Source organism: Chenopodium quinoa, unplaced genomic scaffold (assembly GCF_001683475.1).
Source record: "Chenopodium quinoa cultivar QQ74 unplaced genomic scaffold, ASM168347v1, whole genome shotgun sequence".
Lineage (NCBI taxonomy): Eukaryota > Viridiplantae > Streptophyta > Magnoliopsida > Caryophyllales > Amaranthaceae > Chenopodium > Chenopodium quinoa.
In genome coordinates, this window is record NW_018744367.1 from 6,971,563 (window position 1) to 7,043,651 (window position 72,089).

General features: G+C 41.5%; 1 long non-coding RNA gene across 1 annotated transcript; it reads left to right on the forward strand.

Moving 5' to 3' along the window:
- The first annotated feature begins 14,426 nt into the window (after nt 1-14,426).
- Nucleotides 14,427-31,013, forward strand: LOC110696614. Its single transcript, XR_002506347.1, has 4 exons — nt 14,427-15,052; nt 16,589-16,756; nt 29,379-29,465; nt 30,574-31,013. It is a non-coding gene; the product is annotated as an uncharacterized LOC110696614 (long non-coding RNA).
- Nucleotides 31,014-72,089: the final 41,076 nt, after the last annotated feature.

A 72,089-nucleotide genomic window follows, 5' to 3' on the forward strand; every position in this document is an offset into this window, starting at 1 on the left:
GAGGGTTGCAACCGTCCAAGAATCGCTGATGGAAGCAGACGCCTATATACAGGCAACAAAACGCTGCAACGTCGGTAAACAGTCGGACTCAAAGCGGTCTAACAAAAAAGAAATTCGACCTTCATAGCCGGCTAAGAAAGAGAAAAGAAAAGAACTCTAGGCCGGGTGACCATCCTCATGGAGATCAAAAGAAAAGAACCATACACCCCCAAGTATGAATTTAACAAGGATTGTTACTCCATCCTCATGGAGATCAAAGGCCGGGTGACCATTGAGAAGCTGGCTGCTATGAAAGGTTTCGCCAAAAATCAGAACAAAAATAGGTATTGTCATTTTCATGAGGATATTGGCCATTACACCAACGACTGCTATAGTGTCAGGCGGCTGTTGGACCGTCAGGCTGATAAAGGAGTGCTCAAGTCCTACATTCTGAGGTCCAAGGTTACCCTGCAAACTAACCCTGGGCATTCGTCCAAGAAAAATTCTCAACCTGCTAATAGTTCTGATACTGATGAAGAACATATCTATACAATAGCAGGCGGCTATGCTGGAGGTGGCCCTACCATTCAGGGAACCAAAGACTACATCAGGCGGCTAGATGTCAGCTCAGTTGATGAGGGGCAGGCGTCTTAGGACACTTTCCCCAAAGTTTTCCTCTCTGAGAGAGATAGGGGTAATGTCAGGAGGCTGCATGATGACCCCATTGTCATCGAATGCAAAAGGCCAACCAAAAGGTGGGCCTAATCCTCATAGACACTGGCAATTCCTCTGATCTCATCAGCCGCAGGTGCTTGACAAAGCTCAAGTACAAGCCTGAGAACATGCACAAGGTTTCTCACCCCTTAGTTGGTTTTGGGAGTGGAGTTGTGCATCCGGTAGGCCACATAGATTTACCAATTCGGCTAGGAGAAAAGGGAGAAGGACGACACATGGTGGTCTTGTTCTTTGTCAATGAAGAACTGACAACCTACAACATGATATTGGGTCGTCCTACCCTTAATGAATCAAAAGCTGTTATCATTCCGTCCCTGATGCTTTTGAAGTTCGAGAGAGATGATGGTTCAGTCGGCTCCCTCAGAGGAGACCAGAAGACGGCTAGAGAATGCTATCTCTCGGACGTTAAGCCCACTATGGCAGCATCCGGCGAGGGTGACGAGCCAAGAGACCTTGAAGAGGTCAAAGATGCCGCGCTTGCTCCAACAGCAGGAAGCAAGAAGAGAAAGGTCGACCAATTAGTGGCTATTAAAAACAAAAAACAATAGAAATCACTGACCGAGGAACGGTTAGATGAATTCTGTCCCCAGCCGGCAGGTTAACATAATGACATCATTCTATACGACTCTCGCCAAGAACGAACTGTTAAGGTTGGGACGGTTGCTTTTGCAAGCTTGGGTGCAGACTTGCACAATCTGTTAAAAGAGTTCAAAGACATTTTTGCCTTTGAAGTTGAAGAGATGCCAGGTGTTAGTCCGGATCTTGCTGTTCATAAACTTGCCGTGGATCCCAAAAAGAAGTTAGTTATGCAAAAGAAGAGGAACCATGGTGAATAAAGAAGTCAGGCGATAGCCGCCGAGGTTAAAAAGCTGCTTTATGCTGGGTTCATTCGGCAATGATACTTCCCAGACTAAGTCGCCAATGTTATTTTGGTCAAGAAGTCGAATGGTACCTGGCGCATGTGTGTTGACTACACAGATTTGAACAAGGCAAGTCCCAAGGACAGTTATCCTCATCCAAAGATTGATAGTTTGGTGGATTCTACAGCCGACCATGCCTTGATGAGCTTCATGGACGCCTATTCAGGTTTCCATTAGATACCCTTGTGGAAAAAAGAACAAGAAAAGACGACATTCGTTACTGATCAGGGGTTATTCTGCTATACTGTGATGTCGTTTGGTTTGAAGAATGCGCCTGCTACTTTCTAGGGAATGATTAATACAGTCTTCATTAATCAAATTGGGAGGAATGTAGAGGCATACATTGATGACATGATAGTCAAATCCAAACTACAGGCGGACCACCTTTCTGACCTCCGAGAAACATTCGCCACACTTAGGCGGTACCAAGTCATGCTCATCCCAAGAAGTGTGTCTTTGGTGTGGAGTCTGGGAAGTTTCTCGGATTTTTGATTGATCAAAGGGGGATAGAGGCCAACCCAGAAAAAATACAGGCGGTCATAGACATGTAGTTGCCCCGCATTGTAAAAGAAGTTCAGAAGTTGATAAGTTGTCTGGCGGAATTGGGGAGATTCCTCAATCGGTCAGGCGACAAGAGCCTCTATTTCTTCCAAGCCATAAAAATGAAGACAATATTTGAATGGGGGGGGGGATGCAGAGGCGGCCTTTCAAAAGTTGAAACAACACTTGCACTCTTTGCCAAGGCTGGTTAGTCCTTTGCCAAAGAAAATGTTGTACATGTACCTAGTCGTCTCTATCCATGCACTCAGTGTTGTTCTCCTTGCTGAAAGAGACGGTGCCCAGCTTTCGATCTATTTCATCAGTCATGTTCTATGGAACGCAGAGCTGAGGTACCCTATGGTTGAAAATTTTGGACTTGCCCTCTTTATGGCAGTCAAGAAGTTAAAACCTTTCTTCTTGGCACATCCGATAGTGGTTTACACAGACCAACCAATCAAGCGACCAATGAGAACCACGGAATCATCCGGCCGAATGATCAAATGGGCGATTGAAATTCAAAGCCTTGAAATTTCCTTTGAACCAAGAAAGGGAGTGAAGGGACAGACGTTTGTCGACTTCATTGTCGAAATGACAAGGTCGGCTGATCTTGAAAACCTTTATCAGGTTTGGAAGGTATATGTGGACGGGAGCTCCACCCTGAACGGTTGTGGTGCAAGCGTATGTCCGTCTCCTGAAGGAGACAAGTATGAATATGCACTACGATTCAAGTTCCAAGCCTCTAATAATGAGGCAGAATATGAAACCCTACTAGCCGGCATCTACATGTGTAAGGCAGATGGGGCAAGAAAAGTGGACGCCTGCTCTGATTCGCAGTTGAGTGTTAGCCAATACCATGGTGACTATGAGGCCACCCATCTGGCTATGATCAAATAGTTGTAGGCGGTCAAAGAAGAGGCTGGGAAACTTAATGTATTTCATCTAAGTTAGGTGCCCACGTCCAAGAACAATCAGGCTTTTGGGAAGTTATGGAAAGAAGAAGCATTGAAGAAGATCCCATTGGAGTATTAGACCGAAGCTGAACCTGGATGGATGGCATCCGAGCTTACTTAACAGACGGCACCCTGCCAGATACTTACTTAGAGATCATTGCAATGAAAAAACGTGCGGCCAGTTTTGAAATTCATAATGGAGAACTCTTTAAAAAGGGCTATCTCCAACCTTTACTGAAATATTCCCAGAGAGGGGACAAGAGGTTTTGGAAGACTTACATTCGAGCTTTTGCGCCTCCTACATAGGCGGCAGGACCCTAGCAAAGAGAGTCAGGCGGCAGGGCTACTTTTGGCCCACACTTGAAGTAGACACCATGGAAATGGTGAAAAAATATGACAAGTGTCAAAGGTTTGGTAAACTCATCCGCCGTCCTGCCACTAATCTGACGGCCATCCATAGCCCAATACCATTTGCCAAGTGGGGCTTGGATATTTTGGGACCTTATACGCCTGCTACAGGCGGACGGAGGTATATCCTGGTTGCTGTCGACTATTTCACAAAATGGGTTGAAGCAGAGGCGGTTTAAGGCATAAAAACAAAAGATGTTATCTCCTTCATCTGGAGAAATGTCATCACTCAGTATGGGGTACCCATATCTATGGTTTTTAACAATGGCCCTCAATTTGAGACGCCTACTCTTAAAAATTGGTTGGGAGACCAAGGTATCTCTCACTGTTTTGCATCAATCGGCCATCCTCAAGCAAACGGCCAGGTTGAAGCTTTCCACAAGTTAATCTCAGATGGCATAAAAAGAAAGTTGAAAGAGCTGGCGGACTATGGGCTGATGAATTGCCATATGTTTTATGGGCCATCAGGACAACTGAAAAGAGGCGATTGGTGAAACCCCATTTCTCATGGTTTATGGGGCATAAGTTGTTTTGCCTATTGAGCACTATGAGCCGACTCTTCGAGTCATGTTATATGATGAGGAGGCTAAATGGGAGGCCATGCGGCTAGCACTGGACTCACTCCCAGAACGCAAGGGCAATGCTGCCTTGCGCCATGAGATCTACCGTCTGAGAATGACGAGAGCCTACAACAAAAGAGTGCACAAGCGCCCCTTGAAAGTAGGGGACTTTGTGTTACGAAAAATGGAGGCGACTGGTAGGGCCAATGAGTAGGGTAAGCTGACTCCAAATTGGGAAGGCCCCTACCGGATCTATGAAGAAGTAAGAGGCGACACCTACCGCCTGGAAACACCAGACGGGAGGAAGCTAGCCAGAACTTGGAACGTAGACAACTTGAAAAAGTACTATTTCTAAGACTTGTAATCTTATTTTGTACTTAAGAATCAATGAAAGTTATGTTATTTACTTTTTATGTGTTTCTCTCATGGTACCGTCTATATAATGTACAAGCGGCCTTATTTAATATAATGTACAGCCGGATGATCTGACTAAGGCCTATGGCCGAATGATCCTTAATATATAAAAAATAAGTCTACTCCAACATGAGTAGATATAAGCTAAGTCTAACAAACTTAGCGGCTATGAGTTATTCTTTTTAACAACCGATTGAGGCCAATGGTCGGATGATATAAAATTAAAATAATGCTTCTGTCCCAACATGATCAAGCGTCCGGTGACATCCATCTGGGTGAATTCGTCGCAGAGAGCATCTCCTATTTGGGTAACAAAGACAAGGATAACAAAGACTACCGACTGCTCTAAAAACATGCGGTAGTCTATAATATCTGAGTCGAATATTGACAATTGTGGCTCAGGGACAACACAGTCGGCTAAATTTGAGGATATAAGCTAAGTCCAATACTTAGCAGCTAATTTGCAAAAATAAGCTAAGTCTAACACTTAGCAGCAAAACATGCGAAGCAATCACATGCGGCCTTTTGCCGTCTATACATTTAAAATCAAGCGACAAAGACTGACTTAACCCAAAGGGTTAACTCACAGTCGTCTGACCAGAAAAACCTAAAATGGAACCTAAAAGGGACGAGCGAAACCGCCTGTCTTATTGATACCAGTCGGTATTCGGCCACTTTTCCTACTTAGGTTTACAAAGCTAAGATAATTAAAGCGACCACCTGTATTGAACAAGCGGCTGCTATCTTGGTTAGATGTCCCGTTTGATGCTTGTTGCTGCCAAGGTATCATTCAAACGGTCTATTCTAAATCAACTATTTAATCTAAGTATAAAACTTAGCAGCTATACTTAGTTCTTTTCAGAACTACAATATTCTATGGCTGGATAATACTTACCCGCCTGCCTGATGGCCGACTGTCCGCCTGGTTTGGGGCAATCACCATAGTGATTGATTGACCTGGAAACCATTCATACCCTTTACAGTACCAAAAATTTCCAAGTCAATCAATTCACCTTTGAAAACCAGGCGCACAGCCGCCTAGGGGCAAAAACAGTCGGTGTAATGAAAAAGCATTCATAGGCAAGCTATACTTAGCAAAATTTATGAAATGCAAAAAAAAAATTAAAATAAATATAAAGCAGGTATCAATTGAAGAAACCGGCCATATGGTCGGATGATTCATAAATACAGTCGGTCTTATGACCGACAAAAGAGAGTTAACTAGTATAACCGGCAATTATTGATAAACCCGACCCATCGGTCGGTTAAGATACAAAGTAAGCGGCACGCAGGCCGAGAATAGAAATACATGGCCATCCGGCCGTAGAAAGATACCCTAAAGCTTAAGCATCAGGAGGGGGCTTCTCAGCATCAACAGCCACATCCTTTTCGGCAGTCAGCTGTTCCTTTTCAGCATCTTGTTCCTCCTCTTGACAAGACCCATCAGCCGAATCAGATGACTCACCCTCCTCCTCTTCTCCATCTTGAGCTTGGCCCATGATTTTGTCATTGTACTCTTGAGTAGAGGCGGCAAACTGATTCTTCCAGCCCTCATAGCTGGCGTCCGGGAAAAGAGTAGCCCAAGTCATCTCTATGATGACGTTGCAGTCGTCCATCATGTCTTTGACCAAGGCCTGCTTTTCCTCCTTAGCTCTAGAAGTGTATTTTTTGGCAAGCTGGACTTCCTGGGTAGCCAACCGCTATTTTAGTTTTCCACACGAGTACGAAGGCCATCTTTTTCCTTCTCCGCCTTTTTGAGAGGCTCGAGCTTGGCCTTGAGGTCCTTGACCTGCTGCTCCAACTCAGAGACCCGCCTCTTCATTAATCAAATTGGGAGGAATGTAGAGGCGTACATTGATGACATGATAGTCAAATCCAAACTACAGGCGGACCACCTTTCTGACCTCCGAGAAACATTCGCCACACTTAGGCGGTACCAAGTCATGCTCATCCCAAGAAGTGTGTCTTTGGTGTGGAGTCTGGGAAGTTTCTCGGATTTTTGATTGATCAAAGGGGGATAGAGGCCAACCCAGAAAAAATACAGGAGGTCATAGACATGTAGTTGCCCCGCACTGTAAAAGAAGTTCAGAAGTTGATAAGTTGTCTGGCGGAATTGGGGAGATTCCTCAATCGGTCAGGCGACAAGAGCCTCTATTTCTTCCAAGCCATATAAATGAAGACAATATTTGAATGGGGGGGGATGCAGAGGCGGCCTTTCAAAAGTTGAAACAACACTTGCACTCTTTACCAAGGCTGGTTAGTCCTTTGCCAAAGAAAATGTTGTACATGTACCTAGTCGTCTCTATCCATGCACTCAGTGTTGTTCTCCTTGCTGAAAGAGACGGTGCCCAGCTTTCGGTCTATTTCATCAGTCATGTTCTATGGAACGCAGAGCTGAGGTACCCTATGGTTGAAAATTTTGGACTTGCCCTCTTTATGGCAGTCAAGAAGTTAAAACCTTTCTTCTTGGCACATCCGATAGTGGTTTACACAGACCAACCAATCAAGCGACCAATGAGAACCACGGAATCATCCGGCCGAATGATCAAATGGGCGATTGAAATTCAAAGCCTTGAAATTTCCTTTGAACCAAGAAAGGGAGTGAAGGGACAGACGTTTGTCGACTTCATTGTCGAAATGACAAGGCCGGCTGATCTTGAAAACCTTTATCAGGTTTGGAAGGTATATGTGGACGGGAGCTCCACCCTGAACGGTTGTGGTGCAAGCGTATGTCCGTCTCCTGAAGGAGACAAGTATGAATATGCACTACGATTCAAGTTCCAAGCCTCAAATAATGAGGCAGAATATGAAACCCTACTAGCCGGCATCTACATGTGTAAGGCGGCTGGGGCAAGAAAAGTGGACGCTTGCTCTGATTCGCAGTTGAGTGTTAGCCAATACCATGGTGACTATGAGGCCACCCATCTGGCTATGATCAAATAGTTGTAGGCGGTCAAAGAAGAGGCTGGGAAACTTAATGTATTTCATCTAAGTCAGGTGCCCACGTCCAAGAACAATCAGGCTTTTGGGAAGTTATGGAAAGAAGAAGCATTGAAGAAGATCCCATTGGAGTATTAGACCGAAGCTGAACCTGGATGGATGGCATCCGAGCTTACTTAACAGACGACACCCTGCCGGATACTTACTTAGAGATCGTTGCAATGAAAAAACGTGCGGCCAGTTTTGAAATTCATAATGGAGAACTCTATAAAAAGGGCTATCTCCAACCTTTACTGAAATATTCCCAGAGAGGGGACAAGAGGTTTTGGAAGACTTACATTCGGGCTTCTGCGCCTCCTACATAGGCGGAAGGACCCTAGCAAAGAGAGCCAGGCGGCAGGGCTACTTTTAGCCCACTCTTGATGTAGACGCCATGGAAATGGTGAAAAAATATGACAAGTGCCAAAGGTTTGGTAAACTCATCCACCGTCCTGCCACTGATCTGACGGCCATCCATAGCCCAATACCATTCGCCAAGTGGGGCTTGGATATTTTGGGACCTTATACGCCTGCTACAGGCGGACGGAGGTATATCCTGGTTGCTGTTGACTATTTCACTAAATGGGTTGAAGCAGAGGCGGTTTAAGGCATAAAAACAAAAGATGTTATCTCCTTCATCTGGAGAAATGTCATCACTCAGTATGGGGTACCCATATCTATGGTTTTTAACAATGGCCCTCAATTTGAGACGCCTACTCTTAAAAATTTGTTGGGAGACCAAGGTATCTCTCACTGTTTTGCATCAGTCGGCCATCCTCAAGCAAACGGCCAGGTTGAAGCTTTCCACAAGTTAATCTCAGATGGCATAAAAAGAAAGTTGAAAGAGCTGGCGGACTATGGGCTGATGAATTGCCGTATGTTTTATGGGCCATCAGGACAACTGAAAAGAGGCGATTGGTGAAACCCCATTTCTCATGGTTTATGGGGCAGAAGTCATTTTGCCTATTGAGCACTATGAGCCGACTCTTCGAGTCATGTTATATGATGAGGAGGCTAAATGGGAGGCCATGCGGCTAGCACTGGACTCACTCCCAGAACGCAAGGGAAATGCTGCCTTGCGCCATGAGATCTACCGTCTGAGAATGACGAGAGCCTACAACAAAAGAGTGCACAAGCGCCCCTTGAAAGTAGGGGACTTTGTGTTACGAAAAATGGAGGCGACTGGTAGGGCCAATGAGTAGGGTAAGCTGACTCCACATTGGGAAGGCCCCTACCGAATATATGAAGAAGTAAGAGGCGACACCTACCGCCTGGAAACACCAGACGGGAGGAAGCTAGCCAGAACTTGGAACGTAGACAACTTGAAAAAGTACTATTTCTAAGACTTGTAATCTTATTTTGTAATTAAGTATCAATGAAAGTTATGTTATTTACTTTTTATGTGTTTCTCTCATGGTACCGTCTATATAATGTACAAGCGGCCTTATTTAATATAATGTACAGCCGGATGATCTGACTAAGGCCTATGGCCGAATGATCCTTAATATATAAAAAATAAGTCTACTCCAACATGAGTAGATATAAGCTAAGTCTAACAAACTTAGCGGCTATGAGTTATTCTTTTTAACAACCGATTGAGGCCAATGGTCGGATGATATAAAATTAAAATAATGCTTCTGTCCCAACATGATCAAGCGTCCGGTGACATCCATCTGGGTGAATTCGTCGCAGAGAGCATCTCCTATTTGGGTAACAAAGACAAGGATAACAAAGACTACCGACTGCTCTAAAAACATGCGGTAGTCTATAATATCTGAGTCGAATATTGACAATTGTGGCTCAGGGACAACACAGTCGGCTAAATTTGAGGATATAAGCTAAGTCCAATACTTAGCAGCTAATTTGCAAAAATAAGCTAAGTCTAACACCTAGCAGCAAAACATGCGAAGCAATCACATGCGGCCTTTTGCCGTCTATACATTTAAAATCAAGCGACAAAGACTGATTTAACCCAAAGGGTTAACTCACAGTCGTCTGACCAGAAAAACCCAAAATGGAACCTAAAAGGGACGAGCGAAACCGCCTGTCTTATTGATACCAGTCGGTATTCGGCCACTTTTCCTACTTAGGTTTACAAAGCTAAGATAATTAAAGCGACCGCCTGTATTGAACAAGCGGCTGCTATCTTGGTTAGATGTCCCGTTTGATGCATGTTGTTGCCAAGGTATCATTCAAACGGTCTATTCTAAATCAACTATTTAATCTAAGTAATAAACTTAGCAGCTATACTTAGTTCTTTTCAGAACTACAATATTCTATGGCTGGATAATACTTACCCGCCTGCCTGATGGCCGACTGTCCGCCTGGTTTGGGGCAATCACCATAGTGATTGATTGACCTGGAAACCATTCATACCCTTTACAGTACCAAAAATTTCCAAGTCAATCAATTCACCTTTGAAAACCAGGCGCACAGCCGCCTAGGGGCAAAAACAGTCGGTGTAATGAAAAAGCATTCATAGGCAAGCTATACTTAGCAAAATTTATGAAATGCAAAAAAAAAATTAAAATAAATATAAAGCAGGTATCAATTGAAGAAACCGGCCAAATGGTCGGATGATTCATAAATACAGTCGGTCTTATGACCGACAAAAGAGAGTTAACTAGTATAACCGGCAATTATTGATAAACCCGACCCATCGGTCGGTAAAGATACAAAGTAAGCGGCACGCAGGCCGAGAATAGAAATACATGGCCATCCGGCCGTAGAAAGATACCCTAAAGCTTAAGCATCAAGAGGGGGCTTCTCAGCATCAACAGCCACATCCTTTTCGCCAGTCAGATGTTCCTTTTCAGCATCTTGTTCCTCCTCTTGACAAGACCCATCAGCCGAATCAGATGACTCACCCTCCTCCTCTTCTCCATCTTGAGCTTGGCCCATGATTTTGTCATTGTACTCTTGAGTAGAGGCGGCAAACTGATTCTTCCAACCCTCATAGCTGGCGTCCGGGAAAAGAGTAGCCCAAGTCATCTCTATGATGACGTTGCAGTCGTCCATCATGTCTTTGACCAAGGCCTGCTTTTCCTCCTTAGCTCTAGAAGTGTATTTTTTGGCAAGCTGGACTTCCTGGTTAGCCAACCGCTATTTCAGTTTTCCACACGAGTACGAAGGCCATCTTTTTCCTTCTCCGCCTATTTGAGAGGCTCGAGCTTGGCCTTGAGGTCCTTGACCTGCTGCTCCAACTCAAAGACCCGCCTCTTCGCAGCGTCTTAATCAGCCTTGACCTGTAGGTTGGCGGTCGCCTGTGAATATAGTATGTCAGTCGTCAATATTTCATTTTGAGCAATCTGAAACATGGCCGTATCTAGAGAAGAGGCGGCCTGAGCCTTCACACCTTTTACCTCTTTCGTCTTCTCTTTCAGGGGCTTGCGGAGGCCATACACTCGCAGCATAGACTGCATTCGGCAGGAAAGCAAACGTCACTAACAAGCAGCTCTATGAGTTGTAAAAGAGGGGGGTAAAAAATCACAAGTATAACTCATTTAGAAGAGCGAGGATGACATCCAAATTGAGGGTGTCGACTCCCCTGACCGACTCCCTGTCTTCAAGGGAGACGACTCTCAGCGTGGTCATGGCCAGCTGTTAAAGATCTGGCCTCTAAGGGGCATCTGCACAATCAACGTTTTTTAAGTACTTGGTGTATATTCGACCAATAGACCGACTGCTTTCAGAGGTACTGGTCAACTGCTATTGGAACTTGACCCTACCAGGGTAAGGCAAAGGATTAAAATTTTTGATACCTTCAACCGCCACCTCCTTCTCCTTTTGGGGCCGGGTATATTAAAAATATAATACATAATATGTTGTTGGATTTGTCATAATGTCTACTTTTATTATTATTATTATTATTATTATTATTAATACTATTATTATTATTACTAGTGTTATTATTTTTGTTATTATTATTATTATTATTATTATTATTGTTATTATTCTTATTCTTATTATTATTATTATTATTATTATTATTATAACTATTACTATTACTATTACTATTACTATTATTATTATTATTATTATTATTATTATTGTTGTTGTTGTTGTTATTATTATTACTATTATTACTATTACTATTACTATTACTATTACTATTACTATTACTATTACTATTACTATTACTATTACTATTACTATTACTATTACTATTACTATTATTATTATTATTATTTTTGTTTTTGTTGTTATTATTATTACTATTATTACTATTATTATTATTACTATTATTATTATTATTATTATTGTTATTATTTCATAAATTTTAATTTGAAAGGTCAAAAAAAAGTTTTCGTTTAGTTTAATACAAAAAAGGTAGATATGCCTAGACTTTTCGAATGTCTAAGGTTAAAACATTTGAGGTTTTTGTTTCTTTGCAAAATAAACGAAAAATATTCGGCGTTTGCAAAGTAAACGAAAAATATTCGGCGTTTCTACGAAAAAAAATAAGGATATTTCCCAAGAACGTTCACGGATATTACCAACTCGTGCAATTGCAAAAAAATAAAAAGGTGGGGATACGTTTGGAATATTTTAGCGTTTTGTGCTTGCGGAGTATTCAACGCTAGATTGATTGCGCATTGTAGAGTTTTTAGTAAGAGTTGAATTATCATTAGGACGGTACTTCGACTGTGACATATTACAAGTAAAAAAAATATTTTTGAAAATTTGTGGCTATGTAGACATCTACTTTTGGTCCCCTGTCCCAACCGGAAGTGCTATGACGATAAATAATTCCATCTTTGTGTTGGATTGGAGTGAAGAATCCTTATGAATTACAAACTAAAGACCTAAACATATATACCAACTAGCTTAACCCAAAATGAAATGAACTAAATCTTGTTAATACTAAGCTCGATCAGTAATTAGGCCTAATCCCGAAATTAAACCTAATTTTGATGGATTTAGAAGCACCTAGGTTAAAATTTAAGGCTGTCGCAGGAAAAACTGCACGCAACTCACAAAGTTGCGCGTGACACCCAGTGCAGCCTCCAGTGATGCGCTTGCGAAAGATTCGGAATTTCATGAAAATACTGAATCGAATCTTACCATAAAGCCACGCGCAAGATCATAGGTTGCCCCGCCCAGTGCAGTGCGGCTAATCACTTGCGCGCAGCATCCGCACGTAACCTGTTAAGTTGTGCACGCCACCTAATGTGGTAAAATGTTCAAAACCCTAAACTCACCCATTTCCTATAAATAGGGGTTCAATATGAGCTTTAAAGCACACAGATATTAACCTTAAAAGTCAGCAGAAACTTGTAAACTAACGCTCTAATCATCCCCTTGTCCTAAACACTCACCCCTTTATTATTTATTCTTACGGTGGAGGTTCCTGAACAAGGAGTCCATAAGTGTTCTAAACTAAGATTTAGCAAGGAAAAGTGGTAAAATTCCCGAGCACTTAGATAAATCACCTTTCTTTTTTTGCTTAAACAACTTTTAATCAACTAATTAGTGTTGCTTGATCACCTAAAACAAACTTTAATTAATTAATTTCACATAGTATCTTGCGTTAATTCAAGACTAGAATTTGAATAATTAATTGTTGTTTTATCACTTAAGTCAAGGCGAATATTGTTTATTTCTTGTTCTTTTCACGAATTTGAATAACAAAGAATAACAACATTCGTTGCAATGTAATCTTTATGTGATTGATGCGTGTAAATAAAACAAACTAACTTTGTTTTAGTTATCACGTTGCATATATTGTTTGGTAATGAAATTGTGAAAAAGGAAGAGCTAGTAGAGGTCGCACTTGGGCTAGAATAACGATTCCTCTCTAAAAGGAACGTTATCTTAGTACCCTCGCTCCCGAGCTCATTTCTGGTACAAGTAGAGGTAAACTTATTATTCATGTTAAATATCCCTTGAACCCTATTTGGGAGAAAGGCATGAACGAGGTTTATGAGTTTTCCTAAAACTCATTGGCGACTCCTTTATTAGTTTCTTACAAAAAAGCGTAATGATAGGATCAACTCTAATTCAAGGTCCCCCAAACAGTCAGGAATTCAAATCCTAACACACCCTAAAAAGTGTAACGTCCTTGGCTTTTAAAGGGTCATGGGCATAGTGGAGAAGGATCCCCTACGATGGGCAAACCCTCCTCACAGTGGCAACTCTACTGGGGACTTAGAGGTTACAAGATTAGTTCTTAGTTACGGTTTAAGGTTTCCAACTTAGGTCACCTATGAGTTGTAACGAGGGCTAACTTGGATAATATCTAGTTAGAGATCGAGACTTGAATGCATATTATCTTCCTTTTTCACGAAAGTAAAAGCCAAACAAGAAACATTGCATCATGCATAATCATAATAAGCACCTTCTAACCATTGGGGATTGAGTCATTGACTAGGGGTCGCCAACACTAGGCTTCTATCCCAAAATCGATAACAATCATCCCACCCATATCGCCAACAAAATGTTGGGAGAGCTATGTCATGGTTTAACACATTGAGTGATTGATTCGTGCATCGTTTCTTAAGATATGGTACTCTTGGACACCCAAAACCTTGACCTTAAAATAGCATTATGTGATTTAATGGTTTTCTTGTATGCTTATGTGATTACATGACTATTTGCGACGTGTATAAGATAGTTTTTTCCTCCTTTATAGTCTTAATTTAGGTTTTCAACTACGAAGTTATCTCTTCATAGTTTTGAGTCACGTTCAAGGGATATCATATAAAAAAACGTTAAAAATAAAAGAAAAACATAATAAAGAAAATACCATCGTTCGAAAAAAAATCCTGCTCGAAAAGGTGGCGCGCGCAACTCATTGGGTTGCGCGACCACGCCCAGCATAAGTTCCAGGGCTGCGCGCGCGACCTAGTAGCTTGCGCGCGCCTTTTGCCGTGAGACCATTTTGATTCTTCGTGAACTATTGGCTTGTCCAAACAATACCGTTATTTATGAATTGTTGAAAGGCGATGATATCTCTTCACTAGTAGAAAAAATGACAAAGGCACCCCACCTTTGGCACCGGTTTTTGAAAACCGGTGGTTAAAAAAACGTGCGGGATTTCAAAACAAGATTTTGGCACCAGTTCCAGCCAAACTGATGGCAAATTATCTTTTTGGCACCAGTTCAAACCGGTGCCAAATAAAAAAAAAATAAAAAAAAAGGGAGAAAGGGATTTGGCCACCAGTTCGATTGTAAAATAAAAAAAACTCGGAATTACTCATCTTTCTTTCTCTTGCTTTCATTTCCTCGATCTTTCCTCCTCTCTCATCTGATCTGCCTCTCTCTCTCCTCCATTGAAGCATACTCGAATTTCTCCATTGAAGGGGCTTCTTGAACCCTCGATCGAAAGGGGTTTCAAAAGTGCTCTCTAAAACTTGCAGTGGCTTCTGACCTTTGTCTCCTCCAATGGTGGTACCATTTTTTTTAGATCATCTTCATTGTCTAAGGTTTAGTCTTACAATTTTGTTAATTTGGTATGCTACTCTGTATTCCATTTTCATTAATTCAATGGCGATTCTTCAATTTTGCCTCAATTTGTGGGTGTCTTTTGTGAATCCTTGACGAAGACGACGATGCCTTCATTCTCCTGGTAATTTCCCCTTTTGTACTCATTTGTTAATTTTTAGGTTTTTGAATATTTTTCGATTTTTATTAATTGCTTATTTTTTTAAGGTTTTTTTGGGTTTAATTTCTATGTTTTCTGAATATTTTTTGACTTTAATTAATTTTTTTATTTTTTATTTTTTTTTGGGTAGAATTTCTAGGTTTTCTGAATATTTTTCGATTTTCATTGATTGTTATTTTTTTGGTTTTTTTTCGGTTGAATTCCTAGGTTTTATGAGGATTATGTTAACATTATTATATATATATATATGTATATATATATATATGTATATATATATATGTATATATATATATATGTATGTATACATATATGTATATATATGTATACATATGTGTGTGTGTATATATATATATATATATATATATATGTATATGTATACATATATGTATATACATACATACATGTATATATACATATATGTATGTATATACATATACATACATATATATATATATATATATATATATACATACATATATATATATATATATATATATATATATATATATATATATATATATATATATGTATATATATATATATATATATATATATATACATATATATATGTATATATAGTTTTGGTAATGGAGCATAGACCAATTTGAGTAATGAGATGCATGCGTTTTGAAATGAGGGTAAGACTGATTATAGGGCCAGAAATCTCATGATCAATCAGGACAAAAACTAAATTTTCAATTACTACTGTAAATTTTCAGTCATATGTAAGTAGTATGGGTTGAAAGGAGTGTTTGCACAGAAAAAATACAGTATAATGGTTTGTCAGTCTAAGCTTGATTGCGAATTTTTTTTACTAATACCAATAACGTAAGCCTAATTGATGATAGAAATCCTTGTTTGAATTTCCTTGAAGTCATAAATTTTGCTTCTTTCACAAAATTTTGACTTTGTTATGTACTTTGGCTTAAATTATTAAGCTACATTTCATTGAAATTATACAGCAAGGAAAGAAAGAATGTAGCTTTTCTAGCTTATAGTTTTATCTACTTATCTTGGATCTGATGATGTTGAAGTAAGCCTCTTATATTTTCATTTGTTCTTATTGTGTATTCTTTTTTTTTCTAAATGGGTGTCACTCATGCCTTGTTAACAAGGGGGTGCTGGTTTTATTGGATCACATGCAGCACTAACACTTTTTTAGTGGTAATTCGATGAAATTAGGATGAAATCAGTTTTGGGAGTTGGTGTTCGGATGTTGTTTACTTATTGTTTGAATTGGTGTACGGGTGGGGATGTTGTTTACTTGTTGTTATTCGAATTGGTGTTGGGCTGTTGTTTTCTTGTTTGAATTGGTTTTGAGGTGTTGTTGGATTGTTGTTGTTCGAATTGTTGTTTGAATTGGTCTTGGTATTGTTGTTGTACTTGGATTGAATTGAAGTGGTTGATGCATTAAACTATTGATGCATATTTGGCCAGCACAGTCTGAATTATTTTTGGAAAGAGAACACACAAATGTTGAGATATGTGAGTTGTGTGTAGGTAAAGACACTTATGAAGGATCATTTAAATGGAAAAGCAGAAGGATCAAGTGAAAAGTCGTCTCAGCCCTAGTGCATCAGTTGAACCAAACTCACGTAACTTTGATGATTTAGTGTTGAAATTCCTGAACAGCAAAGATGTTTGGGCTGTAGAGTTCTTTGCACCTTGGTATGTTTTTGTACGTCTTTTTTTGTTTGAATTGTTAGTTTGAATTCTGATCCTCAAGTTTTTATACTATAATGCATCGATTGTCAGAGGGGGGGATCATCATAGTGAACTGCTTCATATCTATTGATTAGGGGATTTTTCCCACCAATCACCATCTGACAAGTGGACCAATCAGGTTCCGCCGTGTGTGCGTCACATGGGCCAATAGGAGCCTGCCACGTGTCAAGCAATGATCCGTCCACTATGGACCAATTACGACACGACACGTGTCCTTCCCATGACACCTGGGATAACTGGTCACCAAGGCCCAACTTTCGAGGGAAGCCCAATCAGCCCAAGGTTAACATAAACCTAGATTGGCACGTTTCCCGAGGTTATAAATACCTCCCTTAATCCTCATTAAGAGAAAAAAACGCAGATTACACACATTAAACTCTCTCACCTAGAGAGACCCAATCACTTTAATTTCCGCATTAATTATTCCTTAATCAAGTACTAACTTGACCGTCGGAGGCGGATCTCCAATCATCCGGAGCATCCGTTTGTTTTGCAGGTACAGGCGTCCGGTTCCAGTCTCGGAATTGTAACTCTCCCGCAGGACATCAGAAAACCCCGAAACATTTTGGCGCCGTCTGTGGGGAGAGTACTTCTGAGATGGCATCCACGTTTGTACCGACTCCTGAAGAGAGACGTCCCGTGGACGACCCTCTATTTCAGTCGGACCACGATACTGAGAATGAATTTGAAGTTGAAGCTCACACAGCTTCAGACAGGACCCTAAGGGCCCGACGTACCTGTCATACCGAAAGGAGGGAACGGGAACATCTTCATACAGGAAGCGAGCCAGCAGGCGCACCGCCTGTTCGGCAACAGCCGAATGATGGGTCTGCTCCCATCACAAGGAGTGAACTCATGACCTTCATGAGGGACTTCAAGGGAGAAATTCAAGAGTTGATCAACAAGAAGCCGCCTGCTCTGGGCAAGGAGCAGTCGGCTAAGAAACCCTCCACTTCACAGAAGAGGAAGCCAGTTCAAGGGCGAGAGGCGACTCCTCATCCTAAATCTAGGAAGCGGGAGCCACCTGCCCTTGATTTCACAAAATACCGTTTTCCTACTCTAGGAAATAGGAAACCTGTTCGTCATATTCAGGCGGACGGGTCGAGGAAAACATACACAGACGCTCGGCTACTGCTAGAGCAGAAGAAGAGTGACTGATTGTCAGAGTCGGCCTCTACTTCAAACCTCAAAGACAGTCTGCGAAATACCTCGATGAGGCATACTCAGTCATATCATGAGAGTCAGTCAGGCGGCACCTCCCGTCAGTCCGGCTATCATAGCGACCAGGCGGTACCAAACTTACTGTTTGTACCGCAACAACAATATTTTTTACAGCCACCTCCGTTTTGTGGACATGTAGCAAAAAACGTCCAACCTATGGACTGACAGCTACGGTTGCTTAGACTTGGCGAACAACCGTTGGCCTTCTCCAAGGAAATTACTGAAGCCGCTCAACCGGCCAAAGTGAAAAATGTATTAGTAGGCGCCTATGACGGCACTACTAACCCAGAAGACCATCTGATGGCATTCACCAACCTATGTACCTTCAAGGGTTGGATGATCCCACTTGGTGCAAGTGTTTCCCAGCGACTCTCAAAGGAATCGCACAACAATGGTTCGACAACCTGCCGACTGGTTGTGTAAATAGCTTCAAGACGCTTGCTTACTTATTCACCTCCAACTTCGCCATGAACATCCCTGAGAAGAAGACGACCCTTGATTTTGGAACAATTCAACAGGGCAAGAAGGAGGGGCTTCGTTCTTACATCAGGCGGTTTAACCTGATGAAAATACAGATTCAAGGGTTACCGGATGAAGTAGCCTATACTGACTTTTTCAGAGGTCTCAAAGACGGGTCGACCTTCAAATTTGATTTGGTCCGAAAGAGGGTGGCGACTCTTCAAGAGGCCTTGATTGAAGCGGAAGCTTATATACTGGCGACTGATCTTTGTAGTACGGTAAAACAGTCAGACGGGAGAAGGTCCGACAAAAGAGAAGGACGACAGAAACAGTCGTCAAACAAAGACGAGAAGAGAAAAGAGGTCTGGGCGGCTGATTCCTCTAAACAGCCGGCCCAGAAAAAGAAAAAAGAATTCAAACCATACTCCCCAAAGTATGCGTTTAACAAGGATAGCCAATTTATCCTAAAGGAAATCAAGGGACAGATCTCAATTGAGAAGCCGGTCCCCATGAAGGGTTCTGCAAACAACCGGAACCAAGAAAAATTCTGTGATTATCATGAAGATGTTGGTCATCACACCAATGAATGCATCAGTCTCATGCGGTATCTGGACCGCCTGGCTGAGCAAGGTGATCTTGACACTTATGTCAAGAAATCTACGGGGAACACTTCCTTGAAAAAGCAGTCGGCTAAAAAGAATCAACAGGCCGACAGTTCCGATATAGATGATGTAGTCGTCTACACCTTTGCAGGCGGCTTCTCAGGAGGCGGCCCCACTATTAGGGGCAACAAAGATAATATCAGACGGTTAGATGTAAATTCCGTTCACCAAGAACGGCCCTCCAAATATTCATTTCCCGAGATTGTCATCACTGAAGAAGATCTAGGAGGTGTAAGAGGGCTGCATGACGACCCTATCGTTATTGAATGTAAAGTGGCCAACCAGAGAGTAGGCCGAATCCTCATAGATACCGGAAGCTCCTCAGATCTCATCAGTAGCAAATGTCTGTCGAAACTAAAATATCAGACTGATTGCATACACCCGGCATCCCACTCTTTGGTAGGGTTTAGAGGAGGAGTCGTCCACCCAGTGGGACGAGTGGATTTACCCATCCGCCTGGGCGAAAAAGGGGAAGGACGACACATGGTAGTCCGGTTCCTGGTAGTAGAAGAACTCTCGGCCTACATGATTCTGGGACGACCAACCCTGAATAATTCCAAGGCTGTTATAATCCCATCTCTTATGTTGCTCAAGTTTGAGAGGGATAATGGAACAGTCGGGTCCCTAAGGGGAGATCAGAGGATGGCCCGAGAGTGCTATCTCTCGGATGTCAAGCCCACTGTTATGGCCACTATGTCGAGCGATGGAAAAATAGACCTTGACAATGTCAAGGAAAGTGCGCCTGTTCAAGAAGCAGGCGGCAAGAAGAGAAAGGCGTCCCAGACAGGGGCCGCAAGAAAAGACAGAAAATAGCAATCATTGGCAGAGGAGCGATCGGATGAATTCCGCCCTCAGCCAGCTGGTGAGCATACGGACCTGATGTTAGATGACTCGCGTCCTGACAGAATAATCAAGGTTGACTGCTCTAAGGGACCTGGGTGACGACTTTCACAAACTATTGAAAGAATACAAGGACATCTTTGCATTCGAAGTCCATGAAATGCCAGGCATTAGTCCTGATCTGGCGGTACATAAACTGGCCGTGGATCCAAAAAAGAAGCCGGTACGGCAGAAGAAGCGGAACCATGGCGAAGAAAGAAGTCAGGCGGCAGCCGCCGAAGTTAAAAAATTACTTGATGTAGGGTTCATTCGGCAATTTTACTTCCCAGACTGGGTTGCAAATGTGGTGCTTGTTAAAAAGCCGAATGGCACCTGGCGAATGTGTGTAGACTACACAGACTTAAACAAGGCGTGCCCCAAAGACAGTTACCCTCTGCCTAAAATTGATAACCTGGTCGACTCAACAGCCGGCCATGCTTTGATGAGCTTTATGGACGCCTACTCTGGTTTCCATCAAATTCCTTTATGGGAGAAAGATCAGGGGAAGACGACCTTCGTCACTGATCAGGGGTTATACTGTTACACGGTCATGCTGTTTGGTCTTAAGAATGCCCCGGCCACTTTCCAGCGAATGATAAACACTGTGTTCTTTGATCAGATTGGGAGAAATGTCGAGGCATATATTGATGATATGATTGTCAAGTCTAAACTTCAGAAAGATCATCTGTCGGACCTCCGAGAAACTTTCGCCACACTCAGGCGGCACCATGTCATGCTCAATCCCAAGAAATGTGTCTTTGGAGTTGAGTCTGGGAAATTTCTCGGATTCCTTATCAATCAGAGAGGAATAGAGGCGAACCCTGAGAAGGTGCAGACAGTCATCGACATGCAGTCGTCTCGTACCATCCGAGAGGTTCAGAAGTTAACAGGTTATCTGGCGGCCTTGAGAAGATTTGTAAGCCAATCAGGCGACAAATGCCTATACTTTTTCCAGGCAATTAAGAAAAAGGCAAGGTTTGAATGGGGGCCGGATGCTGAGGCGGCCTTCCAGAAATTGAAAGTTCACTTGCATTCCTTGCCGAGGCTGGTCAGCCCTTTGCCCAAAGAAGTACTCTACATGTACCTGGCCGTCTCTGATCATGCGTTAAGCGCTGTTCTCCTTGCTGAAAGAGACGGCTGTCAGCTCCCGGTCTACTTTGTCAGTCATGTACTGAAAAATGCCGAGTTGAGGTATCCCTTAGTGGAGAAATTTGGTCTTGCACTCTTCATGGCTGTTAAAAAATTGAAGCCCTACTTTTTGGCATATGCAGTCGTCGTGTATACATACCAACCTATCAAGCGGCCACTGACCATCATGGAGTCGTCAGGCCGAATGATAAAATGGGCCATAGAAATACAGAGCCTCGAAGTTACTTTCGAGCCTAGAAAAGCAGTGAAGGGGCAAGCCTTTGCTGACTTTATTGTTGAGATGACTCGTCCTCCTGACTCTCAAGTTACAGACCAGGTCTGGAAGGTATATGTGGACAGAAGCTCTACTTCAAATGGTTGTGGAGCAGGCGTCATATGTTAGTCGCTAGAGGGCGACAGGTACGAGTATGCTCTACGCTTCAGTTTTCAGGCCTCAAACAATGAGGCAGAATATGAAGCTTTACTAGACGGAATCCGCATGTGCAAGGCGGCAGGGGCAAGAAAAATAGACGCCTGTTCCGATTCACAATTGATAGTGAGTCAGTACAATGGCGAATACGAAGCAACCCATCCGGCCATGATCAAGTATTTACAAGCGGTCCGACAAGCAGTCGACTCCCTTGAGGATTTCCATCTGACCCAAGTGCCGAGATCAGAAAACAACCAGGCGGATGCACTGTCAAAATTAGCATTATCCGCCTCTTGTGATACTCCTCGAACTGTTTTTTTGGGAAGTAATGGAGAAGAGAAGCATCGAGGAAGACCCTATTGGAATCCTAGACAGAAGCTCAACCTGGATGGATCAAATCAGGGCATATCTGACAAACGGTACCCTGCCGGATGATCATCAACAGGCGGCAGCACTGAAAAAACGAGCAATCAGTTTTGAAATAATAAAGGGAGAACTTCACAAAAGGGGGTACCTTCAACCCTTCTTAAAGTGTGTTACTCCAGAAAAGGGACGAGAGATACTAGACGATCTTCACTCTGGTTACTGTGCTTCCCATATAGGCGGTAGGACGCTTGCTCAACGGGCAAGGCGGCAGGGCTACTTTTGGCCTACTTTAGAAGCAGATGCAATGGAGGTGGTGAAAAAATGTGACAAGTGCCAAAGGTTTGGCAAGCTAATTCACCGTCCGGCTACTGACCTCACTACCATTCATAGCCCACTACCGTTTGCTAAGTGGGGCATGGATATTCTGGGTCCATATACGCCTGCTACAGGCGGAAGGAGGTACATACTTGTTGCCGTCGACTACTTCACTAAATGGGTAGAGGCGGAGGCTGTAAAGGGAATCAAGACGAAGGATGTAATTTCATTCATTTGGAAAAATGTCATCACTCGGTTCGGGGTTCCCATGTCTATGGTTTTTGATAATGGTCCCCAATTTGAGACGCCTGTTCTCAAAAGCTGGTTGGTGACCAAGGAATTGCATACTACTTTGCATCTGTCGGCCGTCCACAAGCAAACGGCCAGGTAGAAGCCTTTAATAAAATCATCACAGACGGTCTCAAGAAAAAGATTGAACGAGCAGGCGGCCTATGGGCGGATGAATTACCACATGTTCTCTGGGCCATTAGGACGACTGAAAAAGGGGCGACTGGAGAAACTCCATTCCTCCTAACTTATGGTGCGGAAGCTGTTCTTCCAATAGAACACTACGAGCCGACTCTTCGAGTAATGTTATATGACGAAGAGGCAAGCTGGGAAGCCATGCGCCTGGCATTAGACTCACTTCCTGAAAGAAGGGGCAATGCTGTCTTGCGCCATGAAATTTACCGCCTGAGAATGACTAGATCATACAACAAAAAAGTACACAGGCGTCCACTCAAAGTGGGTGTCTTTGTACTTAGAAAAATGGAAGCAGTTGGAAGGGCTAATGAGTCTGGCAAACTAACTCCCAACTGGGAAGGACCCTACAGAATCTGTGAAGAGGTCAGGGACGGTACCTACCGTCTGGGAACACCAGACGGACAACCGTTGCCTCGAACTTGGAATGTAGATAATCTTAAGAAATATTTCTTTTGAATGATGTAAATAGTCAAGGGCTACTTAATAAAAGTTTGCATACTTAATATTCAATTTTGTACTAAGAGGGGCACGCCTACTAACAAACAGTCGGCTACTCTTACTTAAGAGGAGCAGGCCGCCTATACATTTACAGTCGCCTACTCATTGAGTATTTCACTTTATCATCAGAGGGGCATGCCGTATGTACCTTTACAGTCGGCTACTCTCCATTGAATATTTTACTCTATCTTCAGAGGGGCATGCCGCCTGTACCTTTACAGTCGGCTACTCTCCATTGAATATTTTACTCTCACCATAGGGGCATGCCGTCTGGACATATAGTCGGCTACTCTCCATAGAAGAGGGCCGACTGGTTCCAAAGCACACAGCCACCCTCCTCTTACTTAGCACCTACGTTCACCAAGAACTAACCAAGGCCACAAGCCGAATGATCAGTCCAGGCGCCAAGCCAACTGATCCAATCTTCAAAACTAATACGACCTGTACCAACATCATAGCAGGCGTCCGGAGGCATCCCTCCGGATGAAATTCGTCGCAGAGAGCAGCTCCCTTTTGGGTGGAACATTGTTCTATAAACTAATTACACGACACCTATACGACTGTCCCCAAGGGAAACCACGTAGCCGTTTTTGAGACAAGGATAACTCTATCACTAACCAAACCAGTGGTAGCAGTTGGCATCTGAGTCAGATGACCGCCTGTATTACTTGGGATAAATGCAAGGGGTACCTCTTGAGTTAATAGCCAACAAACATTGGCGAATGAAAAGGTTCAGCCGGCCTCCGCCGCCTGGTACCTTTACTACTCAAGCAGGAGTGACGGCGACTGAGTAACACCAAAGTTAACTCATAGTCACTCTCTCAAACTTAGAATGGAGCCTAAAAGGTATGAGTCGTCCGCCTGTTTTTAGCAAACAGGGGCTCTCAACCACTACTCCTGCTAAGTTAACAACCTATGAGTTAAAAGCCAAAAAACATTGGCGAATAAAAGGGAACAACCGGTACCCACCGCTTGATACCTCTACTACTCAGTTACTTGGCGATTAGGTAACAATCATGTTTACTTGGTCACTCCCTAAAAATTTTAGTTTGAAACTAAAGACGGCCTAAAGTCTCTAGCCTAAAAACATGACAAGTAGGAAACCACTTTCCTACTTGGTTAATTTTACAAAGGACAGAACCGCCTGCTTAAAGGGGATCCAGTCTTTGAGATGGTTCGAATACCGATTGGATAAATGGCCGACTGATCGTCTAGCCTGGAAACAGACAACCAGTCGTCCAGGGGCATAGGCGGCATGACTAACTATCCGTACCTGTCTGCAACTATCGGCCATGTAAAACAGTCGGTATAGTGTACAATTGGATTTCAGAATAATTCAATACTTGAACAAATTTGAAGCAAAACAAAAAAATTCATTAAAAAGAAGCCGGTCATTAAAGACCGGCAAAATATTCAGAGCCCCGGCCCCCTGGCCAGGTAAATACAAACAAACGGCACGCAGGCCGTGGAAAGAAGACATAAAGCTTAAGAAGGGGGCAAATCTTCAATATTAGCAACTGTCGCCTGGTCAGCACTCTTCCTGCTGGACTCGGCTTCAGCTGCATCCTTCTTTGATGCATTACCCCCAAGCGGCACAAGCGCCACTACCGGTTGCTCCTCCTCCTCCAACGCCTCTTCCTCAGCAGCCGCCAGGATCTCTTGATTATATCTATCAGAACACTGGCGGTACGTTTTTTCCCATGAGGCAAAGTCGGCATTGGGGAAGAGGCGGCCCCAAGTCATGCGCTGGATTTGAGCAGAGTCTTCCATCATCTCCCGGACCAGCTCTTTCTTTTCTTGCTCGGCCTTTTCCGAGAGCTCCTGAGTAAGACTTTTCTCCAGGGTCACCAGGCGTACCTTTACGCTCGCCAAGGATTTCTCCAAGGTTTCGTATGAGGACATCTTTTGGCGAAGAGGTCTCAGCTCGGCCTTGAGGTTGTTGATGGTTGCCTCCAGCTCGCTATTCCTCTTCTGGGCCGCCTCTAACTGAGCCCGGATAGCGGCGGTAGCCTGCGCCTGATAATAAAGAATATCAATGGTCAGAACTTCATTTTGGGCAATTTGAAACATTGCCTTATCACAGTCAGAGGCGGCCATAGCTTTTGTAGCCTTTACCTCTTTGTTCTTCCGGTCAAGCGGCTTGCGAAGGCCGTTCACTCGGAGCAGGGCCTAAGTAAAAAGGGGAACATGCGTCAGTTTCCAAACAAAAAAGAAAACAGGCGTCCTGGAATTCAAATACTCAAAAATATTCTAAGTATACCTCAGCAAGGACCCCTGCAATCCCGTCTAGGTCAAGGGTGCCGACACCCCTGACCGCCTCCCTTTCAGCTGGAGGAACGACCTTGATCATAAACTTGGCCACCTCGACCAAGTCAGGCTCCTGAGGGCCGGCTGCATCAAGCATAAACAAACGGATTAGACCTAGTAAAGAAGGGAGCAAGTCTAAATATTTACAAGGATAATTTCATACTTCTAGGTGGCCCAGCTGGAGTTTTAGAAGAAGTGGCCGGCTGCTTCTCAGCCGCCACATGTTTCCTGGCAGAACCAGGAGAGCTCGCAACAGTCGTCCTCCGGGCCTTGGGGTCCGGCTGTTGGGAAGAAGAAGCTCTTGGAGCATCCGTCTAAAAAAAGAAGAAAAGAGTCAGTATATGCATAAACACAACTCCAAAAAGAGGGTGAAAGGTTCGAAGCCCACCAGGGGTGCCCCCTTGTTGGGGGAGTCGGTTGAAGACTGTTGCATGATGGAGGCCCGCAACATGGCCGCCGCAGTCTTGGAGGCGGTAATTTTGCTCATGGCGTCCGCTGCAAAAACAAATAGCAAAGTTAATAAAAGTCATAACACGAAATGCATGGAACAACAGAGTATTCGACAGGCCGGCTACCTCTTGAGCACCGACTGCTGAGGCCACAGGCGGCCAAAAGGTACTCGTCGTAGAGCCATTTGAAGCTCGGGACGCAGTGCAGGGGTACTTGCTCGTACCCCTGAAGTAGAGTTCACCTTCGACTCTACTTTAAAGAGTCCTTTATCTAGGATCTCTTTTTTAGCCTTAGGGGGAACAGGCGGCATGCTGCGGGCGCCTGCAAGAAGGGGCAGATTCCTGTTCCACCTGTTGAAGCGCTTGTTCAGCTCTGTGTCTGAACTCTCAATAATAAGGAAGGTGCTCCGCCAGTCCTTCCATTTATTTGCTTTACCTCTCGTCATGAGGTAGCCCATGTGGCTCGTCAATTGATACCAGCCGGTACCGCCTGCCTTAAGGGTCCGACTGAGGTAGTTCATGTGGGCGAAAGCCTCGAAGTTCGGCTCCACCCCGTGCAGTTCGCACCCGGCCACATAGCCGAGTACGTTGACCCAACCGGGGCTAACTGCCATAACCCCAACTCATACCCATCCAAGATCCGCTGAACAGCCGGATGTAGTGGGAAGCGCAGCCTAGCCTTGATGGCCGCCTCGTAGCAGCCAAAGCAGCCGCCATCATAACTGGTACCAGCCGGCCATACGACTGTATCTTCTGGATCCGGCACGAACACTAAAAAGCCGGGGCCCATTGTATGGTTTGCGATAAAGCTCTCCACTTTCTCTTGCATGGCTGTGATCTGGCCCCGAGGTACCGTGCAGTAGTAGGGGGTATTTTGCTCTCGGTGAGAGGTGGATGGCTCCGCACAATTGTCCCCCTTCTCAACTGCGTGAGAAAGCCTCGCCTCTTGTAGGCGACTGTTTTTCTCTTCTGTTTCCAGAGAAGCATGGCTAGAAGAGCTAGACTCGGAATCGTCCTCTGACGAGTCCGAAGAGGACGACTCCTCCCCTCTCCCGGAGGGGCCCGCCTCCTCTTTTTTAAAAGGAGCAGGAGAGAATGTAGAATTGTCAACTGTAAAGTGGGAAGGGGTCACTTTGACTCCTCCCTCAGAACTGCCGGCTTTCAAGCCGCTTTGTTTCACTTCCACATTTGGCGCCTGGTCAGATGTTTCACTAATCGGCACCCTGTGGGAGGAGCCGTCTGAGTTTGAGATCCTGGCAGTCTTTTTTTGTTCTGGCCATCATGCTCTGGATAGACACAGATACAGTCGGACTTTGTATAAAGGGCAAAGATGGGTCCAGAAAAGGGCAGGCGACACTCCTAGTCCTAGATTCAGCCGTCCCCGGTGACCGGCTGATCACTAACCTAGGTCGTGTCGTGTGCTTCCGTGGTGCCATTTCAAAAAAAGAATAAAGTAAAGAGAAAATTAAGAGTAAGAGAACCGACGGTTACCTGAACGAGTGACGATTGATGAAGTTCTGAAAATCCTTTGCAGTCGGCTTGTCAGAGCAGGCGGTAGGTAGAAAGGGTCCAAAATGTCAGAGCAAGTTCAGGGGTCCGAATGTTCCCTCACAAAGTTTTCAAGTGTGAAAATGACCGAAGTCAACACTCCTTTATATAGGCGAAGTGAGAAGGCGAAGGGTCACTTCCAGAATTCAAAATTTTGGCGGGAGAATCTCTCGGCCTCTCGCCGAGTGACACCTGTAGCAGGCCGTCGCCTGTTACAGGGTGATACCTGTCACAGGTAACACGCGACCAGTCACGTGCCACCTGTGAGGGGCAAATGATTAGGGGATTTTTCCCACCAATCACCATCTGACAAGTGGACCAATCAGGTTCCGCCATGTGTCCGTCACATGGGCCAATAGGAGCCTGCCACGTGTCAAGCAATGATCCGTCCACTATGGACCAATTACGACACGACACGTGTCCTTCCCATGACACCTGGGATAACTGGTCACCAAGGCCCAACTTTCGAGGGAAGCCCAATCAGCCCAAGGTTAACATAAACCTAGATTGACACGTTTCCCGAGGTTATAAATACCTCCCTTAATCCTCATTAAGAGAAAAAAACGCAGATTACACACATTAAACTCTCTCACCTAGAGAGACCCAATCACTTTAATTTCCGCATTAATTACTCCTTAATCAAGTACTAACTTGACCGTCGGAGGCGGATCTCCAATCATCCGGAGCATCCGTTTGTTTTGCAGGTACAGGCGTCCGGTTCCAGTCTCGGAATTGTAACTCTCCCGCAGGACATCAGAAAACCCTGAAACATCTATTATACTATCTTTGTCTTAATAAATACTGTGCATGAAAATGTTTGTAGAATAGATTTCACTATTCTTGTCCACCATATGTCTATTATTAGTGGCTGTAGGACATGATAGCTTCACTTAAGGATGAAAATTCTTAAAATATAATGTTGTTATTTCTGATTTAAATCATTGTTGTTGTTAATATCCTCGAGCAATTGAATTATTTTAGCATGGGCGTTAATCCTTATCTCTTGCCTAATATGTGACTAAAGAGAAATTAGAGCAGTTTCTGCTTCATTAAATTGATATGGCCATACTGGCATTACTTTTGCCTATTATTAGCCTCATTTTTTACTAAGGCATTACTGATTTAGCTAGATCCTCACCTTTAGGCTCTGGTGCCGCCTAAGAACTTTTTGTCAGCTCATGGAACTCAGTGGATTTTAAATCCTACACCTTGGTTTTATATTTTATTGTTTGTGAGGAAGGCTCAGAATAATTCGTTGGTTCTGTGCTTGTCTCGGTCTTTGCTGTAGAGTAGTAGCCTTTAACTCCACTGACAAGTCTTTAGGCTCTCTCATTGTTGAATCACCAGTGGTCTGGACTATTTCTACTAGTTCTTGCTTTGACAGTGAGTCATCGATAGGTTCATCTTTCAAATTTAGGACTTTAAGCTCCTTTTGTTATTTTCTGGAACACATATCTCTTTCACTTGTTTTTCTGGCATACAAGCACTTCTGGAAGATTTTGCTGCTTAAAGCCTAAATAACTCAATTTTTTTATGGGAAACCCTTTACTGTGACCTGCTTTTTCTCAACCTAAATGGACCACAGTGAATCCTTTTTCAAATTAGAAAAGGCTGTTATTGCACTCTCTTTTGTTAGTTGTGATTTGTGTGGATTTTTTATACTTGCTTCTTATGTATTTGCTTCTTTTTTGATTTCGTGATAGTATTATATCATATATTGATGGCTAATGTGAAACATTGAATACTACAGGCTTTGTTTGTAGCACTATTTACTTTCATGCTGTGATAGTGCCCTGACTAGCTATCTACTTCTTTTGCAGTCCCACCGTAGAATGAGTCATCCCAACATCATAAAGCTGAAAGAAGTACGAGAAAATAATGAGTTGTTTTTTATATTTGAATATATGGTAAGTTTCTAAGAATCATGTTATTTGCAATCTTGGTAACATATGTAATATTCAAATACTGACTTAACTTTAGTTTTTAACCTAAAATCTCCATAAATTAGCTATGCTTACTGTGTGTGCCTCTTAAATTAGCTGAGAACTGGATTGAAGTTGAAACTTGGATTGGTGTGTAGATCTAGATTGTCATCGTGGTGGGTTACAAATGTGTTGATCGGAAAACTAATTTGTGTATCTTGTTTTATATATGCATTAAATGAATTTGTATTTAATGAAGTTTGTTTTTTTAATCTAAAATTAGTTTGGTCGGTGATAATTCACATTCAAGAAGGTATTTGTGGGAGAATATTTAGGGAACCGGAAAGCTTTAAACATTCTTTTAAAAATGTTTTTTGTATCAATGGAGGCATGGATACATGCTAGGTGTCATCGTTTCTATGCAGTTTTAAGTTAGATGGAGGTATGATTAAGTTGATAGGAAGTTTCATGGTTTCTTTATCCATCAGTAATGAGGAAGCATAGATAACTTTAGCATTCTGTGTGATAAAGGTATTCTGGACTATTATAACATCTCCTTTGAGTAGGTTGATGGGAAGTTTCACAGTTTCATTATCTATCAGCAACGGGGAAACAAAAATAAATCAAGCATCCTGTGTGAATGAGTTATTCAGGACTATAAAGCCACCAAACCTCTAATTTTCTATGAATTAACTCTTAATTTATGATTCAACCTTTTGTGAATATTTGAGGCCTCAATCTTCAAGCATTGTCTAGTACTTAAACCTTAATATTTATTACTTTAACTCTATATGAAAAGTTATCCAACTTATAAGTTTCTAATGATTTATGACTGTATAGAAGAGAGAGACTTACAAATGTACACTTTGACATTTATTTATATTTTTACTTCCTTTTTTATGTTTGAATTAGTGGATTTTTTTTTGCTAGTTGCTCCATATGTAAAGAAGCATTGTCTGCCGGGCTAAAGTTTAACATTTTGCTTTTCATGAATAGTGTTGATCTTTAATCCCTTCTTATATAATTGCATGTCAGGTTTGGTTTGCTTGGACTACTGAAATAATAATAAGTGCATCCTTGTTTTTGGCTTCAGGGTGCTGCTGTGCTTGTGCCCTGCGTGGGGTTTAGTGCTGGGCTTTTGAAGCTGCAGCTGCTGTTGTTGGGCTGCCTGTTGCTGGGGTGTTGCTGTTTTTCTTTTGGTGTAGCTACTGCTGGTGCCTAATGTTTTCTGCAGGTTGGTCTGTTGCCACCTGTTGACCTGTTTTGCTGGGGGCTGCTGCCACCTGCTGCAGTGCTGATGTGTTGCCGAGTTGCCGTATGTGTTCAGCATTCAACTGAAATCTCAAGTGTTTTTTTTTTTAGTTTTTTAAAGTGTAATATTACAAGTTATTGAAGAAAATATGTGTTTATGTATATTATGATTATATATAAGTATTTGGTACAATTTAAGTGAAAAAATGCAAAATTTTTTTTTTTATTTTTTTTGGGCATTTTTGGCGCCGGTTTTGGAAAAGAACCAGTGCTAAAAGTTTTTTCTTAATTTTTTTTGGGGACTTTTGGCACCGGTTCTAAGCCAAAACCGGTGCCTATTGTATTGAAATAAAAAAATAAAAAAAAAAAGCGCGCCATGGGTAATTGGCACCGGTTAACCGGTGCCAAAGAGGGTATTTGGCACCGGTTAACCGGTGCCAAATCTTTAAATAGCTACCGGTTTTGAAACGGTGCCAAATCTTCAAATATTTGGCATCCCTCAAATACTCAACGGTTCAAAACCGGTGCCCATTGGGTGGTTTGAACCGGTTATTTAAGTTTTTCACCTAGTGCTTTGAACGTAATTTGCGTCTTTTTTCTTCCTTTCACTTTAGTTTCTTTTCTTTATTTCAAAGCAAGCGTGTCAATTTTCTTAACTTCTCGTACTTCCTTTAGGGCTAGTTTCCAAGCTTGGGAACGAAGACACCCGGGCACTCGCATTCTACGTTTACCATCAAACAATCCACCCCTTTCGAACCATCTCCTTTTGTCAACTCATCCTAGTCCAATAATGTCAACCATCGAACAACTCCAAGAAGAGATTATTCGCATGAGAAAGGAAAAGGCTCAAGAAGACAAGGCTAGAAGAATTAAGAAAATTGAAAAGGCCGAAAGGAAAAAGGCCGAGGCTTTAGCTATAAAACAAAAAATGGATGCTTTAGCCAAACGAGAGAAGACGTTGGAGAAACTTGTTCTTCGCTCTACTATAGGGAACAAGTACTTTGACGCATAAAAGTTTGCTCCTCCTGTGGGACTTACTTTACCTGAAAAGTTTGTATCTACAGACTTACCAATATTTAAAGTGACCAATAACCCAAAAAATCATCTAATGAGTTTTACTGGCACCATGGCTCTAAAGGGAGTTGATCCTAAGCTCTATGCTTTGACATTCCCTTTATCTCTAGACCCAGCCGCAAGAGAATGGTACTATGGTCTAGATGCCAAATTCAAAAACACATGGGAAGATGTAGTTTTGGCTTTTATCACCCAATACGAGAGTAAGTTAGAGTTCAAATCAACTTTGCGTGAACTGGAAATGCTTAAGCAAGGCAACGATGAAGGTTTCCTTACTTTCTATGGTAGATGGCGTGAAAAGGCAGCTCACCTTGCCCAAAGGCCGCCCGAACTCGATTTAGTACAAAAATTCATTGACAATTGTCATGAAAAGTACAACAAACATCTACGCTACCTTGGTCTAGACACTTTTCAAAAGATCTATTCCGTGCCCACTAGGATTGAAGATGATCTTGCCAAAGAAAAGGGAAACAAGCCTTATCATCATCAACCTAAGAACAACTACAAGAAGGGGAATGATAACACTTCATCCTCTATTGATGTTTTTACTACGTTCACACAGTATAATAATAACGATCCTCGAAAAAGGTGGACAAGAGAAAGAAAATTCACGCAATTCCCTTTAGCTTATAAAGAATTATTGGAAAATTTGAATGAAAAAGGATTACTCTCACCAACTAGGCAAATGCCTCCTCCTCCCATAGAAAGAAGAAATCCTTAATGGGATGACAGTGCTTATTGTACTTATCATAGGGGTGTTGGGCATGATACATAACGTTGCTTTGTTGTAAAACACAAGACTCAAGATCTAGTAGACGATGGGAAAATTCCCACTCCTAAGCCTAATAATAATGTTTCCTCATTGGGAATATTTCATATTGATGAAGACCACGTGAGGAGTGATGAGTTCAATCCTTTTGATTACATCACTCCCATGGGGAAACCTCTAACCATAACACTCATAGGGGAAACTAATAAAGTGTGTGGATTATGGGATGACGACTTTAAAGACCTATATGCCTCAAAATATGTCGTTATCCCACCTCCACCTTGTCTCCAAGTTGAAACAAGTGGAGCGCTTGATTGGGATCATTTTTTGGGAAAATGACAAGATTTGTCAAACTTTTTCGTAGATAAACATTGGCATCAAGCACAACTCATGCAACATTTAGAAATGGAGGCACATTCAACGCCTCTAGAAGAAAACTGTTTCACGAGTACTAAGACTAATCCAAACGAGATTCATCACCTAACTCGTTCTGGGCGAGTCTATCAAACACAACCAAATGGATCTTCAACCAATCAAGGTTAAACTCAAAATCCAATTCCACCTCCACCTGAGGTAGAAGATCCATTGATCAAACAACTTCGTCAATCTAAGGCGAATGTTAGCATTTGGGAACTCTTAAGTACCTCTAAGGAACATAGGAATTCTCTAATGAATGCTCTAACTGCTTTGTCTGTAAGTACGGACACAACTCTGTAGGATCTTGTTAGCTTACTTACTAGAGAAAAATCTGACAAATCAATCATCTTTACTAGTGATGATTTGCCATCAAAAGACACCACTCACAATAATGCATTATATTTAATTGTGGGGTACAAGGGATAAAACATCCCTCTTACTTTAGTTGACCATGGGTCCGCCGTCAATGTGTGCCCATTACGAACCGCAAAATATCTAGGCCTAGACCCAGAAAAAGATTTTCATGCAACAACACAAAGCATTAGGGCCTACAATAATTCAAGGAGATCGGTGTGTGGAACTGTTAAGCTACCAATTACCACAAGCCCAATACAAAAGATGGTTGAACTCCATGTCATGGACATAAAACCTACATTCAACCTTCCTCTTGGACGTCCTTGGATACATGAACTTGGAGCAATACCATCTTCGATCCATCAAATGATTAGGTTGAACTATCAAGGTCTTCCTATGACTATACATGCTTCTCCTCTAAAAGTCGCAATAAACGATCAATCTCTTTTAGAGATAAATCATGACAATGATGAAGAAGATATGCGGGGATTCGCCGCAGAGGCTATCTGCACACTAGAAATGGATGAAGATATTGAAGTACCTTTTAAACATGATCCATATTCCACCCCAATAGTTAATATCATCTTATTTAAGAGTAGTTACTTTCCTGGGATACCTTTGGGTATAGGAATGAAGAAACCTATCTTACTTCCTATCCCAAACAAAAGCTTCTCCTTTGGTTTGAGATATAAACCAACTAAGGAAAAACTCGAAGCTCACGATTCCAAGTAAGGGCACGTTGGAGCAACAATAAGAAAGGGATAATTTCCTTACTCCCATCTTACAATCAAACCCTTAATGGGCAATTCATTAAGGAAGGGGAGAATTACCCATGCTATAACTTTCCAGAACCACTAGTTTTTGAAGGTATTAAGAAGCCTGGATTTGAGATTTTTCACAATTTCTACTACTTGAATGATAACTTAAACATCACTCAATCAAAACACCCAACTTCAGGGTGCTATGATAGGAAAGCCTTTAACTTGCTATTTGGACTAGAGCAAAACCATGTTGCTATCATAACCGATCAAAATGCCATCCAAGACAAAGCTTTCGACCCTACTTCATTGATCACCCCTTCCAATAATACATTCTAGCATGGATGGAGAAAGACCTTCAAGTGGACTAACCACAAGGGTGACAAGCTGGAAATCACCACAGGCAAAGGACAAATGTTTAAAGAATCCGACGACGAGTCTAGTTTAGATTTTAAGGAAGCTGAGAATTTAGGCCTTGTAGCCATTACTGAGTCTTTACTTTCTGGTTCTAAGGACGAGGATCCCAAAAAGGATTCCTCTCTTGATTTACTTCTTTTGATTTCAATAATATGAGCTCTATTTTCTAGTATATGCCTTCTCTTGAATCTTTTGAATGTTACAATAATCAATTTAACAAGAATGTTGACATTAATAAATTGAATAAATTAATGAATGAACGAGAACAAAAGAATCTTGTGATCGAAGAAATCGAAACAATCAATATTGGAACAAATGAAAACAAGAAAGACTTCAAAATTGGCTTAACCTTAAAATCGGAAGAGCAATCGAATCTCATATCGATGCTTAAAGAATTCGAAGACATGTTTGCTTATTCATACAAGGACATACCTAGAATATATAAGGAAATTGCGGAACATACCATTCCTTTGAACCCTATGTCTAAACCAGTAAAACAAAAACTTGAACGAATGAAACCCGACATTGCTTTAAAAATAAAATAAGTACAAAAACAGTTGGACGCAGGTTTCATTCGCGTAAGTAATTGCCCCGAATGGGTAGCGAACATCGTCGCAGACCCTAAAAAGGATGGACGAGTTCGCATGTGTGTCGAATTTAGGGACCTCAACAAAGCTAGTCCCAAAGACGATTTCCCTCTACCACATATTGATATATTGGTGGATAATACGACTGAACATGCGATGTTATCCTTCATGGATGGATACGCAACTTACAACCAAATTCTAAAGGCAAAAGAAGATGAAGAAAAGACATGCTTTATTACCTCTTGGGGTACTTATTGCTACACAGTCATGCCATTTGGTCTTAAAAATGCAGGAGCTATGTACCAAAGAACGGTTACGACTCTCTTGCATGATACGATGCACAAAGAAATAGAGGTATATGTGGATTATATAATCGTAAAATTCAAAGATAGAATGGGTCATGTAAAAGCTTTACGCAAATTCTTTACTCGAATAAAAGAGTACAAGATGAGATTGAACCCACAAAAATGCGCTTTCAGAGTAACTTCCGGCAAGTTACTCGGATACGTAGTAAGCACATGTGGCATTGAGATCGATCCCTCAAAAATAAAGACAATTATTGACATGCCTCCCCTAAAAACAGAAAAACAAATTAGGGGGTTTATTGGCAAATTACAGTACATTAGTCGATTCATTAGTAAGTTGACAATGACTTGAGAGCCAATATTCAAAAAATTGAAAACAGAAGAAAAATATGAATGGGACGACCAATGCCAAGAGGCCTTTGAGAAAGTAAAAAGTTATCTCAAAAGTCCTCCAGTTTTAGCACCACCAGTACTCAAACTACCTCTTAGAATTTATATCACTGTCATGGAAAGGACCACAGGAGCCATGCTCGCGCAAGAGGTAGATAAAATAGAACAAGCAATATACTATATAAGCAAAAAAATTATTCAATATAAAATAAGATATAGCATCTAGAAAAAACGTAGCATTAGTGTAGGCATCTAAAAAACTACTTTATTATATGCTTCCCCACACCACTCATGTGATTTCTCAGCACAATCTAATAAAGTATTTGTTTGAACAACCACCCGTACAAGGAAGAATATCCAAGTGGTTGGTGATGTTGGCCAAATTCGACCTCAAATATATTCCTGAAAAATCAATAAAAGGAAAGGTAATATCCGATTTTCTAGCCCAACATCCCATTTAAACAAGTCGTGAAGAAACCACTCATCTTCCGGATGAAGAAATTCTCATGACACAAGACAACAAGTAGGTAATGTACTTTGATGGCGCATCCAACCAAAAAGGGTGTGGCTTAGGAGTGTTACTCATAAGTCCAGAGGGAGCACATACTCTAATCTCTGTAAACTAGACTATGGGGCTACTAACAATGCCGCGGAATGTGAAGCGTCCATTGTTGGTAAAGGAATGGTGTCCTTCGAACAAGTGTATTATTCCGATAGAGGGTTTAGAATTAATAAGAAAGCTAATTATTCAGTGAGGTCAAGTGATCGGAATGCCTAGCTGGAGGCCGCTTCCGATTAGTAATATTAATGAATAATTAATATTAAAGCTAAATCTTCAATGAACCCTTCGAGTCACACCCAATCGTGAAACCGAACCAAAGCGACGAATTAATCCGAAGGATTATATGAGTCAATAGAGATTTTACAAACAAAGACGTTGGATTCCGAGCTTAGAGCGTTGAATTCGAGCGTCGTAAGTCGAGTCGAATTAAGGAGACAACAAGATGGAGAAAATCATCCAAATACCAAGTCATCGCTAAGCCTTAGCCTCACATTTGCCTAGCCATGCGACGGCTAGGCTAGCATAGGCCACCAGCCGCAAGGTATGGCTGTGCGGCAAGCCCAGCATGCATGCGCGTACTAGGCTTGTTGGCCGAGCATGCTTGCGGGGCTGGTGCGCCTGGCCGCTTGCACGCTAGCACCAGCACGCATCAATGCGTGGTTGGGCTACCAGGCCTTGCCTATAGGGTTTCACAGAGACCCACTCTATGCGGAAGGAAACCCACCAAGACCTGCCCAGATAACTAAAGCAATTAAAGCATGCAAAACATAATTAATACATAATTAAGAGAAAGAGGGATAAAGGATTATACCCTAGATGCGTGCTTCGCTCACTAAAAGATCTCTTACTTGAACCCCGCAAACGCATGGTTTCCGACGGCTCGTATACTCAAACCCGACCCGATCGACCCAAGCCCCGAAGGTTAGTCGGGGCTCGACCTAAAAAGATTGGAGTTTTACGAACTTTAGGTATTCTCAACAATGAAGATGCCTATATAGTTCTAATCAAGTGTGTGTTCTCAAAATCCCAACCAAGTGGGTATTTATAGAGAATGGGGACTTGAATCCCATTTCATGATCAATGTGGGATCATGTGCAAATGCACTAATTTATTTAATTCTAAAATAAATTATAAAGCAAATGCAATCACAAGGCAACAAGTGGAAAGAGGAGAGAATGGGTTAGGTGAGGACCATATCCCATGGGGGGACCATTGCCTTGCTCCCCAAGGGAAGCCTTGAGGCCTTGGTCCCCACCTCTCCTAAACCGGCCTCAAGCAATGGCTGGGCTGGCAGCCATCTAGCACGCCAGCACGCACCAGCTGGCATAGCGAGCACGCACATCATGCATTAGCCAGCACAGCTAGCACATGTGTGCTGCTAGCGAGCCACGCATGCTGCTGGATGCTTGGCGCTAGGCGAGGGCCCCTTCGCTGCTTGCTGGCCAGCACGCACTGCCCGCACACACAACATCACACCCCAACATGCATTAGCCAGCACGCACTGGCCAGCACACCCAGCATATGTGTGTTGCATGCTACTGGGCGCTGGGTGCTGCCTGGCGTAGTGCTAGTGCCTGGGCGATGCCTGGCAAAGTGCTAGTACTTGGACGATGCATGGACGCACAACCCAGCATGCATGCTGGCTTCTTCATGGCGATAGCCCTTGCGCATACACACAGCCCGGCAAGCTTGCAGGCTGTTGCTTGTTGATTTTGCGACGCTCGGTCTCGACGCCCTAGGCTCGATATCCGACATCTATGTTCGTAAAACTCCGACGACTCATCAAATCCTTCGGATTGATTCGTTGTCTCGGATTGGTTGTTCGATTGGGTTCAACCTGAAGGGTTCAGTTAAGATTAAGCTGTAATATTAATTTTACCTTAATATTACTGATTGGAAGCGGCCTCCACCTAGGCATTCTGATCACTTGACCTTACTGAAGAATTAGCTCTGTAATAATTCTGAACCCTCTATCAGAATAATACACTTGTTGGAAGGACACCATTCCTTTCACTGCCACAAGCTAGCATTTGGCTGATATCGTGCAAAGGACAACACCTCGCTTGAGAGCAGCGCACAGCAGCCCGCATAAGCGAGGCATGCTATTTCGGGCTTGTGCGAGGTCACATGCGCACGGGCCAGCTAGCAGGCCCAGCCAAGGGGCCAGGCCACCAGCGAGGCAGCCTTGGCGCCTAAGGCAGGCCACGCCAGCCGGTGTGCTGTGATAGGCCGAGTGTGTGGGGAGCCGATTGTGTGGGTTTGCTTGGGGAGCAAGGGGAAGGTGGTCCTCCCCTTGTTGTCCTCACCTAACTCCTTGTCTCCATGGGACACTTGTTGCTTGGTGATTGTTTTGGCCTTTTAATTTAATTAAGAATTAAATTAAATCTTATTTTTACCTTCATACCAACTATCCCAAATTGAAAGATGATGGGAATTCATGGGATCATTTCTCTGTAAATACCCATCGTGGGGTATTGGGATTTTCACTTGAGTTAGTGAACTTTAAGGGATCTCCAAAAGCGAGAAAACCTTTGTTCGGTAGCGAGGGTGCGAGTTGTTGGAGGTTCTCGCACTTGCGGCACTTGAACTTTTCAAGTCCGAGCTCAACGGTTGATCGAAGCACGCTACAAGGGTGAGCATTCTTTCTCTCTCTTCTCATATGTTTATGTTTATTTGCATGCTTTTATTTATATTGTAATTATTATGCATGCGATCCGGTTATCGGGTTTTGTTTTCGCGCGGTGTCGGACATCACAAAATCCAATAGTGGTATAACTGCCTCTTGCATTTAATTTTTACAACTAAAAATTAATTAAGGTGATTTAAAATGGATTTAAATTTCTAGTTTAGCATCCTAATTAGATTAGGAGCTCGTTTTAATTGGATTAAAATCGTATTTATGCTAATTTTGGATTACGAACTCTGGTTTTGACTCAAAAATAGTGAATTTTTGGTGGAATCGATGTTCTAAACCAGACATTACCCACGTTGTATTTAAAAATGGCTTTCCAAAAGCCAAAATCTACCCAGAAAGTGGTTTTTCGAGGGGTTTTTCTTTTTTGACGAAAATTTTTAAATCTTTAAACCTTGGTTAATTATGGCATGCAATTGTTGGATTATGTGTTTGGTTATACCATTAATCTTCTGCAATTTTAACCCTCATTAAGCATGTTTATGAAGTCAAATTTGGTGCTTAATTTGGTTAGCTCTTATTTTCACATAAACTTGCAATTTCACATTTTTGCAAATTAATTTCTTGGAGTGTGAATTTTTATGGTGAAATTGTATTTTAGAAGCCCCTAATGTTAAAGATTTAATCTTTAATTTTTTATTTGGTTGGATCTAAACTTTCTAAAATCCATAATGAACAAATTTTTTGGTTTTAATCATTTTTTAGTTGATTAAAATCTTAAAATGTTCATACTTGTGCTTAAATATTATTGTTCTTCATATTGGAAGATTACAATATTCAAATGTGCACAAGTGAGTGTAGGATAAAAAATTTCCATTAGATGAATGATTATTTATTCAACTATATTTTGTCAAATCTCATTATTAATTAATGTTGGTTAAATTAATTGTGAGAATAGCCCTCAATTTTGTAGCATCAAGTTGAGCCAAAGAAAAGTTAAAGAATGGTTCTTGAATTAATTTTAGTTTGTGCATTAAAAATTGAATTTATTTAAGTTGGACTTATTTTATTTTCATTTTGCTCAGTGTTGGTTCTAAAAATAATTTAGAATTAATTTTATATTGTCACACACAAAATCGAAATAAAATTCCGAGGCACAAGCATGTAAATCGAGGCATCAAGCCCCGAGCACAACCCTTGGCTAGCTGGGCTGCTTGCGCAACCCAAATGTGGTTGCCGAGGAAGTGCACTGTGCTTGGTGTGCAAGTGTGTGTGAGCAACACCACTTGGTGCGGAGATGGCATGCGTGTGGTGCGGAAGTGCCGCTGCTTAGCAGCGTGCAGCTCACACAACAGCAAGGCCCACGTGGCCAGCACGAGTGTGCGTGCAAGCACGCTGCTAAGGCCAGCGTAATGCATGAATGGGACGCTGTCAGCCACTAGCACGTGGCTTGACACTGATGTGCCTGTGCGGGGCAGCACCCATGCATGGCAGCCAAGGCTTGGTTCCTAGCAAGCCGAGCCTTGTGGCTTGGATGCTAGGCACTTGGCCGTTTTAGGGGCTATTAATTTTGCGTTTTTGCGGTTTTTTTGTTTTAATTAAAGCGAGGCTAGGCCTCTGTTAATTAATTTTAATTTGGCAAAATTTTGGGTTAACCAGCTTAATTAATTTTAATTGGATTAATTTTAATTAAGTTGAATGTGAAATTTAGTGGGAGCTTCATCAATCGTTTTGAGCTATTATTTTTGCGTTAATTCACATAATCGGATAACAGCTTTGACTAGTTTTAATTAGGCGCGTTGATTGGATAAACCACCTAAGTTAGTAACTAGTTTTGCGCTCGTTTTGGATTGTTGCTTGAATTATTTGTAGAATGCATGGGCCATTCACGTTAGTTAATGGATGAATGGAATATATATTCTAATGTAGGTTTTACAAAATGGCAACTAGTGGGGCCCGACTAGGATAGTTAATACGGACTGCGTTCCGTTTTGTATTTTTGTAAATCTAAATACGGATTGCGTGCCGTTAAGTATTTTTGTACTTAAATTATTTAGATTAGTTCTAGCTTTTCTATTTGTTGCATAATTGATGGTGATGTCTCGAAGAAGGCGTTTATAAGAAGACGAAGCCAAGAAGATGCAACAAAGGCCCTTGAAGATTTGAAGACTCAAGTTTCAGGGGGTCATGCTAGTTGCCAAATGCATCTTTATTTATGCTTTATATATTTATGCTTATGCTTATATATAATTGCGATGTTAGATACATGTTTAGGAGTTCGAATGTTGAATGATTAGTTTAGTTCACTTAAATCAACCAACATAGAAACCCTAAGTCCCAAAGAATATTAAGTTAAATCTACCATTCCAAAATGACACTTACGGAACTAATGACAATAGTAATGGGCTATGCCAAAGAAAGGCATTACTACTTTCCTAGGGAAGTAAGGTATGTTGGTGCGCTGGCCTAAGCAAGGCATTATATACACGTTAGTTTTGGTTAAACTCAACGATATCAGTAAGGAGTCCTTAGATGTCGTAGAAATGGAGATAAGCGTCAAGAAACATTAGATGCGACGTTTTATTGAACCATGAATAACTTAGAGTTATTAGCAATTGGATAGATTACCTTAAAATATTAAGTGTTAAGACAAGACAAAGCATGCTTAATCACTTTTTGATTTTTGGGGTCTTGGAATCATTTTATTCTCGCCTAAAAGGGACAATTTAAAATGTATGGATAAAACTCTTAATAAGATTGAAAATTTGCATGTATGCTTTAAATTTCAAACTTATTGGTTTTATGAATGGTTTTTTATTGAAAAATTCTTTCAATTGTAGAAAAATGTTCACAGTTAACAACAGCAACATGTGTCCGGAACTCTTCGACAAGTTGGCTTTTAGCCTAAACTTGGTTAATTTCAAGGAATGGGAAGACGAACTCCAGAGAGCTTTATGGAACAGTTCCATGGAGTACATATTGAACACTCCCATTCCAAGCTTCTTCTCTAAGGGACTCATGAGTGATGAAACTCATGAAACTTGGTCCTTGGTTTTTGACAAGGTCACAAATTTGACGAGGAACTTCCTTCCGGAGGATTGGAAGAGGAAGTTCACCTCATACCTTCTGGACATGCTTCTTAATAGTCTTAAGGAGCTAGTCAATATGTCTTCCGAGACCCAGGACTTGAATGTTCATAATTTGACTAGGTCATTTGTGAACATGAAATTCAAGGCCTCGGAGGAAGGTTGCCTGGCCAAGGAAAGGTACCGAGTTTGGTCTAGGGTCTACAATACGAAATTAAGACCCGGTATGCCCCTCCAACCTCATATGCTTAGAATTACTAGGCTCTTCAAACACATGGAGCTTCTTGGAATCTCATTAGAGGATGAGATGGCGGGTCATATCTTGTTTGGCTCACTCCACCCAGACTTTGATGCACTTAAGATGCATATGGCAGCCAAGAAGGAGTCATACTTATTTAATGAGGTGGTGCAAATGCTTCGCAAGTCCGACTCCTATGGAGCTACCAAGATGCCTTTGAGAGTGAAGAAGAAGGATTTCAAGAACAAAGTGAATATGCGATGCTTCTATTGTGATGGGAAAGGTCACTACAAGAGGGAAACAAAATCTTCCGAGAAGATGAGGAAAAGAGGAATGTTCCATCTTCCTCAGGTATCTTCATTACAACTTGTGTATAAGCTACTCATAGGTATTGGATACCATGTATGACTCACTTTATGCTTCTACTTTCAGGGACCAAGTGTGAGGCTTCACAAGTTAATTTGTGACTACGGCCGGACAATGAAGATGGTCCTTTTGCCATGTTTGTAGGCACAATATTTGTCTTTTGGCTTGTAATAGAACTAATTCTCATTTTATTATGTTTTGCTTACCATCGAACATATTTTGATCTATGACGTTGGATGCCAGGTTGTTTTGATCACAAGACTATAACAATGGTTGTTTTGAATGTCTTGCTTATATGTTTTATGGGATTACACATTTTAAATGTGACTAAGACCAACAGATTTATAATGTTAATGATACCACCAAAAGAGCTAAGACCGTTAAGTCGAATCAAACCTACTTGTGGCATTGTCGTCTTGGCCATATTAACATTAAACGCATCAAGAAATTTCTTCATGAAGGGATTCTTAATTCATTCGACTTAGAGTCGTTTGAAAACTGCGAAGGATGTCTACTTGGAAAGATGATAAAACAACCATTCTCCAAGTTGGGAGAAAGGGTCAATGACTTATTGGGTCTTATACACATGGATGTATGTGGACCAATGAGCACAACCGCAAGAAATGGTTATTACTATTTTATCACATTCACGGCCAACTTTAGTAGATATGGCTATGTCTACCTAATGTCGCACAAATCTGAATCTTTTGAGAAATTCAAAGAATTTCAGAGTGAAGTGGAAAATCATCTTGGCAAGAAAATCAAAACACTTCGATCAGATCGAGGTGGCATGTATTTGAGCTACAAATTCGACGATCATATGAAAGAATATGGAATTCTCTTAGAATTGACATCTCCTGGAACTCGACAATGGAATGGAGTGCCCGAGAGGAGAAATCGAACTCTGTAAGACATGGTTCAATTAATGATGGGTCATAGAGATCTTCCTATTTCTTTCTAGGGACACGCACTTATAACCGCGCCACCTAAACTGGACCGAGCTCCGTCAAAAGCTGTCGAAAAGACTCCATATAAATTATGTGAAAGGAATGGTGTCCTTCCAACAAGTGTATTCTTCCGATAGAGGGTTCAGAATTATTACGGAGCTAATTCTTCAGTAAGGTCAAGTGATCGGAATGCCTAGGTGGAGGCCGCTTCCGATCAGTAATATCGAGGTACAAATGATATTACAGCTTAATCTTAACTGAACCCTTCGGGTCGAACCCAATCGAATCACCGATCCGAGACGACGAATTAATCCGAAAGGATTTAATGAGTCAGCAGAGTTTCACGAATACAGACGTCGGATATCGAGCCTAGGGCGTCGAGACCGAGCGTCGCAAAATCACAAGCAACAAGTATGAGCGTAGCCATAGCTAGGATAAGCGAGCTCATCGCAGTCCTAGGCGCACCATGTATGTGCTAGGTGCACCATGGTGTGCTAGGCGAGGCACAAGTGCTAGGCGCCATCGCAGCCCTAGCATCATGCCTAGGCGTGCATGGCTAGCCTATCGCACCAAGCACAGCCATCGCAGTGCGGGGCACTGGCGCATGGGCCTGTGCGTGCGTGCCTCGCACCATCGCAGCTCTATCGCACCAAGCACAACACCCAAGTGTGCGTGCATGTGCGTGGACACTGTCGCAGCACCCTAGCATCACGCAGAGCACCATCGCAGTGCTAGGCACATGCATGTGTGCTTGTGCGTGTGCACTATCGCCCAGCAGCCTCGTAATGAGGCACCGAGCTATGTGCTTGCGTGCGTGCCTTCGCATGGCAGCACCAAGCACAACAAGCTAGCTAGCAGCACGCATGCTAGGCCTTGCGTGCATGAGTGCGCTGGCTGGGCTGTACGTATGCTGGCCTAGCTGGCTGGTTGTGCGAGAGGGCCTGTGCGAGTGTGTATGTGAGGAATTGCTAGGCTGCAGCACCATGCTAGCAGCGCCAGCGCCCAGCAGCTCGCAGCATGCTAGGGGTTGATGCGTGCTAGGCCAGTGCGTGCTAGCACTACTTGCTAGCAGAGCAAGATGGCTGGCTGCCCAGCCTTGGTGCTAGGCGCCATCTGGTAGCCTTAGCAGCCAAGGCAGGCTGCCAGCCCAGCTTTCTATGAAATGCCGATTTTGGTGAGGGGTGGGGACCAAGGTTTGGGCAAAGCCTTGGGGAGCAAGGCAATGGTCCCCCCACCCATTCATGGTCCTCACCTAACCTTCTCTCTCCATTTGACACTTGTTGCATTGTGATTAGATTTATTTATTAATTTATTTTAGAAATAAATTAATTAGCAAATTATACATTCTCCCACATTGGTTGGGGAATGAAATACAAGGGTTCATTTCCCTATAAATACCAAACTTGGGTATTGGGAAATGAACAACCTTGAGTGGAATTAAAAAGGCAACTCTAAGAAAAGAGTAAACCTTTGATTCGTAAAACTCATAGTTGTTTTGTCCGGTTCTTGACTAACCTTAAAGACTTAGGACGCTCGGGTCGGGTCGAGGGTACGATCCGTCGGAGATCTCGTGTTTTCGGGATTTTGAAGTAAGAGCTCTTTGGGAGCGAAGCACGCGTCAAAGGTATAATTCTTGTTCTTAATCTTGTTTGATTAAGTTTATTATGCTTGTTAATTGCTTTAATTAAGGGGCGGGTCTTGGTGGGTTTCCTTCCGCGTATTGTCGGGTCACTACGAAACCCTACAGCGGTATCGGAGCCACACTCCTTTTAATTTTTGCAATTATTGTTTAATTACGGTGTTTTAAAAGAATTTAATTTTCTGGTTCATGTTCATCTAATTAGATTAGATGCTCGTTTTAATTAATTTTTTTTTAAAACTCGATTTTATTTTCAATTTGGCTGTCGAACCCAGATTTTGGCTCAAAAATAGTGATTTTTGGGTGGAATCGACATTCTGGAACTGTTTTAGTCCTTTAAGGGTTGTCCAAAAGCCAAATTCGAACCAGAAACCCAATTTTACTAGGATTTTTCGTTTTTCAACGAAAATTTAATTCTTTTTAAGCCTTGATTAATGCACGCATTAGAAGGTTAGATTAAATGCACATTTGCATCACTAATCTACTGGTTTTAAAATATCCTTGAGCATAATAATGGAGTGTTTATTAGTGCTTAAGTTGATATACCAATTTATCACATAAACTTGCTTTTCACAATTTTGCAAATAAATTGCAATAGAGTGTGAAAACTTGTTGTGATTTTGTATTTTAAGTTCCCAAATAATGTTAACGTTCTAATCTTTAAAAGTTTATATGATTGGAACCCTAAACCTAAATTCCATGTTGAACAAAGTTTGGATTTTTTCATGTTTTGGTTGATTAAAATCTATTAAGTTCAATTACTTGTGAGTAAAATTTGATTAATCTTCATATTGGAAGATGCAATCTTGGTATTTTACACAAGTATGCAATTTGGAAAATTTTTATCATTGGATGGTTAATTTATTTTTCCAACCCCCATTTGTCAAATCCATTATTAATTTGCATATTGGCAAGATTAATTTTGGACATAGCTCATTTTATTTTAAGCATAAAGTTTGACCTAATTTTTGTTCAAAATTGAAATTTTGGATAAATTTAGGCTTATGCACCAATAAAATAAATTTTTTTAAGTTAGACTTAATTTTATTTTTCCCCTCAAAATTAATTCTAAAATGTAATTTAGAATTGATTATTGTCACACACAAATCGGAATTAAAATTCCGAGTAAAATGCACGCAAAACGATGCAAAACCGCAAGCGTCACCAAGGCTAGCCGGGCTGCCTAACAACCCACATGTAGGCTGCCTGTGGTGCGCATATGGCTGTGCCTCGTTTGGTGCGTGGCTGTGTGGCGGGGAGGGGTCTGCTGTGTGGTGCGTAGCATGCTGCTGGTGCTAGCTAGCAAGGGAGGTTGTGCTAGGCACACTTGCTAGCTGCCAGCACCACGCACCATGGCGCAGGGCCATGGGCTGCCTAGCACCCATGGTGCGCCATGCATCATGGGATGATGCCTTGTTTCTTAAGCTTAAGCTATGATTTTGCGAATTTTTTCCGTGTTAATAATTTTAATTAGTTATTTTAACGAGGCTAAAAACCTCGATTTTCGTTTTTTTTGCAAAACTTTGACAAATTATGGGTTATGCCGACTTAATTAATCGAATTAGTTAAGTACGGATGCGGAATTTAGTGGGAGCTTAATTAAGTGCGTAAGCATTTTGCGTTTAGAAATAATGGATTAAACCACTTTGACTAGTTTTAATTAGGCGCGTTAATTGGATTAACCACCTAAGTTAGTTACGAGTTTTGCGTGTTTAATTATGTATTTCATAAAATTGCATGGGCCATTCAAAAATAGTGAATGGGTGAATGAAGAATTGTTTTCAAAAAAGGTTCTTTGAAAAATGGCAACTAGTGGGGCCCGACTAGGATAGAAAATACGGACTGCGTTCCGTTATGTATTTTTGTAAATCTAAATACGGTCTGGGAACCGTTAAGTATTATTGTACTAATAGATTAATCTTAGTCATTCTAGCTAGCTTCTTTTATTTCATTTTGGCCAAGATGTCTCAAGACGGCGTTTCGATGAAGACGAGCCAAGATGAAGACCCATGGAAATGGAAGATTTCAAGGGGTCATGCTAGTTGCCAAATGCATCTATTTTTATGCCTTATATATTGTTATTATATATGATTTCTAGATGCATGTCTAGGATTTCTATCATGTTGTGACGATTAGTTAAGTTCACTTAAATCAACCAACATAGAAACCCTAGGTCCCTTAATAATACTGAGCTTAAATTTGCCGTTCCAAGAACAACACTTACCGAACTAATGCGCGTACGTGATGGATTACGCCAAAGCGAGGCATCACTACTTCCTTAGGAACATAAGGTATACTAGGTATACAAGTTGTCTTGGTTAAGCTCAACGATATCAGTAAGGAGTCCTTAGATGTCGTGGCAAAAGAGATAAAATGTCAAGAATGCATTAGATGCGACATTTTATCAAACCGAGAGTAGCTTAGAGCTATTGGCAATTGGATTACTTACCTTAAGATATTTAATGATTAAGACAAGCCAAAGCATGCTTAACCATTTCTTGATCTTTGGGATCTCGGAATCATTTTATTCTCGCCCATAAGGGACAATTTTAAAATGCGTGGATAAAATGCTCAATAAGTTTGAATATATGCATGAACATTTAACTTATTGATGTATGTATGGTTTTTTACTTCAAATTCTTTCAATTGTAGAATCATGTCTGCAAGTAACTCAAACAACAACCAAATGTGCCCGGAACTCCCCAAAAAGTTAGCTATCAAGCTTAACTTAACAAACCTTGATGAATGGGAAGAAGAACTCAGGAGAACTCTACGGAGTTGTTCCAAAGAGTATGTTCTGGATACTTCCCTCCTAACCCTCTGTTCCAAGATCCTCTTGAGTGACGAAACTTTTTGTGCATGGTCGAAAGACTGCAAATTAGTGTCACAACTCATGGCTAACTCCATCCCGGGAGAATGGAAAGAAAAACTTCCATTCTCTTTCCCGAACTTGTTCCTCAGAGGACTAAGGGATGTTGTCGGTGTGAGATTCTCTAAGAGTTTCAATGACAACGATGATGGACTCTTGTTTGAAGTGACTAGGTACCATCTTTGGTCTACGGTCTGCAATACTAAGTTGAGACCGGGTATGCCCCTCCGACCCCATGTGGCAAGAATGACTAAGCTCTTCAAGCACATGGAACTCCTCGGAATTCCAATAGAAGATGGAATGGCTGGTCATATTTTGCTCACTTCACTCCACTCATGATATGATGCACTAAAGGCATATATTTTTGAATCAAAGGAGACACATTCCTTAGAATGTGGTGGAGCTACTTCACCAGGCCAACTCATTTGGGGCAACCAAAAGACCATCAAGAAGGAGGGATCTCAAGGTTAAGGCTAAGATGTGTTGCTTCTACTGTGGCGGGCAAGGCCACTTCAAGAGAGAATGCAAGCTCTTTCAGGAAGAGGAGGAGAGGAATGGAGCATTCGCCTCAGGTATCTTCCTTAACACTTGTGGATTAAGCTTATCATAGGTATTAGATACCAAGTATGACTCACTTAATGTTGCCTTTTCAGGGTCCAAGTGAGAAGCTTATCAAGTGTTGGTGCAAGAGCAAGAAGACGACGAAGATGGTTTTTCAGTCGTGCTTGCTGCACTATTTTGTCTATGACATGTAATTAAACTATTTCTAGTTTGTCATCATGCTTTTGAACATATTATGATCCATGATGTTGGACACCTAGGAATTTAAGTGTAAGACTTTGACAATAGTTGTTTCAAGTGTTTCTTACAAATTTATGTTCAATTAAATTGCATGTTTTTTACATATAATTAGACAAAAGTTGATACCACTAGCTAAGACCATCGAGTCGAATCAAACCTACTTGTGGCATTGTCGTCTTGGCCATATTAACATCAAACGCATCAAGAAACTTCTTCATGAAGGTGTTCTTGACTCATTCAACTTAGAGTCGTTTTAAAATTGCGAAGGATGTTTATTAGGCAAGATGATAAAATAGCCATTCTCCAAGTTAGGAGAAAGGGAAAGTGACTTATTAGGTCTAATACACACGGATGTATGTGGACCAATGAGCACACCCGCAAGGCAAGGTTACCGATATTTCATCACTTTCACCGATGATTATAGTAGATATGGCTATGTCTACTTAATGTCGAATAAATATGAATCCTTTGAGAAATTCAAAGAATTTCAGAAAGAAGTTGAAAATCGACTTGGCAAGAAAATTAAGCACTTCGATCGGATCGAGGTGGCGAATATTTGAGCCATGAATTCGACGATCACGTGAAAGAAAATGGCATTCTTTCAGAATTGACACCTCCTGGAACTCCTCAATGGAACGGAGTGTCCGAACGGAGGAATCAGACCTTGTTAGACATGGTTCGATCAATGATGGGTCTTAGTGAACTCCCTATCTCTTTCTGGGGACATGCGCTACAAACAGCAGCACTAACACTTAATAGAGCTCCGTCAAAAGCTGTTGAAAAGACTCCATATTAATTATGGACTAAGAAACCTCCTAGGTTGTCTTTTCTCAAGATTTGGGGATGCGAAGCATATGTCAAGCGATTAATTTCGGACAAACTTCACCCTAAATCGGATAAGTGTTTCTTTGGGGGATATCCAAAAGAAACCAAAGGGTATTACTTCTACAATAAATCCAAGAACAAAGTGTTTGTTGCTCGTGATGGTGTCTTTTTGGAGAAGGACCACCTTTCCAAAATGACAAGTGGGAGGAAAATCGAACTCGACGAAGTTCGAGAGGACGAGCAACAATGTCAACCTGACAAAACTGATAATCTAGATACTTTGGAAGTAGCTGAGAAGATTGGTCAGAATCAAACAGACAATGTAAATGCTCAACCGATTACCCTACGTAGGTCGCAACGGCAAAGATCTCAACCAGACAGATACCTCGGTATCGTCTTAACCGATGATCAGGACATCCTAGTCATGGAGAGCCCCGAATCTGCAAAATGGCAAGAGGCGATGAAATCCGAGATGGACTCCATGTCTGAAAATCAAGTCTAGGACTTGGTGAATTTGCCCGAGGGTTATACACCCATTGGTTGCAAATGGATCTTCAAAGTGAAGACAGACAAGGATGGAAATGTATCAATATACAAAGCTAGACTGGTGGCAAAAGGTTATAGACAAGTCCACGGGATTAACTATGACGAAACCTTTTCACCAGTTGCAATGCTAAAATCCGTCCGGATCATCCTAGCGATTGCTGCATATTACGATTATGAAATATGGCAAATGGATGTCAAAATCGCCTTCCTTAATGGGATTTTGGAAGAAACTGTGTATACGACACAGCCAGAAGGTTTTTTCGATCCAGGCAACACTGGAAAGGTTTGCAAGCTTAAGAAGTCCATTTATGGACTGAAGCAAGCCAGCATAAGTTGGAATCTGCGATTTGATGAAGCCATCAGCAAGTTTGGTTTTATCAAGGATCCAGATGAATCTTGTGTATACAAGAAGGTTAGTGGGAGTGATATTGCATTCCTAGTCATGTATGTCGATGACATACTGCTCATTTGAAACAGCACAAAATTGTTGGAGTCCGTAAAGGGCTGGTTGGGATAGTGCTTTTCAATGAAGGACTTAGGAGAGGCACGGTACATATTGGGCATTAAGATCTACAGGGATAGATCTAAGAGGATGATTGGATTAAGCCAGAGTACTTACATTGATAAGGTACTAGCTCGATTCAACATGAAAAATGCCAAAAGAGGGCATTTTCCCATGTCCCATGGCGTAACTCTCAACAAGAAACAGTGTCCGCAGACACCTGTTGAGCGAGAAAGAATGAAACAGATCCCATATGCTTCGCTAATCGGATCGACCATGTATGCCATGATATGTACAAGGCCAGATGTATCGTATGCCCTAAGTGCAACGAGTCGATACCAATCGAACCTAGGAGAGGCGCATTGGACTGCGGCCAAGAACATCCTTAAGTACCTGAAAAGGAAAAAGGATAAATTCCTGGTGTATGGAGGCCACAAAGAACTGGTTGTTGAAGGTTACACCGACGCTAGCTTCTAGACTGGCAGAGACGACTTCAAATCACAGCCTGGATTTGTATTCTGTCTGAATGGAGGAGCGTTCAACTGGAAGAGTGCCAAGCAGAGCACCAGTGCAGACTCTACAACTAAAGCCGAGTACTTAGCCGCTTCAGAAGCTGCCAAGGAAGCTATTTGGATTCGCAAGTTCATCAGTGAACTTGGTGTTGTACCCTCAATCAAGGGGCCGATAGACCTCTATTGTGATAATAATGGGGCTATCGCTCAGGCCAGGGAGCCGAAGGAACACCAGAAGGTCAAACATGTGCAAAGGCGATTTCACATGATAAGGGAATGGAAATCCAGAGGTGAAATCAGAATTTGTAAGATCGACACGGATGATAATGTAGCCGATCCTTTGACTAAACCTTTGCCTCAAGTGAAACACAACAAACACATTGAGGCAATGGGAATCAAGCATGTTGGAGACTGGCTTTGAAATTCCCTGTACATGTGTTTTAATTAAATAGGATATTTAATGTAAGACACTGTATTAAAACCATTCATTAATGGAGTAATTAATTTTTGTGCAAAATTATCATTCACTCCATTACTATTTAATTGTGGTTTAGACTTAAATAATGAGTCCATTCAATTTACGGAAATATTCAAAACAGGGTATCAAGACCATGTCTTGAATAAAGAAACACCTGTTAAGTAAACATTGAATATTAAATCGAGAAGTGTCCCTAATCGAGGTCATCTAACAAATGGACGATTGATGACCGCCATAGATTAGTGTGTAGTATGATTTACAGCACCGTTTCTTGCGCTGCGAGGACGTGATGGTCATAAATCATTTGCACAGGTACAATTTAGAACTATGCTGGATAAGACCTATGAGAGTACTTTAAGAAAATTTAAATTTTTTCATAAGTACATTTCTCATTATGACTATCGGAACTTATTTCCTCCGACCATGAGTACTGTGAAGTTTTCTTGTTTGAGTACTAGACTCTTTGATGTTTCTAAACGTCTGTCGTAACTGGGGATCATAACGGGAACACTCGGGAGACTATGTCCTCTTAGTAAGAAGAACTTACAATACAAGACTGGGATTGTCCCCCTACAATACAAGGCCGCTCGAAGAGCAAGACTGTGAAAATGCATGGCCGTGCTCAGATGGATTTTAGAAATCATCTTCTTATTGACAGTTGAACTCGGAGATCGAGAAACACTTCTGAAAGTAATAAGGATGACAAAGAATCTTACCTTATAGTTCATGAAGAAACATTAAGTGACATAGGAAATGAGCTATACACTATATGCACACTTGTCCGGAAGGACAAGTGGGAGATTGAAAGGAATGGTGTCCTTCCAACAAGTGTATTCTTCCGATAGAGGGTTCAAAATTATTACGGAGCTAATTCTTCAGTAAGGTCAAGTGATCGGAATGCCTAGGTGGAGGTCGTTTCCGATCAATAATATCGAGGTACAATTGATATTACAGCTTAATCTTAACTGAAGCCTTCGGGTCAAACCCAATCGAATCACCGATCCGAGACGATGAATTAATCCGAAAGGATTTAATGAGTCAGCAGAGTTTTACGAATACAGACGTCGGATATCGAGCCTAGGGTGTCGAGACCGAGCATCGTAAAATCACAAGCAACAAGTATGAGCGTAGCCGTAGCTAGGCTAGGCTAGCTCATCGCAGTCCTAGGCGCACCATGTATGTGCTAGGCGCACCATGGTGTGCTAGGCGAGGCACAAGTGCCAGGCGCCATCGCAGCCCTAGCATCATGCCTAGGCGCGCATGGCTAGCCTATCGCACCAAGCACAGCCATCGTAGTGCTTGGCACTGTCGCATGGGCCTGTGCGTTCCTCGCACCATCGCAGCCCTATCGCACCAAGCACAACACCCACGTGTGCGTGCATGTGCGTGGACACTGTCGCAGAACCCTAGCATCACGCACAGCACCATCGCAGTGCTAGGCACATGCATGTGTGCGTGTGCGTGTGCACCATCGCCCAGCAGCCTCACAATGAGGCACTGAGCTGTGTGCTTGCGTGTGTGCCTTCGTATGGCAGCACCAAGCACAACAAGCGAGCTAGAAGCACGCATGCTAGGCCTTGCATGCATGAGTGCGCTGGCTGGGCTGTGCGTATGTTGGCCTAGCTGGCTGGCTGTGCGAGTGTGTGTACGAGGAATTGCTAGGCAGCAGCGCCAGCGCCCAGCAGCTCGCAGCATGCTAGGGGCTGATGCGTGCTAGGTCAGTGCGTGCTAGCAATGCTTGCTAGCACAACAAGATGGCTGGCTGCCCAGCCTTGGTGCTAGGCGCCAGCTGGCAGCCTTAGCAGCAAAGGCAGGCTGCCAGCCCAGCTTTCTATGAAATGCCAGTTTTGGTGAGGGGTGGGGACCAAGGTTTGGGCAAAGCCTTAGGGAGCAAGGCAATGGTCCCCCCACCCATTCATGGTCCTCACCTAACCTTCTCTCTCCATTTGCCACTTGTTGCATAGTGATTAGATTTATTTATTAATTTATTTTAGAAATAAATAATTAGCAAATTATACATTCTCCCACATTTGTTGGGGAATGAAATACAAGGGTTCATTTCCCTATAAATACCAAGCTTGGGTATTGGGAAATGAACAACCTTGAGTGGAATTAAAAAGGCAACTCTAAGAAAAGAGTAAACCTTTGATTCGTAAAACTCATAGTTGTTTTGTCCGGGTCTTGACTAACCTTCAAGACTTAGGACGCTCGGGTAGGGTCGAGGGTACGATCCGTCGGAGATCTCGTGTTTTAGGGATTTTGAAGTAAGAGCTCTTTGGGAGCGAAGCACGCGTCAAAGGTATAATTCTTGTTCTTAATCTTGTTTGATTAAGTTTATTATGCTTGTTAATTTCTTTAATTAAGGGGCGGGTCTTGGTGGGTTTCCTTCCGCGTAGTGTCGGGTCACTACGAAACCCTACATTATGGACGAAGAAACCTCCACGGTTGTCTTTTCTTAAGATTTAGGGTTGCGAAGCATATGTCAAATGGCTCATATCTTACAAGCTTGCACCAAAATCTGATAAGTTTTTCTTTGTGAGATTTCCAAAAGAAACAAAGGGGTATTACTTCTACAACCAATTAGAGAACAAAATATTTGTTGCTCGAGATGGTGTCTTTTTGGAAAAGGAGCATCTTTCTAAAATGACAAGTGGGAGAAAAATCGAACTTGATGAAGTTCGAGAAAGTGAGCAACAAAGTTAAACTGACAAAACTGATAATCAAAGTTCTTTAGATGCAACTATTGAAAATGGTCAAAGTTAAAATGACAAAGCAAATGCTCAATTTATTACCTTGCGTAGGTCGCAAAGGCCAAGATCTCAACCAGACAGATACCTTGGTGTTGTCTTAACCGAGAATCAAGACATCCTAGTTATGGATGAAGGTGACCCAGCGACATACAAACAAGCATGACGAGCCCCGACTCTACAAAATGGCAAGAAGTCATGAAATCCAAGATGGACTCCATGTTAGAAAATCAAGTCTGGGACTTAGTTGATTTACCCGAAGGTTACACACCTATCGGAGGCAAATGGATTTTCAACTTAAAAACTGAAAAAGATGGAAATGTACATGTATACAAAGCTAGATTGGTGGCAAAAGGTTACAAGAAAATTTACGACATTGATTATGATGAAAACTTTTTCGCTAGTCGCCATGCTTAAGTCCGTCCAGATCATCGTAGCAATTGTCGTATATTATGATTGTGAGATATGGCAAATGGACGTCAAAGTCGCCTTCCTTAATGGGATTTTGGAAGAAACTGTGTACATGACACAGCCGGAAGGTTTTGTAGATCCAAACAATGTTGGGAACGTATGCAAGCTTAAGAAGTCCATTTATAGACTAAAGCAAGCAAGAAGAAGTTGGAATCTGCAATTCGATGAAGCCATTAGTGAGTTTGGTTTTATCAAGAATCCAGATGAGTCTTGTGTTTACAAGAAGGTCAGTGGGACTAACATCGCATTCCTTGTCTTATATGTCAATGACATATTTCTCATTGGAAACAACATTCCAATGTTGGAGTCTGTAAAGGCTTAGCTTGGAAATTGTTTTTCAATGAAGGACTTGGGAGAGGCATAGTACATATTGGGCATCAAGATCTATCAGGATAGATCTAAAAGGATGATTAGATTGAGCCAAAGTACTTATATCGATAAGGTATTGGCACAATTCAATATGGAGGAAGCCAAAAGAGGCCACCTACCCATGTCACATGGCATAACTCTCAGCAAGAAACAGTGTCCGAAGACACCTGATGAGCGAGAAAAGATGAGTAAGATTCCATATGCTTCGCTTATTGGATCGATCATGTATAACATGATATGTACTAGGCCGGATGTATCGTATGCCTTGAGTACTACAAGCCGATACCAATCAGACCTAGGAGAGGCATATTGGATTGCAGCCAAGAATATCCTAAAGTATCTGAAAAGGAACAAGGATAAATTTCTAGGCTATGGTGTAAGTAAGGATTTGATTGTTGAAGGATATACCGATGCAGCTTCCAGGCTAATAGAGACAACTTCAAGTCACAATTAGGATACGTGTTCTGTCTTAATGGAGGAGCGTTCAGTTGGAAGAGTGTTAAGCAAAGCACGACTGTAGATTCTACAACTGAAGCTGAATACTTAACAACTTCAGAAGCAGCTAAGGAGGCAGTCTTGATTTGTAAGTTCATTGGTGAATTTGGTGTTGTCCCCTCAATAAAGGGACCAATAGACCTATACTGTGATAATAGTGGGGCTATTGCTCAGGCCAAAGAGCCAAGGGTGCATCAGAAAGTCAAACATGTCATGAGGCGATTTCACATGATAAGGGAATGGAAGTCCGAGGGTGAAATCAGAATTTGCAAGATTGGAACGGACGACAATGTAGCCGATCCTCTCACTAAACATTTGCCTCAAGTGAAATACAACAAGCACGTTGAGGCACTGGGAATCAAGCATATTGGAGATTGGCTTTAATTTCCCTATTTGTGTGTTTTAATTAAGTTGTAGAGATCTTAATGTATAACACTAAGTTAAACCATTCATTTATGGAGTAATTTAATTTTTCTATAAATTACTATTCCATTTCTATTTAATTGTGGTTTAGAATTAAATAATGAGTCCATTCGATTTGAGAATATTGAAAATAGGGTATCAAGGCTATGTCTTGGATAAAGAAACACCTATTAAGTGAACATTGAATATCATATCGAAATTATCCCTAATCGAGGTCATTTGAAAGTTGGACGACTAATGACCACATGAGATTACTGTGTAGTATGATTTATAGCACCGTTTCTTGTGCTACAAGGACAAAATTTTCAGAAATCATTCACATGGGTTGAGTTTGGAACTATACCGGATCGACCTATGAGAATACTTTAAGAGATTTAAAAATCGTCATAAGTATATTACTCATTATGGCTATCGAAACTTCTTTCCTCAACTATGAGCATTGTTAGTTCTCTTATTTGAGTACTAGTCCGCTTTGATGTTGTCAAACGTCTACCGTACAAGGGAATTATAAAGGCAACACTCGGGCGGCTAGGGCCTCTTAGTAAGGGAAGTTGACAATGCAAGAGTGGGATTGTCCCCCTATTAACAGGAGAGAACATGTCTTTGTTGTTTACAAGGCCTCTCGAAGAGCGAGACTGTGTAAATGCATAGCCGTGCTCAGATGAATTTTAGAAACCATCTGCTTGTTGACAGTCGAACTCGGAAATCGAGAAACACTTCTGGACGTAATAAGGCTGATGATGAATCTTACTTGATAGTTGATAGGTCGTCGTCTAGCCTACATGTAGGGTTTCATAGTGTCCCACACTATGCGGAAAGAAACGCGCCAAGACCCGCCCCCGTAATAAATGCAATTAACAAGCCAAACATAATTAAAAGCATAATAAAGGATAAAAGATTATACCTTTGACGCGTGCTTCGCTCAACTATGAGCTCTTACTTGAACCCCGAAAATACGAGGTCTCCAACGGGATCATACCCTCGAACCTGACCCGAGCGTCCTAAGTCTCGAAGGTTAGTCGAGACCCGGACAAATAAAACTATGAGTTTTACGAATCAAGGTTTTCTCAAATCAAGAGTTGCCTTTTAATTCCACTCAAGGTTATTCTTTCCAATACCCATGCCTTTCTTATTTATAGGGAAATGGACCCTTGATTTCCAATCTCCCACTAATGTGGGAGAGTTGGTAAATTCAACAATTTATTTAATTCCAAATTAAATAAATAATTAAATCAATCACAACGCGACAAGTGGCACAATTACATGCTAATGAGTGATGCCCAAGGTTAGGTGGGGGGACCATAGCCTTGCTCCCCAAGGCTTTGCTTGGTCCCCACAACCACACACAAACCGGCTTCAAGGAGGGTTGTGCTGGCTGCCAGCTAGCATCAGCCAGCAGCCTTGCATCCCCAGCCAGGTAGTGCGTGCTCGTGCTAGGCGATGCTTGGCGCTGGTGCTGCGTGCTAGTGCTGTGTTGTGCTAGCTTGCTAGCACTGGCCCAGCACTCCCACGCAATCCCTCGCACACACATGCTGCTACGCACAGCCATGCCAGCCAGCCCCTCACGCATGTAAGGCCTAACATGCGTGCTGCTAGCGAGCCACGCATGTTGGGCTTGGTGCTGGGCGATGGTGCACACGCAACCGCACACACGCATGTGCCTAGCACTGCGATGGTGCTGTGCATGGTGCTAGGGCTGCTATGGCACCTAGGCATGATGCTAGGGCTGCGATGGCGCCTATGCACTCATGCCTCGCCTCGCACACACATGCTGCTACGCACAGCCATGCCAGCTAGGGCTATGCTCGTACTTGTCGCTTGTGATTTTGCGATGCTCGGTCTCGACGCCCTAGGCTCCATATCCGACGTCTGTATTCTTAAAACTCCGTCGACTCATTAAATCCTTCGGATTAATTCGTCGACTCGGATCGGTTGTTCGATTGGGTTCGACCCGAAGGGTTCAGTTAAGATTAAGCTGTAATATTAATTATACCTTAATATTACTGATCGGAAGCGGCATCCACCTAGGCATTCCAATCACTTGACTATACTGAAGAATTAGTTCTGTAATAATTTTAAACCCTCTATCAGAATAATACACTTGTTGGAAGGACACCATTCCTTTCAATCTCCCACTTGTCCTTACGGACAAGTGTGCATATAGTGTATAACCATTTTCTATGTCGCTTAATGTCTCTTTGTCAACTATAAGGTAAGATTCATCGTCATCCTTATTACGTTCAGAAGTGTTTCTCGATCTCCGAGTTCGACTGTCAATAAGCAGACGATTTCTAAAATCCATCTGAGCACGGCCATGCATTTTCACAGTCTCGCTCTTCGAGCGGCCTTGTAAACAACAAAGACATATTCCCTATTTTTGATAGGGGGACATTCCAAGTCTTGTACTTTAAGTTTCTCTTACTAAGAGGACCTAATCTCCCGAGTGTTCTCGTTATGATCCCCAGCTACGGCAGACGTTAGGCAACATCAAAGAGACTAGTACTTAAATAATAAAACTTCACAATACTCATGGTCGAGGAAACGAGTTCCGATAGCTATAATGAGAAATGTACTTATGACAATATTGAATCTCTTAAAGTACTCTCATAGGTTGATCTAGTGCAGTTCCGAACTGACACCTGTGCAAATGATTTATGACCATCATGTCCTTGCAGCACAAGAAACGGTGCTGTAAATCATATTACACACTAATCTCTGGTGGTCATCAATCGTCCATCAGTCAGATGACCTCGATTAGGGATAATTTTCGATATAAATATTCAATGTTCACTTAACAAGTGTTTCTTTATCTAAGACATGGTTTTGATACCCTGTTTTGAATATTTCCATAAATCGAATGGACTCATTATTTAATTCTAAACCACAATTAAATAGTAATGAAGTGAATGATAATTTTGCACAAAATTAATTACTCCATAAATGAATGGTTTCAATACAGTGTCTTACATTAAAACAACCAGTTTAATTAAAACACATGTACAGGAAATTTCAAAGCCAGTCTCCGATGTGCTTGATTCCCATTGCCTTAACGTGCTTGTTGTGTTTCACTTGAGGCAAAGGTTTAGTCAAAGGATTGGCCACACTATCATCCGTGCCGATCTTGATAATTCTGATTTCACCTTCGGATTTCCATTCCCTTATCATGTGAAATCACCTTTGGACATGTTTGACCTTCTGGTGCTCTCTTGGCTTTCTAGCCTGAGCGATAGGTCCATTGTTGTCACAGTAGAGATCTATCGAACCCTTGATGGAGAGTATAACACCAAGTTCACCAATGAACTTTCCAATTGAAACAGCCTCCTTAGAACCTTCTAAAGCAGCCAAGTATTCGGCTTCAGTTGTAGAGTCTGCAGTTGTGCTCTACTTGGCACTCTTCCAGCTAAACGCTCCTCCATTCAGACAGAATATGTACCCTGACTATGACTTGAAGTCGTCTCTGTTAGTCTGGAAGCTATCGTCGGTGTAACCTTCAACAACCAGGTCTTTATGGCCACCATGAACCAGGAATTTATCCTTGTTCCTTTTCAGGTACTTTAGGATATTCTTGGCCGCAGTCCAATGCGCCTCCCCTGGGTTTGATTGGTATCGGCTCGTAGCACTCAAGGCATACGAGACATCTGGCCTGGTACATATCATGGCATACATGATCGACCCAATTAGCGAAGCATATGGAATCTGATCCATGCTCTCTCACTCAACAGGTGTCTGTGGACACTGTTTCTTGCTGAGAGTTACGCCATGGGACATGGGTAGATGCCCTCTCTTGGCATTCTCGATGTTGAATCATGCTAGTACTTTATCAATGCAAGTACTCTGGCTCAATCCAATCATCCTCTTAGATCTATCCCTGTAGATCTTGATGCCCAATATGTACAGTGCCTCTCCTAAGTCCTTCATTGAAAAGCACTTTCCCAACCAGCCCTTTACGGACTCCAGTAATTTTTTGATGTTTCCAATGAGCATTATGTCATCGACATATAGGACTAGGAATGCGATGTCACTCCCACTGACCTTCTTGTATACACAAGATTCATCCGGATTCTTGATAAAACCAAACTTGTTGATGGCTTCATCAAATCGCAGATTCTAACTCCTGCTGGCTTGCTTTAGTCCATAAATGGACTTCTTAAGCTTGCAAACCTTTCCAGCGTTGCTTGGATCCACAAAACCTTCTGGCTGTGTCATGTACACAGTTTCTTCCAAAATCCCATTTAGGTTGGCGGTTTTGACATCCATTTGCCATATTTCATAATTGTCATATGCAACAATCACTAGAATAATCCGGACAGAATTTAGCATCGCAACCGGTGAAAAGGTTTCATCATAGTCAATCCCGTGGACTTGTCTATAACCTTTTGCCACTAGTCTATCCTTGTATATCGATACATTTCCATCCTTTTCTGTCTTCAATTTGAAGATCCATTTGCAACCAATGGGTGTGTAACCCTTGGGCAAATTCTCCAAGTCCCAGACTTGATTTTCAGACATGGTGTCCATCTCGGATTTCATGACTTCTTTCCATTTAGTAGAGTCGGGGCTCGTCATAGCTTGCTTGTATGTCAGTGGCTCATCTCCATCCATAATTAGGATGTCTTGATCATCGGTTAAGACAATACCAAGGTATCTGTCTGGTTGAGATCTTCGTCGTTGCGACCTACTAAGGGTAATAGGTTGAGAATTTAAATTGTCTGTTTGATTCTGACTAATCTTCTCAGCTACTTCCAAAGCACTTATATTGCCAGTTTTATCAGGTTGACATTGTTGCTCGTCCTTTCGAACTTCGTCGAGTTCGATTTTCCTCCCACTTGTCATTTTGGAAAGGTGTTCCTTCTCCAGAAAGACACCATCACGAGCAACAAACACTTTGTTCTCGGATTTATTATAGAAGTAATACCCTTTGGTTTTCTTTTGGATATCCCACAAAGAAACACTTATCCGATTTGGGGTGAAGTTTGTCCGAAATTAATCGTTTGACATATGCTTCGCATCCCCAAATCTTGAGAAAAGACAACCTAGGAGCTCTTTTCAGTGTTAGTGCCGCGATTTGTAGCGCATGTCCCCAGAAAGAGATAGGAAGTTCACTAAGACTCATCATTGATCGAACCATGTCTAACAAGGTTTGATTCCTCCGTTCGGATACTCCGTTCCATTGAGGAGTTCTGGGAGGTGTCAACTCTGAAAGAATACCATTTTCTTTCAAGTGATTGTCGAATTCATGGCTCAAATATTCGCCACCTCGATCCGATCGAAGCGCTTCAATTTTCTTGCCAAGTTTATTTTCAACTTCTTTCTGAAATTCTTTGAATTTCTCAAAGGATTCAGATTTATTTGACATTAAGTAGATATAGCCATATCTACTAATGTTTGTTAGCGAAGTTAAATTCTTAGATGTCTTAGTTATTGGTATCATATTTTGTCTAATCATATGTAAAACATGCAATTCCATTGAACATATATTTGCAAGACAATTTTGAAACAACTATTGTCAAAATCTTACATTCAAAATAACTAGGTGTCCAACACCATAGATCATAGTATGTTCAAAAGCATGATGAAAACTAGGATTAGTTTAATTACATGTCATAGACAAAATAGTGCATACAAGCACGACCGAAAGACCATCTTCGTCGTTTACTTGTCCTTGCACCAACACTTGATAAGCTTTTCACTTGGTCCCTGAAAAAGCAACATAAAGTGAGTCATACTTGGTATCAAATACCTATGATAAGCTTAATTCACAAGTGTTTAGGAAGATACCTGAGGCAAATGCTCCATTCCTCTCCTCCTCTTCCTTAAAGAGCTTGCATTCTCTTTTGTAGTGGCCTTTCCCACCACAATAGAAGCAACGCATCTTTTCCTTAACCTTCTTGAACTTCCTTCTCCTTGCTCTTAAAGGCCTCTCGGTCATTCCACATGCGGTGGCTCGGCTAAGTAGTTGCACCACCTTCATTAAGGATCATGTCTCCTTTCCTGCAGCTATATGCACTCTAAGTGCATCATAGCCCGAGTGGAGCGAAGCAAGCAAGATATGCCCCGCCATCTCATCCTCCAATGAGATTCCGAGAAGCTGCATGTGTTTGAAGAGCCTAGTCATTCCAAGCACATGAGGTCGGAGGGGCATGCCGGGTCTCAATTTGGCATTGTAGACCTTAGTCCAAAGCCGACACCTTTCCTTAGCAAGACATCCCACGTTTGGTGGCTTTATCCTTATGTTTGAGAGTGACCTAGTCAAGTCAAACACGGGTCCATCAAAGTTGCCATTGTCACTCTTGGTGACTCTTACATTGACAACGTCCTCAAGTGCTTTGAGGAACATGTCCGGAAGGTAGGAGGAAAGGGTTTCCTTCCAATCTTCCGGGATGGAATTTGCCATAAGTCGTGAGACCTTTTTGCAATTGGAAGACCATTCTTCATGAGCCTCATCGGTCATGATCCCTTTGGCAAAGAAGCTTGGAATGGGAGTATCAAGAGTATACTCCAAGGAACAATTCCGGAGAGTTTTCTTGAGTTCCTCCTCCCATTCCTTAAAGTTAACCAAGTTTAAGGAAAAGGCCAACTTTTCGGGGAGTTCCGGGCACATTTGGTTGTTGTTTGAGTTACTTGTAGACATTGTTCTACAATTGAAAGAATTTGAAATGAAAAACCATTCATAAATCAATAAGTTGAAATTTAAAAGCGTTCATGCATATTTCCAATCTTATTGAGCATTTTATCCACGCATTAATAAATGTCCCTTTTAGGGGAGAATAAAATGATTCCGAGATCCCAAAGATCAATAAATGGTTAAGCATGCTTTTGCTTGTCTTAATCATTAAATATCTTAAGGTAAGCAATCCAATTGCTAATAGCTCCAAGCTACTCTCGGTTTGATAAAATGTCACATCTAATGCATTCCTGACATTTTAACTCTTTTGCCACGACATCTAAGGACTCCTTAGTGATATCATTGAGCTTAACCAAGAAAACTCGTATACCTAGTATACCTTACGTTCCTAGGGAAGTAGTGATGCCTTACTTTTGCGTAGCCCATCACATACGCGCATTACTTCGGTAAGTGTTGTTCTTGGAACGACAAATTTTAGCTCAATATTTTAAGGGACCTAGGGTTTCTATGTTGGTTTGATTTAAGTGAACTTAACTAATCGTCGCAACATAAGAAATCCTAGACATGCATCTAACATTCATATATAACAATAATATGTATAACGAATAAATTGATGCATTTGGTAACTAGCATGACCCCTTGAAATCTTCAATTTCCACGGGTCTTCATCTTGGCTCGTCTTCATCGAAACGCCGTCTTGAGACATCTTAGCCAAAATAAAATAACTAGCTAGTACAACTAAGATTAATCTAAAGTACAAAATACTTAACGGTTTGCAAACCGTATTTAGATTTACAAAAATACATAACGGAACGCAGTCCGTAATTTCTATCCTAGTCGGGCCCTACTAGTTGCCTTTTTCAATAACCTATTTTGAAAACAATCTTTCATTCACCCATTCACTATTTGTGAATGGCCCATGCATTTTACGAAATACACAATTAAACACGCAAAACTAGTAACTAACTTAGGTGGTTAATCCGATTAACGCGCCTAATTAAAACTAGTCAAAGTTGTTTAATCCATTATTTCTAAAAGGAAATTGCTCAAGTAATTAACTAAGCTCCCAATAAATTCCGCATCCATACTTAATTAATCCGATTAATTAAGTCGGCATAACCCATAATTTGTCAAAATCAAAAATTTTGCAAAGTCCGGAAAAACCGAGGTCTAACCTCGTTAAAATAATCAAATAAATTATTTACAAACGGCACAATTTTGCAAAATACATATCCCATGCATCCAAAACAGCCCACACAAAACCGAGTGCCTAGCATCATGGATGCAGCTGTGCATGCTAGCTTGCGCGCATGTGTGCTGGCAGGTGTGGCTGGCCTGCTATGGCTTGCTGCCTCACTGCCTAGTAGCACTTGCGAGTAGTGCCCAACAGCCAAACACCACACACAGCAGCACGCTTGGTGCACTATGCTTGCTCCACACACGGTAGCAACACAGCGAGGTGGGAGCACCACCATGCGCACAAAGGCAGCCACATGTGGGCTGCAAGAGCAGCCCGACTAGCCTTGGTGGTGCTTGGGTGTCTTTTGCCTTGATTTGTGCGCTTTTGACTCAGGATTTTAATCCCAATATTCGTGTGAGATAAAATGATGTGTTTCTTGATTCGTTAGGTCTTAGGTTTAAACAAGCTTCACTCGTTTGTTTTCGCCTAAGGGTTCTAAATCTGATTTCAAGGCTTCACTCACCTTAATCTCGTGATTTAGGGGTTTTTTGAGGATAGTTTGAATTAGCTTCACTCACTAATTAATCTAACCTCTCTTAAATCAGGTTTCACTCGCCTAATCTAAGGATTTTTATGTTTAACTTCACTCGTCAAACACAAAGAAAACTTGGAAAGAAACGTTCCAAATTAACAAGCAATAAAGCTTTAATCAACAAAACAAACTTGTATAATTCGAAGTTTACAACCTTTATTTATAGACTCAAAACTAATCCTAAACCTAATCAAATTAGAAGACTAATCTTAATTGAATTAGAATCCCATTTGACCTAGAAAACCTAAGAAAACCGAAACTTGATCCCCAAGTTCCTAATTCGGATATGACTAAACTAAATAAGTTTAATTCAACTTAGATTAGGTTATTCAATCCTCCTAAAACTCCTAGACACGCCTAAAAACCAAATTCATATCCTAATCCACTTAGGAACTTACTTTGCTAAAAACAAGTCCTAATTCAAATAGGAACTCTCTTTTGCTAAAGACAAGTCCTAATTCAAATAGGAACTCACTAGACCAAAATAATTCCTAATCAAAATAGAAATCCTAACGCTTAAAACAAGAAAAACCCTTTCAAGTGAAAGGTAAAAACTTGTAAGCTAAAATCTAATCTAAAAAACATTAAAGAAACGGACCAAGAAAGGAAACCTTGAATGCTCCCGCATCATAAAATTAATTCTAAATTTATTTTAGAATCAATTTAGAGAAAAGTGAAAATATAACAAGTATAACTTAAATAAATTCAATTTTAATAGTGCACAAGCCTAAATTATTCAAGAACCATTCTTTGAATCAATTTTAGATCTAACTTGATGCAACAAAATTGAAGGGCTACATCCATAATTAATTTAACCAAAATGCAAATTAATAATGGATTTTACAAATGGGAGTTGGAAAAATAAATTGACCATCTAATGATAAAAAATTTCCAACTTTCATACTTGTGTAAAATAACAAGATTACATCTTCTAATATGAAGATTAATCAAAATTTTACTCACAAGTATTTGAACTTCATGGATTTTAATCAACCAAAATGAAAAATCCAAACTTTGTTCAATATGGAATTTAGGGTTAGAGTTCCAATCATTTAAAATTTTAAAGATTAGAACTTTAACATACTTGGGAAATTAAAATTACACATTCACATCAAACATTCACACATTAATGCAATTTATTTGCCTAATTATGAAAAATCAAGTTTGTGTGACAAATAGCATATCAACTCAAGCACTAGCTTGTTGATTTTGAGAATGGGATTGGTTATAATGGTTTTGAGGTTGGTTTTGATTTTGGTTATAGTTTTTTTGAGGGGGGCCTTGGTTGTGTTGCTTCCATCCCGTATTTTGTTGGGGTTTCCAACTTTGGTTGTAGGATTGGGAGTATTGTTCATTTCTTTGCCCAATTGCCGCCGCTGCTCTTGATTTGTTGGGTTGCAATAAGAGGACAAGTGATCATTTCCTCCACAAGTCTCACAAGACATGACTTGTGAGGAAGAGCTTGAGGGTGTGAGCGTGGCTTGGTCTAGCTTGTGAGCTAGCATATCGTACTTTGATGCAATAAGATCTATTGCACTAAGATCATGAATTCCGCCCTTCTTTGTTTGAGGTTGCCTTCGATCACCTCCATATGCATAATGCTTGGCCACTTCTTCAATCATCTTATATGCATCATCCACCGACAGCTTTTTGAGGCTACCACCAGCCCCGGAATCAAGGTTGGCCCTTGAAATAGGAGTAAGACCGTCGTAGAAGCTTTATACAATGATCCATGATGTAAAGCTGTGGTGGGGGCATTTCCTTGTGTAATATTTGAAACGCTTCCAAGCTTCACTCAATGTTTCATCAATGTCTTGATTGAAATTGGTGATCTTTCTTCTTAGTTTGGCGGTCTTTTCCAGAGGACAATACTTTCCAAGAAAGGCTCTAGTGACTTCATCCCATGTACTCAATGATCCCTCTTCAACCGTTCTCAACCAATAATTTGCTTTATCACAGAGGGAGAATTGGAACATGTGCATACGGATGAACTCTTCCAAAATGTTGTTTTGCTTGATGGTTGTACACAACTCAAGAAAGTTGTCCAAATGAGCAAAAGGACACTCATGAGGACTACCTCCGAATTGATCGCTTTGAATCATACAGATGAGTTGAGGTGTAAGCTCAAAGTTGTTTGCATTTGTGGTGGGAAGACGTATGCCACTCCGAAGTTGGAATGCGTTGGGGTGGTCATAGTCTCTTAACAATGGTTGAGGAGGATTCTCTCCCATGTTATATTCTTCGTTAGTTCCAAAAACCTCTTCCGGATCAGAATCCGAGTATACATAGGAGAACTCGGGTGTGCCGTGCAAAAGTCTCCTCACGTTTCTCAAAGTCCTATTTAGCAATGGATCAACGGGAATAAGCGGTTATTGCTTACTCTTTCGTGTCATGCAAAGTCAAACAAAGCTAAGAAAAACGTTAGCAATGACTATCACAAGTTAAACACACATAAACAAAAAATTAAGGCATGAAAACTACTATACATATACACACATCTAGTCTCATTCAACAATAATACATTCAATGTGACTTTGCCTCCCCGGCAACAGCGCCAAAATTTGATAGGCCGTCGTCTAGCCTACCAGAATATAAATCCTATCTTGATCTCACTAACTAATAGCAAAAGTAAGAAAGGGTCGAACCCAAGAGAGGCGTTGGATCAACCATCGAGTACTACCGTTTAAATAAGCTAAATGAAGTCGAAATTGGGTTGGTTTTGAGTAACTTCTACTAATTCAATTCAACTAAAACTAAGAGGAGATTCACAATATTTAGAGGAATCTAGGGCCCGGGTTATACCACTTAACTTCATCACAAATCACGATTAGCATGCAACAATCAAGGTAAATTAATGGGACAAATTAGGGGAAGTTATCTAAGGCACCCAACTACTCTCTCAAGCTAGAGGGATTACTTGAATCATGAATACAACCTACTCTCGTGGTTACATAGCATAAAACAAGTGTTGAAACATAATCACGATGACATAAACATTCCCTTGACCGGAAATTCCTATTCTCATGGCATTTCGGGTCAATCAATCATAAGGGAGCTAACTCAACTTCATCTCTCGATCCTTCGTTGAGAAAGCTTGGATAAATAGTTCTAGCAATGGCCATATACAAGAACTAAGCAATTAAACCACTTAAGCTCAACTAATTAACACCCAATAATTACCAAATTATTGCATGCAACAAGTAATTAGTGACTACATTGTGGGTTTTACCCAAACCCTAGAAATTAAACTACTCACAATCCTTGGAGATTAGAGCAATTAAAGATTTCAAGCAATTCATGAACAAGTTCAAACTAAGGATTAAGCTAATTAACAATCTAAACATGCGAGAACTAGCAAGTAATTAACAACAAAGTAAAGAGAAGTAGAAAAGATGAGTAAGAAATGGTTACTATGAAGCTTCAAAGTGAGCAACAATGGTGGACTTTGTCTTCTACAATGATTGAATTTGAATGTTTCCAAGCTAATAATTGGAATCTAACTAATGATTTGAGAATTTAATGTTCTATGACTACAAACTAAGAGGAAAGCTCTAAAAATCTGCATAGCCCATACAAATGAGCTCAAGGGGGGTATTTATAAGGACCCCAAATAAAAAGGACGGAGAAAACAAGAATCGGGCTTGACTACAGGTCTGCACGGACATGCCAGGTTTGGCACGGACGTGCATACCAAGCTGCACGGCCGTGCAAGGCATGGCAGAAGCTACTGCTTAGGCTTGAAATCTTGCATGGACGTGCCAGTTATGGCACGGGCGTGCAGCCTCTTCTGCACGGACGTGCCAACTTAAGCACGGTCGTGCATGCCTTGGAAGAATGTTATAACTTTCTGGAGCACTCCTGCACGGACGTGCAAGGTCTGGCACTGCCATGCAAGGTCTTCTAAGCCCTTTACTCCATCTTTTGTTCTATATTGCTTCTTTCCTTGGCTTCTTTCTACCATCTTCTTGCTCCTAACCTTGGTTTTGTAACCATGGGCTTCATTTGGTCGTCTTTGAACCTAGAATCGCAACAAAAACACTAACAACCCGTGAAGCATTGGATACACAAAAATTGCATAATAATAGGGTAAAAGTGAACCAAAACACAAATTTATCAAGTAAACTAGGTTAAAAAACACCCTAAAATCATATCAAATAGCAAATTATCAACATTTCATGAAGAGACATTAAGTGACATAGGAAACAAGCTATACACAATCAGTACACTTGTCTAGAAGGACAAGTGGGAGATTAAAAGGAATGGTGTCCTTCGAACAAGTGTATTATTCAAATATAGGGTTCAAAATTAATAAGAAAGCTAATTATTCAGTGAGGTCAAGTGATCTGAATGCCTAGCTGGAGGCCACTTTCGATCAGTAATATTAATGAATAATTAATATTACATTTTAATCTTGACTGAACCCTTCGGGTCATAATCAATCGTGTAACCGAAACGAAGCGACGAATTAATTCGAAGGATTATATGAGTCAATAGAGATTTTACGAACAAAGACGTCGGATTCTAAGCTTAGAGGGTCGAAGTCAAGCATCGTAAGTTGAGTCAAATTTAGGAGTCGACGAGACGAAAAAAATTATCAAAACAACAAGTCATCACTAAGTTATAGCCTCGCATTGGCCTAGCCATGCGAGGGCTAGGCTAGCATAGGCCACCAGCCGCAAGGTATGGCTGTGCCGCAAGCCCCGCATGCATGCGCGTACTAGGCTTGTTGGCCAAGCATGCTTGCGGGGCTGGTGCGCCTAGCCGCTCGCACACTAGCACCGACACGTATAAATGCGTGGTCGGTCTAGCAAGCCCTGCCGCATGCTAGCATTTGGCTGGTAGCGCACAAGGGACACCAGTAAGCCCACGCTATCAAGGCACCAAAAGCTAGCAAAGCTCCCTATGCCTCGCTAGCGAGAGTAGCACTCAACAACGCACAACAGCCCGCATCAGCGAGGCATGCTATTGCGGGCTGGAGCGAGGCCGCATGCGCACGGGCCAGCTAGCAGGCTCAGCCAAGGGGCTAGGCTGCCAGCGAGGCAGCCTTAGCGCCCAAGGCAGGCCACGCCAGCTGGCGCGCTGCGATAGGCCGAGTGTGTGGGGAGCCGGTTTTGTGGGTTTGCTTGGGGAGCAAGGGGAAGGTGGTCCTCCCCTGTGGTCCTCACCTAACCCCTTACTCTCCATGTGACACTTGTTGCTTGGTAATTATTTTGGTCTTTTAATATAATTTAGAATGAAATTAAATCTTATTTTTGCCTTCTTACCAACTATCCCACATTGAAATATGATGGGAATTCTTGGGATCATTTCTCTATAAATACCCATCATGGGGTATTGGGATTTTCACTTGAGTTGGTGAACTTTAAGGGATCTCCAAAAGCGAGAAAACCTTTGTTCGGTAGCGAGGGTGTGAGCTATTGGACCTCACATGAAAAGAAAAATGCTCGCCAAAATAATCTCACGTTTAGGGTACTTTTGGTCCACAATGGAACATGATTACATCCAATATGTCAAGAAATGTCCAGAGTGCCAAATGTTTGCTAACTTATAACACCTTCCACCATCTGAATTATGTATTCTCACTTCCCCTTAGCCATTCTCAACTTGGAAAATTGACATTATTGGTAAAATTTCTCCGACATGAACGGGAGGACACGAGTACGTATTAGTAGCCATCGACAACTTCACTAAGTGGATCGAGGCTGCCTCTTACATTAATATCACTTCTAAACATGTCGCAAAGTTTCTTGAACAAAACATATTTTGTAGATATGGAGTTCCACGCGAATAATTAGTGACCAAGGATCTCAATTCAAAGAAAAAGTTGAATCCCTCTTAGCTCGTTACAAAGTAAAACATCACCATTCTTCCCCATATCGACCTCAAATGAATGGAGCAGTAGAATTAGCAAACAAAAACATAACATTCACACTAGGCGAAAACACGTAATCCGCACCGGTTCAAAACCCCCATTTAGCACCGGTTTTGAACCGGTCCTGATTTGGGGGGTGCTAAAACCCTAGACAACCACACTTTTTGCACCGGTGTTGACTTAGAACCGGTGCCAAAAGTCCCCAAAAATATTTTTAAAAAAACTTTTAGCACCGGTTCTTTACCAAAACCGGTGCCAAAAATGCCAGAAAAAAATAAAAAAAAATAAAAAAATTGCATTTTTTCACTTTAATTGTACCAAATACTTAAATATAATCATAATATATATAAAACACATATATTTTCTTCAATAACTTGTAATATTACACTTTAAAAAACTAAAAAAAAAATAAAAAAAATAAAAAAAATAAACTACACAATCAAAGATAAGAGGCAGTAGTAATTCCCAAATAAGACTTGACTGCATCCATCTATGCATCTTCAAAGTAGTAACTAATAGAGGACCAGGCAGGATCAACAACATGGCACCAGAACAATGTGATACTAAAAGCTGAAAAACAAGATGAAAGTCCTTCGATCCATCAAGACATTGTGATACTCCAGACGTGGAATTATTAATGTGGCATTCAAAAATCCAGCAACAGCCACTACATTGCATATCTGAATCAGAAACACAGAAGAATCATTTGATGAAGAAAATTTCAGAAACAAGTTAATTCAGATTACAAATGAATAAGGATCAGAAATTCTATAAATATGAAATCAAGGGAAGAAAAAATGCCCAATTCATACTGTATATTAATGGAAGATAACCCTGACAGGATCAACATGGCACCAGAACAATGCAAGGAGGACAAGTTTATCCATTTAATTATATCAGGATCTGCAAACTAAAAGCTGCTGAGTTATATCAGGATTTGCTACTCAATCATTAAAATTTGGCATTTGTTTCAATTGCAATAAAGGTCAATGCATCAGAAAGTTGTAGTTTCTGTTTAGCTACTAAAGAATAACCATTGAGATGCATCTATGAGCAAATATGCTTACCGTCATGGTGAACTGGACATAAACAAAAAAAAATAACTCAAGAGCCAATAAGAAAGCTAAGAAGAATAAGCAGCCTAAACAAAGAGATGTAGTGAAGATTAAAATATAGAGATCATCAGAAAACAAAAAAAAAAGACTTGTACAAAAATTACCAATAGGGCCTGCTTGAAAAAACAATTCCCATAGCAACTCTGACAACCAAGGATGATCAGTGCATAGTTTATTTCGCAAGGATAATTCAATCAAGTACTCCACACAAAGAATTCACAAAATCTTTTACAATTTAACTTTAGAGATAATAGAGAGAGGTAGGAAAAAAGGGAGAGTGAACCTCACAATTGAACTACGAGCTGAGCAACACTCAACAACTGCAATAACAAAGCAAAGGCAGCAGCAGCAACATGCAGCGAGGAGGAACCCGGGCTACGCTGGGGCAGCAAGGA